We start from the raw sequence: 72,089 nt of genomic DNA, 5'->3' as shown, positions 1-72,089 counted from the left end.
TGCGAGTCTAAATGGCATATACGCTAAGAGCATGCTACGTTCGACCATTTTTTTCTTTTTCTCAGGCAATCCAGCCTGGGGGGGGAAAGAATGGCCAAATGAGCACAGCCCAGCGGGAATCTTCTCACTTCCTTCCTGAGGGTATGGGATGGTGTAAAGAAAAAACCAAGACAGAAAGCAATCTATAATAGAAAGGATATTAGGTTCGGGAGCTGGGTGGGTCAAACATCTAATAAGTGTCCAACGTAGTCTAAATAACTTGCCAAGAAATTCTCTGAAGGGATTCAGTCCGTACGAATTATTATTCGGAACTAGGATGTTGATCTCTGACCTTGATAGTCAGACTTCAGTGGTAACAGAAAAAAGCTTTGATGTCAAAGACCGTTTGGCTATTTTGCAGGACTTAAACAAAACAAGAAAAGACCTGAGCAACATACAGTTGAAACAACAGCCAACGACCACTGAAGATTCACCACCTGTCCCAGCAAGACCTGTCTGGATTCCAAAAGTCGGGGATCTAGTCAGGAAAAAGATCGCGGTAAAGAAGGAATTTGGGCCTTCTTACAGAAAAGCAGTTCCTGTCTTGTCTGTCAACGGGACAAGATCAGTTGTACTACCGCCACTTGCTGGAAAAAAGGAGAACCGAGTTGTATCCATCGACCTGGTAAAACCACAACATGTGGCCGATAACAAACAGTAGGCCAAGTGGACTCCCAATAAGTAGCAGAACACCAAGGTTTGCTACCAGTACAGAGGTCCTAACAAAGAGGCTCATCACATTCGAAACGCCTAAAGAAGAACAACAAGGACTATGCAACAATGCAATAGAACTCAGACCTCTGAAAACCCAAATAAAAACATTTAGCAGAGACACACCAATCTACAATGAAGTTCCAAGTGAAAATGCAAGAAACAAAAATCCTGAACCAATTGGAACAATTGATAGAACTGCATCTGGTTACTTCATCAACTTCGATGATTCCTCTGAAGGTTTCAGCGAACAAAAGACACAGCCATCATCAAAATCCTTTAAAGACAAAGCTAAGGAACTTTTGAAACAACTGAAAGAAACATATCTGGTTACTCCATGGATTGAATTTTGGGTGGGTTTTGGTGCATTTATCCTCATACTTTGGCTCATCATGGTATTTACCTTGGGACGCTTCATTGAGGGAAAATATGCTAAAATGGACACAGCAAGTCAGAACATCAACTTGGTCCTCAAACCACACACATCTTCACACGTCGAGAAACGAGAACTTTCTTCAGAACTTTCTTCAGCCAACTTCACAGCAATTCCAATACCTGGTGGGGTAGCCTGGGACAACACTGACTATGAAATTTATGGTCCGGTCGAGATCCTGAAATATCCACACCAAATCAAGATCTTCTTGAGTGACTTTGCGAAACCAAACTCATTTGCTGATGATTGGGACTTTGAAAGTATAAACAATATGATGTCTGACTTAGTAATGTCTGCTAAATTTACAAAACATGATTATTTGCAAGGTTCTACAAATTATGATAGTATGTATTGCTATAACCATTATGGTAACCATTTCTTGCATAAATCTGCACAACCTAGAAATGTTTTAAATTTTAATCAATGGGAACATTGTGCTACACCTCCAAAAGGGAGCTCAAGAACCGTGTATGGCAAATATTCATATTTTTCAGGTTTTAACACAAGTAATGCGGAAACATTTTATTTTAAATTGTCAAACAAGACAGGGACCAAAACCATGATAACCAACACAAAATTGATTTATTCTGACTCATTCTTTGAAAAAATGAATACTTTTGGATTTGATTATTGGGACAAAAATGTTGATTTGAAAAGTGTTTGGGGGACGAAAGAATGGCAAGTACAGGGTTTAGAAGCTTTGTTTAGAGCCTGCATGATCCCAGAACAAATGATATTTTTAAATGACACTGTCCAACAAACCACCTGTCTTGGCTTAGCCAAAATCAAAGATTTAAATAACCTGTCTATTCCAAAGCCAACAATGTTTAGCAATAACTCTGATACAGATGAAGAAATAGACATAAACCATATACTTAACCAAAACAGAACACATCCTGATTGGAAACAATGGTTGATCTGGCCCACAGATACAATTAACTGTCAAGATAGATTCCTGAATAAAACACAGGGTTTCAAAATGACCAGGCCAGACCCTAGATATCCCCAAAGACATCACCCAGGGATAATAACAACCTACAGTGTGGGCAAATTATGCCTTCAATGGCTACAAACTTCCACACTGCCTGAAATTAAGCAACACCTAACTTTACTTACTGATGGTGCTGACTTGCGTGATTTCATACTGGGACCACGCAAACAGCGTCAAAAGCGTTTCATAGCAGCCTCTGTATACGCAGCATACAATGAGGCCTGGAAGGTTACTCAAATTGAGACAGCAGAAAGAATACGGGAAATTGACCGTATTAATTTGGAAAAATCACTTTCTGTAGTGGACAATGGGTTAATGACTCTGTCCTCCAGAATTTTTTCATTGGACAGCATTGTGTCTTCAGCAATCGATATATTATCGCAAGACTTACTGTTATTACAACATGGTCAGTCACAATTGCGTTCTATTGTACAGCTTGGCTGGACGTTACAAAATCTGCGTTCAGGCTACGTGCCTTGGCGTTTAATCAACACAACGTCACTATTCCAAATCTTTAACCTTACTGATAGACAAATCGGTATGGCGCAGAAGGGTGCTGATTATACAATCTTGAGCATTGAAAAACTAGAAAGATTACCAATGACAATGTCAGAACGACCTGTCAGTGAATGGATAATCCACGGAATCATAAATATTCCAATCTCAACCTTCAGGTTTCAATACTGCCAAAAATATATACAGGCTGGCATGTACGAGAAATTGGGAAAGGGGTACCTTAAAACAACATGGAACCTGCCCTACTCACATGCATGTATCAGTAATAAAGGACAGAAAGTGTTTCTTAGTGGCAACAATTGTGCTATGTCACTAAGCGGCACGCTTCTATGTAACGGTATTAGTTTGCACGGAGCCTGTGAAGGGAATTCATACAACCTTTCATGTCACCAGCAAGGCGCACCTGCAACTGAAATAGAACCATTCTTTCAAAGACTCTATAATGGGAGTTACATTCTTATTGTAGACCGCAGATGCTGCAGTCTTATGCCCGGGACTCCTTATCTCGTCACTACGACAGCGAAGGTCAAGTGCTGTGGACGTTCTTTGTTCCCCAGCTCCTTTCCAGACAGGGAGGCAAGGGCATGGCCCGGTTTGAAAATTACTTCTATTCGAATAGACACTTTAAGCAGAATGAAAACAGTGCTTCTTCAGACGCCTACAAGGCTCACGCCATCAAAAGAAACGTATGATCTACAAGTCGCAAGGACGACTGCAGAGATACATACATTACTATCAACTAATTCCCCCGTACATTTCGCGGAAATCCTAAGCGAAATCTTGAATATTTCTGATACCACTGGGGTCTCAAAGGTATTTAAGACAGTATTTTCGATGGCATTAACACCATTCAAAGCCATACTGGGTATTTTTCCAGATTTCGTCCATTCGATTTTTGGCGGACTTCCCCTGATCCTGGGACTAATTGCAGGAATCCTATTCCTAGTCCTTATTTTTCGTTATGGCAACCCATGTCACAGATCAAACTCTGACGACAATGGAAGAAACGATCCTAGCCATTGGATACCGGGACCGGATATCAAAAATCCTGGGACTCTCCCGGCTTAGAGACCTAAACATGACTTGGTTTCTATCATTTCGACCAATGTGGCAAAGGTGTGTTTTACCTGTACTAAGGTGTCTGCTATGCGGAGAAGAATGCGTGTTAGACACCTGTCTGACGCTACAATCGGATGCGCCGGTGGATGCAGATACACTGCTGGTTCCTACCAAGGTTCACGCTTTGTGCTGCCCTCAAAGGCTGCCAATTCTGATGACGGCATTCCTGGAATCTTCACCACTGCGATTGAAGAGTAGTGAAGTTCAAGATGAAAGCAGCATCGAACAGGTACGACCTTCTGTCAGCAATGCAAATCAGAATGTCAATGGAGACAATCATGCGCACGAATGCATGGTTACCCCTATTTCCGACTTAGAGGAACTTTCCCATGAAGCTGTTGACAGTTTTTTCGAAAGCCTGAATGATATGATGTTCTCTCCGGAACAGAAATAGAGACTTTTGAGTAAACTCGCACACGGCGTTCCCTGAATTCGGCCTTCAACTTTAAAAATAAAGTCAAATGAACAATTACAATCCAGTTCACGGACAGCAACTTTTTCAGCAAGCCCCTAAAATATTTTTCTATATATTTTTTCCCGGGACACTGATCTTCTGCTTAAAGTAAGAAACTATTCCTAGAGAACTAAGATTTCTATTTTTTTAGATACTTTATAGACTTTATATAGACTTTAGCTGCCCGCTGGTATGTTCACAATATATTTTATGTGATGAAATGGTTTCGACTTCTTTTCTGTATAGCCATATTAAGAGCCATTTCATGTGTATTTCTCATATAACAAAAAGCAATAATGCATAACAATGCATGTTTACTTTTGCATTTAATTCATAGCTTAAGTGCATACAATATATATGACTGCAATTTTTCAGTATATTTGAAAATTTCAAAATGCATTTATGTATTTTGGGGTGGTAAGGTATACACTATACTCTATAGTATGTTGTACTATGTTATACTATGCATAGATTAGTAGATATGACCATAGTTAGCGTGGAGTGGGTGTCGTGTATTTCTATAGGTTCTGAATCGATCCCCCTATTCCTGTACCTATTCTGGTTAAACTACCTAGCTAGTCAACTAACAGTCAGCCCATGAGGCAAGAAATCCCCCATGATGCAGATACCGTTATCTGACGCAGTCACACTACGGCACAGGAACGTGTTATCTGATTAGGTCATAACGCTTGAGATCTAATTAGACAAGCGACATTCCTCCAGCCCCTGATAAGGCATATGACGTTCTCATAACAAATCAAACCTATGACAACCTGGATAATCCGTGCGGCCATTGTTTTGATTTCACAGAGAACTTTAGTAAAGAATGTGCTAACGAGCAAGTCGTATGACATCTTTATTGACGTACCTATGTCCATCCTTACGTCAATACCGGCACCTTTAAGGTATAAATATTGCCGACCTTGCCCTATGCAAACACACGCGTGGTGACAAGACGGAGCAGCCATACTTGCCGAAGCAGAGAGCAGAAGCAAACCCAAAAATTAAGTCTAGCATCGACAGTAGTAGACCTAGTTAACGTCTGGCCTAGGCCTTTACTGCTGTAGGTACTATTCCAATGCGCAGAGCCTATTGGGAAAATAGGAGCTACACTACAGCTTCTGTTGAGTTGTGTTTCTCCAAGGCTAAGTTTTTCTACACTAATGACTACACTGTTCTTATTAGTGCATACCTTTCCTTCTAGATAGAGGCCTTCTCCCACTTGTCTAGTGGCAGGCACAGGCAGAGCGACCCTGAGTAGTAGATAGTGTGTGCCCGGCCTCAGAATCAAAACTTATTTTTTGTACGTCACTGTTTTGCTGCATCTGTTTGGAAAATTACACAGTGGGCGTGCCTTCATTGGTTTTGAAATATACATAATGTAGCTTTATGCTTGCTGGAGTTAGTCCCTATGCAGCACTCCTAGTGACCGGGCAGGCAGGGCTCGGCTCTGAGTGTACTTTGAATAAACAATTATTGGTTTGTATTCGCTACTGTCTGACCGACTCTTCATTTGTATGGAAGGCTGGGAGGTGGTCATTAGTGACTCAAGTGATCCGAATCGGGCCACTTCCTTCAGTGTCACAAGAGAGAATATTGGCGATTCTGAAAATTAATCTACCAACAACCCACAAGGAAGTCAGGATGTTCATGAGAGTGGTGGGCTACTGTCGACAGTGGATTCCTAACTGTTCCCTATTGGCCAAACCTTTACAGAGGCTGACACACAAGGATGTGTCGGATCCAGTACCATGAGATGACAGCTGCCTTCTCAGAGCTGAGAGAATGCCTCTGCCATTCCCCAACACTTGGAATGCCTGATTACAATAAATGTTGTACTTTGTTTTGCACTGAGAGGGAGGGTTGAGCTCTCTCAGAGCTAACCCTGATGCACTGGAACTTGAAGACCTGCCACCTATTTTTCAGCTACACTTAACCCAGTAGTTGCTGCTTTGCTCAGTTGCCTCAAAATGGTGCCCTTCACTGGTGACAGCATCAAGAAGTGGGAGAGCATTGTTATAGGTCATCCATTAACCGTTTTTGTTCCCCACTCTGTAGCAGTCCTGTTAACTTTCACCAGAACCCAGTATCTCACCAACAGTCACCTCGCCAAGTGTTAGCATGTCATACTTGGTGGGAGAAACGTTACCCTTAGGTGATATACTACACTTAACCCTGCCACACTCATGACAGTACCAGGAAATGATAATACTGAAGGAGAAGTTGAGCATGACTGTCTTGATGTTACTGAACTTTGCACTAAGCCGATAACTGGCATACCAGATGTGCCACTAACTGAGTCAGATTATGTGATGTTTGTTGATAGTGCCTGCTTATAAGACAATGAAGGAAACCTGAGAGATGTTTACGTAGTCTGCACTGTCTCAGGTGAGGTTGAAGGCTGCTGGCTTCATGGAGAGTTTTCTGCACAAGTGGCTGAATTGATTGCTAATACCAGACCATGCTGTCTGTATTTCAGATGAGCTGAGACTTACCATTTTCACTGATAGTCAGTATAGCTTTGGTGTTGTTCATGAATGTGGACAGTTGTGGTCACAACGGGGATTTATGACCTCTTCGGGGTCACCAATAAGAAATGGGGAGAATGTGCGCAATTTGTTGAAGGCCTTATAGTTACCTACCCAGATTGCGGTTGTGAAATGCAAAGCACACCGCAATGGAACAGACTTTTTGATTGTGCAACAGGCATGCGGATGAAACCGCAAGACATTGTGCCCTGAATGCTTGTACCTTCAACGGGGAATACCACAATGAAAAGTCAGTTGAGACAGATTGAAATCTGTTGATACTTGGGAAGTACTGAAGAGAAGGGGTCTCAATGTGAAAACAATAATTCTATTGATTGATATTGAAAGGAATTAATCAACAATGAATGAATCCAACATTGTTTTAATTCACAATGAGGAACAATATAATAAATATATTAACACTTCATCAATGCATAAAGTAGGTTGAACAGTGCCCAGGGGGGGGAAGGAAGGTGATTGTGTGAGGATGGTGTGGTAAAGGTTTGTGACAATGAAAATCAAGAAAATATCAAAAATTACATTCGTGTTTCAATTACAATACACAAGGAACAAATGAACTGATAGTTCACTATACCAATATATACAATTGTCATACTCCAATAATGCAACCAATGTCAAATGTAGGTATGGAGTTGACGTAAAGGGAGACGTTGTCGACGTTTCGACCCTCAGGTTGTCGCAGGGTTAGTCGAGCCCTTGCAGCGGGGTCTTCTTCAGGACAGGGAGGTGGGCAGGCAACCTAATGGATACGTATATAGAGGGATTGTTTAATCAAGTAGCGGAATATATCCTTTACAAGAAACCAATTAGATTCAATTAATGTAGCACACAACAAAGAGCATACCGTTAGGCTTAGCACTCTATCTTTTCACTGCTTGTGTCGTCAAGATTAATATCATAACTGAAGTTAAAATAAAAGAAAAGGAGCAGTTAGGGGGCGTTAATAACCCGACAGAGGAGTCACATTAGATTAGAAGTGATCCAAACAATTAGTGAAACGATCCCTACTTTAATGGAGGTGAAAGAGAGAGAGGCGGAGGAAGAGGCCAGCCCTGTGGCGGCGTACCAGTCAATATCTGAAAAGCAACGATATTCTGACTTTAGGATATGCAATAAATGTATACTGCATCAGATAATACATCATTAAAGGCATTTTTGGGGAAAGGCGGCAGCTTACCAGCGTCGTCCGATAGGATCGGCGATGGTTGATTAATGTGGATCGGTGTGACAGTCAATATCTGAAAAAACGATAATGGTCTAATTTCATAACATGCAATAGGTAAGATGACAATTCGTTTAATATTGCGGGATCATATGGGCTTACCAGCTTCGTCCGGAGGAATCGGTGATGATTGGAAAGTATAGGGTTCAACATCGATTGGTGAGTTGACCTATAAATCAACATCATACAGGGCAATGGGTTACCAGGACCATTAAGGAGAGCGGAGTCGCAATGTTTAGTCAATAGTTTAAAATAACGGAGAATGGGCCAAAGCTTACCGAATGCCGATCTGATCAGGCAACAAACTGCACTCGCGTCTGACGTGGCGAGGCAGACTTCCTGGTTGGACAAGTAACCGTGGATACGGGGACACGTGATCGCCTCAGTGGAAATAGAGTGCAAAGACAGACCCGCGTCAAGGTTAAAATTAAATTTAAATTTAGAAACGGCAGTGGCAGTGGATTTGTTAAAAGACATATAGCTGCACGATGATATTGTTCCGTTAATTACAAGCTGTGTGTTGTGGTACAATACTGTCAAAATCATGAGACAGCACGGAGGGGGGAGTTGAATCAGAGTAACCATGGTAACCGACAGCCAAACAATGAAGACTATTCTAAAAGTAGCATAGCATATACCTACTATTTACACGTTTTAGCTTGATTCAAACCATTTTGGACAGTAATTCGCCAGAAACGATATACAAAATAAAGCAACAAAAGTTGCATTACTTTCACTGTGAGTGACGCATATCTGGTTTGACCCAACTTCCAAACATGAACAATTAATACTCGTATATAGAGCATTCGCACTTGCTTGGAGCATTGGTGTATGTTCAATACCAGTCATTTGGGAGTACCTCTCACATGAGGGTAAAGTCCCATATGACTGCATTGTAGTTGTAATCCAATGAGCTGATTCAAACACACAGAAAGAGTTAAGGAGAATAAATTACAGTCATTGTCATTATACCAATTGGTGTATAATCATTATGCAGTCAGACAAGGGCATTGCACATAATTATAAGGCGTACCTCTCATACGAGGGTAAAGGCAATTACAATAATGGTAACCTTAACCATGTGTACACCACATTGTAAACATACCTATTGGGGCAATATTGCTAACTGTGAAAAGGAGCTATCATATTCATTGAGTCCGTTCTGAATTGAGTCAAAGCGAAACATCCATTTTATTTCACGGATATTTAGAATATTAGTGATGTTGCCCCCCTGTGGTCCCAGCACTACCTTCTCCAGTATCACCCATCTTAGACTATCAGGGGAATGAGTCGCGTACTTAAAGTGATCAACTAGAGGTGCCCCCTGGACCTCACATCTTATCCTGCTCATGTGCTGAAGAATCCGTACTTTAGCCCTTTGTTGAGTTTGGCCTATGTATATTAGTCCACATGGGCAGACAATGGCGTAGATAATGTTTGACGTATTGCAATTACTATGGAAGTTCAGCGGGATTCTTTGTTGAAGATGTACAAATTCCTTAGTTTGAATCGTTGTGTCGCACGCCTTACAATTCCCACACCTGAAGTGGCCCAAGACAGGTGGAAGGTTCCATAGTGAAGTGATTGTAGGATCATCAGGGACAGATAAAAAGGACCGCACCACATGGTCTTTGACACTCTTAGCTCTTTTGAATGCATGTAGAGGCGATCCTCTTTGGTTAATGTCATCAGATATCAATTGCCAATGTTTGTTAATAATGCGCTTGATTTGGTTGCTTTTGGTGGAATACGTGGTTACACATACTATCCTTTGATCATCAACTGGTTTCTTATCTTTTGGAGTGAGTAGATCTTCTCTCGGATAGTACCAGGCACGCTTCCTCGCTTTCTTCACCAATCTTTTCGGATAACCTCGCTGATGAAGACGGTTGGTCAATTCTTCTGATTCTTGCAGGTAATGTTCTTTATTGGAACAATTACGTCGGATCCGAAGCAACTGTCCGAATGGTAAATTGTCCCGGAGAGCACGAGGATGGTGGCTACTGTATTGTAACAGTGAATTCCTCTCTGCCGGTTTGCGGTACAGTGTGGTCAGTAAGATACCAAAATCTTCGTAGATAGTAATGTCTAAAAAGTTAATCTGTTTGTTGTCTGATTGACTGGTGAACTTTAGATGTGGTGATTGCTGATTGAGCCACAAAAAGAATGCTGCTAGTTCGTCCGAGTTGCTGTTCCAGATGAGGAGAATGTCGTCTATGTATCGCATCCATAGACTTAGTTGGTCTCTGAATGGATTCAAATTGTTAAGCACAGTGTCGTTCTCAAAAGCCGCCATGTACAAAATTGCTACGTCCGGGGCAAAAGGAGCCCCCATTGCCACTCCGGAGATCTGTAGGTAAAATTTATTTTTTAAAATGAAGAAGTTTTTGGTCATGGCTATCGTCAATAGTGCTACAATAAATTCCGTTGGAACTTGTACCGGTGCTGGTCGTTTGTTCAGACATCTAGTAATCACTGCTAATGCTTCTTGTTGAGGAATGCAGGTGTAAAGTGATACTACATCACAAATAGCCAGTATTTCCTGTTGTGGATCAAAAGGTCGATTTTCGATGATCGTGATTGTATGCATAGTGTCTCGTAGGTATGATTGACAAGATTCTGCCAAGGGTTTGATGAAGAAATCAATATACTTGCCCAGTGGTTCCAAAATTGACCCACATCCCGAAACGATGGGGCGTCCAGGAGGTTTGATCATGCTTTTGTGTATTTTTGGTATGGTGTAAATAGTTGCAAGTCGAGGATGTTTCTGATTAAGATACGCGTACTCGTTTTCAGATAAGAAACCCTGGTCAAGGCCTGCCTGAGTCAGTAGTTGAATCTCGGAAGCGATAGCTTTGGTTGGGTCCGATCTTAGCAGTTGATAACTGGCCCCATCATTGAGTTGGCGGAGGATTTCGGATTCATAATCAAGAGTGTCCTGAATCACTATGGCACCGCCTTTATCCGCTGGCTTAATGACAATTGTATTATTGCTAGCAAGTGACTGCAAGGCTGTCCTTTCAACTTTACTGATGTTGTACTTGGTAAAAGATTGGGAGTCCAATATTTGCTGCACATCTCTCCAAACCACAGCCTCGTAGGCTAATATTTTAGATGACATAGCACCAGAATGGGGAACAAAGGTTGAGGGTGTTCGTAATCCCGTGAGAGATCGGTTGGATTGCATTGTCGACGCGCGGAAAAAATATTTCAACCGTATTTTGCGAAAGAACTTGAAGAGTTCAGTGCGGATCGTGAAGTTGTCGGGGCGATTAGTTGGAACATACGATAATCCTTTGCTCAGAACCTTGATTTCATTTGTATCCAAGTCGTGTTGGGATATGTTGATTACGGGATGCAGGGTTTCTGGAAGGATTACCATCGGTAGGTCTTGTTGCGGGTGGTTCTCTCCCCGTGCTGTTCTGACTGGAAGTGAACTTGCTTGGGCGCCTGACCTCTGCCACCATCCCAGTTGGTCACGTTCTGTCCAGGGCCCCGCTGCTGACCCCTGCCCCAGTTGTTGCCCCTGCCACGGGTTGGGCGCCATGGAGCTTGGCGTTGTCCTAAAAAAGGATTGTACTGGTGTTGTTGATATCCGTAATCGTGATAATTCTGATAATTGCTGGGACCAGCCTGATCCTGTTCTCCCTCTGAACTGTAGGAGGAATCAGAAAAGGTCTGATAGTTGCGTCTTCCTCTATATGTTCCACGTCCCCTGTTGGTGAACCGTCCTTGTGCGTCTTGGCGGAAGTAATCCTCGTTTAGATACGGATAAGTTTTCTTTTTATCATACAAACGAAGATCTCTTGCCAATTTCTCCAATTTGCGGTTCTGCGTTGTTACATCAAAGTCTTTGAGGGATGCCTCAAGATTAGTTAGGGTTTCTTTTGCAATTGCAAAATTGGCATCAGCAGCTATTTCGGCTTTTAGGGTTTTTATTTCAGCGGTGATCAACTGGACTTGTTCCACAGCAGTTTCCACGCCAAGAACCATCCAATGACGGGAGCAGTTATTAGCGACGTGGCTGAATTCTTCTTTGAACTTGGGAACCTCTATAAATAAGCTGGTTCGATTTTAATTTGTAGACCGACCGGAATGATGTTTTCTTTTAGGTATCTTGTCAGAAGATGACCGTGCCACCGTGTCCGGACCAGCTTCTTCTCTAACCTCTCAAGCCGTGAGATTTTATCCTACAATGTAAAGTCTATAGTTGGAACATCTGTAGAGAAGAAAAGATTATCTGGATTCTCCAATAGTCTTTCTATATAATCCTCCGAGTATGAGAGAAGTTCTCTCTCCACCATAGTGTGCTGAGAAATGTATTTAAGCAATAAGTAAAATAAAATAAACCAGAAAACCTTGCAGACAGCCGTCTGCTCGAAGTAGGGTATATAAAAGGGGTTGACCCAAAGGCTAGTCACTGAGACCTGGGTAATCCAAGTACTGAAGAGAAGGGGTCTCAATGTGAAAACAATAATTCTATTGATTGATATTGAAAGGAATTAATCAACAATGAATGAATCCAACATTGTTTTAATTCACAATGAGGAACAATATAATAAATATATTAACACTTCATCAATGCATAAAGTAGGTTGAACAGTGCCATGGGGGGGGAAGGAAGGTGATTGTGTGAGGATGGTGTGGTAAAGGTTTGTGACAATGAAAATCAAGAAAATATCAAAAATTACATTCGTGTTTCAATTACAATACACAAGGAACAAATGAACTGATAGTTCACTATACCAATATATACAATTGTCATACTCCAATAATGCAACCAATGTCAAATGTAGGTATGGAGTTGACGTAAAGGGAGACGTTGTCGACGTTTCGACCCTCAGGTTGTCGCAGGGTTAGTCGAGCCCTTGCAGCGGGGTCTTCTTCAGGACAGGGAGGTGGGCAGGCAACCTAATGGATACGTATATAGAGGGATTGTTTAATCAAGTAGCGGAATATATCCTTTACAAGAAACCAATTAGATTCAATTAATGTAGCACACAACAAAGAGCATACCGTTAGGCTTAGCACTCTATCTTTTCACTGCTTGTGTCGTCAAGATTAATATCATAACTGAAGTTAAAATAAAAGAAAAGGAGCAGTTAGGGGGCGTTAATAACCCGACAGAGGAGTCACATTAGATTAGAAGTGATCCAAACAATTAGTGAAACGATCCTTACTTTAATGGAGGTGAAAGAGAGAGAGGCGGAGGAAGAGGCCAGCCCTGTGGCTGCGTACCAGTCAATATCTGAAAAGCAACGATATTCTGACTTTAGGATATGCAATAAATGTATACTGCATCAGATAATACATCATTAAAGGCATTCTTGGGGAAAGGCGGCAGCTTACCAGCGTCGTCCAATAGGATCGGCGATGGTTGATTAATGTGGATCGGTGTGACAGTCAATATCTGAAAAAACGATAATGGTCTAATTTCAGAACATGCAATAGGTAAGATGACAATTCGTTTAATATTGCGGGATCATATGGGCTTACCAGCTTCGTCCGGAGGAATCGGTGATGATTGGAAAGTATAGGGTTCAACATCGATTGGTGAGTTGACCTATAAATCAACATCATACAGGGCAATGGGTTACCAGGACCATTAAGGAGAGCGGAGTCGCAATGTTTAGTCAATAGTTTAAAATAACGGAGAATGGGCCAAAGCTTACCGAATGCCGATCTGATCAGGCAACAAACTGCACTCACGTCTGACGTGGCGAGGCAGACTTCCTTGTTGGACAAGTAACCGTGGATACGGGGCCACGTGATCGCCTCAGTGGAAATAGAGTGCGAAGACAGACCCGCGTCAAGGTTAAAATTAAATTTAAATTTAGAAACGGCAGTGGCAGTGGATTTGTTAAAAGACATATAGCTGCACGATGATATTGTTCCGTTAATTACAAGCTGTGTGTTGTGGTACAATACTGTCAAAATCATGAGACAGCACGGAAGGGGGAGTTGAATCAGAGTAACCATGGTAACCGACGGCCAAACAATGAAGACTATTCTAAAAGTAGCATAGCATATACCTACTATTTACACGTTTTAGCTTGATTCAAACCATTTTGGACAGTAATTCGCCAGAAACGATATACAAAATAAAGCAACAAAAGTTGCATTACTTTCACTGTGAGTGACGCATATCTGGTTTGACCCAACTTCCAAACATGAACAATTAATACTCGTATATAGAGCATTCGCACTTGCTTAGAGCATTGGTGTATGTTCAATACCAGTCATTTGGGAATACCTCTCACATGAGGGTAAAGTCCCATATGACTGCATTGTAGTTGTAATCCAATGAGCTGATTCAAACACACAGAAAGAGTTAAGGAGAATAAATTACAGTCATTGTCATTATACTCATTGGTGTATAATCATTATGCAGTCAGACAAGGGCATTGCACATAATTATAAGGCGTACCTCTCATACGAGGGTAAAGGCCAATTACAATAATGGTAACCTTAACCATGTGTGCACCACATTGTAAACATACCTATTGGGGCAATATTGCTAACTGTGAAAAGGAGCTATCATATTCATTGAGTCCGTTCTGAATTGAGTCAAAGCGAAACATCCATTTTATTTCACGGATATTTAGAATATTAGTGATGTTGCCCCCCCGTGGTCCCAGCACTGCCTTCTCCAGTATCACCCATCTTTGACTATCAGGGGAATGAGCCGCGGACTTAAAGTGATCAACTAGAGGTGCCCCCTGGACCTCACATCTTATCCTGCTCATGTGCTGAAGAATCCGTACTTTAGCCCTTTGTTGAGTTTGGCCTATGTATATTAGTCCACATGGGCAGACAATGGCGTAGATAATGTTTGACGTATTGCAATTACTATGGAAGTTCAGCGGGATTCTTTGTTGAAGATGTACAAATTCCTTAGTTTGAATCGTTGTGTCGCACGCCTTACAATTCCCACACCTGAAGTGGCCCAAGACAGGTGGAAGGTTCCATAGTGAAGTGATTGTAGGATCATCAGGGACAGATAAAAAGGACCGCACCACATGGTCTTTGACACTCTTAGCTCTTTTGAATGCATGTAGAGGAGATCCTCTTTGGTTAATGTCATCAGATATCAATTGCCAATGTTTGTTAATAATGCGCTTGATTTGGTTGCTTTTGGTGGAATACGTGGTTACACATACTATCCTTTGATCATCAACTGGTTTCTTATCTTTTGGAGTGAGTAGCTCTTCTCTCGGATAGTACAAGGCACGCTTCCTCGCTTTCTTCACCAATCTTTTCGGATAACCTCGCTGATGAAGACGGTTGGTCAATTCTTCTGATTCTTGCAGGTAATGTTCTTTATTGGAACAATTACGTCGGATCCGAAGAAACTGTCCGAATGGTAAATTGTCCCGGAGAGCACGAGGATGGTGGCTACTGTATTGTAACAGTGAATTCCTCTCTGCCGGTTTGCGGTACAGTGTGGTCAGTAAGATACCAGAATCTTCGTAGATAGTAATGTCTAAAAAGTTAATCTGTTTGTTGTCTGATTGACTGGTGAACTTTAGATGTGGTGATTGCTGATTGAGCCACAAAAAGAATGCTGCTAGTTCGTCCGAGTTGCTGTTCCAGATGAGGAGAATGTCGTCTATGTATCGCATCCATAGACTTAGTTGGTCTCTGAATGGATTCAAATTGTTAAGCACAGTGTCGTTCTCAAAAGCCACCATGTACAAAATTGCTACGTCCGGGGCAAAAGGAGCCCCTATTGCCACTCCGGAGATCTGTAGGTAAAATTTATTTTTAAAAATGAAGAAGTTTTTGGTCATGGCTATCGTCAATAGTGCTACAATAAATTCCGTTGGAACTTGTACCGGTGCTGGTCGTTTGTTCAGACATCTAGTAATCACTGCTAATGCTTCTTGTTGAGGAATGCAGGTGTAAAGGGATACTATATCACAAGTAGTAACTTCACGATCCGCACTGAACTCTTCAAGTTCTTTCACAAAATACCGTTGAAATATTTTTTCCGCGCGTCGACAATGCAATCCAACCGATTTCTCACGGGATTACGAACACCCTCATCCTTTGTTCCCCATTCTGGTGCTATGTCATCTAAAATATTAGCCTACGAGGCTGTGGTTTGGAGAGATGTGCAGCAAATATTGGACTCCCAATCTTTTACCAAGTACAACATCAGTAAAGTTGAAAGGACAGCCTTGCAGTTACTTGCTAGCAATAATACAATTGTCATTAAGCCAGCGGATAAAGGCGGTGCCATAGTGATTCAGGACACTCTTGATTATGAATCCGAAATCCTCCGCCAACTCAATGATGGGGCCAGTTATCAACTGCTAAGATCGGACCCAACCAAAGCTATCGCTACCGAGATTCAACTACTGACTCAGGCAGGCCTTGACCAGGGTTTCTTATCTGAAAACGAGTACGCGTATCTTAATCAGAAACATCCTCGACTTGCAACTATTTACACCATACCAAAAATACACAAAAGCATGATCAAACCTCCTGGACGCCCCATCGTTTCGGGATGTGGGTCAATTTTGGAACCACTGGGCAAGTATATTGATTTCTTCATCAAACCCTTGGCAGAATCTTGTCAATCATACCTACGAGACACTATGCATACAATCACGATCATCGAAAATCGACCTTTTGATCCACAACAGGAAATACTGGCTACTTGTGATGTAGTATCCCTTTACACCTGCATTCCTCAACAAGAAGCATTAGCAGTGATTACTAGATGTCTGAACAAACGACCAGCACCGGTACAAGTTCCAACAGATTTTATTGTAGCACTATTGACGATAGCCATGACCAAAAACGTCTTCATTTTTAAAAATAAATTTTACCTACAGATCTCCGGAGTGGCAATGGGGGCTCCTTTTGCCCCGGACGTAGCAATTTTGTACATGGCGGCTTTTGAGAACGACACTGTGCTTAACAATTTGAATCCATTCAGAGACCAACTAAGTCTATGGATGCGATACATAGACGACATTCTCCTCATCTGGAACAGCAACTCGGACGAACTAGCAGCATTCTTTTTGTGGCTCAATCAGCAATCACCACATCTAAAGTTCACCAGTCAATCAGACAACAAACAGATTAACTTTTTAGACATTACTATCTACGAAGATTCTGGTATCTTACTGACCACACTGTACCGCAAACCGTGCAGAGAGGAATTCACTGTTACAATACAGTAGCCACCATCCTCGTGCTCTCCGGGACAATTTACCATTCGGACAGTTTCTTCGGATCCGACGTAATTGTTCCAATAAAGAACATTACCTGCAAGAATCAGAAGAATTGACAAACCGTCTTCATCAGCGAGGTTATCCGAAAAGATTGGTGAAGAAAGCGAGGAAGCGTGCCTGGTACTATCCGAGAGAAGAGCTACTCACTCCAAAAGATAAGAAACCAGTTGATGATCAAAGGATAGTATGTGTAACCACGTATTCCACCAAAAGCAACCAAATCAAGCGCATTATTAACAAACATTGGCAATTGATATCTGATGACATTAACCAAAGAGGATCTCCTCTACATGCATTCAAAAGAGCTAAGAGTGTCAAAGTCCATGTGGTGCGGTCCTTTTTATCTGTCCCTGATGATCCTACAATCACTTCCCTATGGAACCTTCCACCTGTCTTGGGCCACTTCAGATGTGGGAATTGTAAGGCGTGCGACACAACGATTCAAACTAAGGAATTTGTACATCTTCAACAAAGAATCCCGCTGAACATCCATAGTAATTGCAATAGGTCAAACGTTATCTACGCCATTGTCTGCCCATGTGGACTAATATACATAGGCCAAACTCAACAAAGGGCTAAAGTACGGATTCTTCAGCACATGAGCAGGATAAGATGTGAGGTCCAGGGGGCACCTCTAGTTGATCACTTTAAGTCCGCGACTCATTCCCCTGATAGTCTAAGCTCTTAGCACCTTAGTTGAGCTATTCCGGCCTATAGTCTATTAGTCCACATGGGGCAGACATGGCAGTAGGATAAGTCTGACCTATCTGCAATTACTATGGATGTTCAGCGGGATTCTTTTGTTGACCAGTCATTACAAATTGCCCCATATAGTAGGTTGTACAATGTGGTGCACGACAGGTGGAAGGTTACCATTAGGGAAGTGATTGTAGGATCATCAGGGACAGATAAAAAGGACCGCACCACATGGACTTGACAATGCCCTTGTCTGACTGCATAATGATTATACACCAATGGGTATAATGACAATGACTGTAATTTATTCTCCTTAACTCTTTCTGTGTGTTTGAATCAGCTCATTGGATTACAACTACAATGCAGTCAAATGGGACTTTACCCTCATGTGAGAGGTACTCCCAAATGACTGGTATTGAACATACACCAATGCTCTAAGCAAGTGCGAATGCTCTATATACGAGTATTAATTGTTCATGTTTGGAAGTTGGGTCAAACCAGATATGCATCACTCACAGTGAAAGTAATGCAACTTTTGTTGCTTTATTTTGTATATCGTTTCTGGCGAATTACTGTCCAAAATGGTTTGAATCAAGCTAAAACGTAAAAATAGTAGGTATATGCTATGCTACTTTTAGAATAGTCTTCATTGTTTGGCCGTCGGTTACCATGGTTACTCTGATTCAACTCCCCCTTCCGTGCTGTCTCATGATTTTGACAGTATTGTACCACAACACACAGCTTGTAATTAACGGAACAATATCATCGTGCAGCTATATGTCTTTTAACAAATCCACTGCCACTGCCGTTTCTAAATTTAAATTTAATTTTAACCTTGACGCGGGTCTGTCTTCGCACTCTATTTCCACTGAGGCGATCACGTGTCCCCGTATCCATGGTTACTTGTCCAACCAGGAAGTCTGCCTCGCCACGTCAGACGCGAGTGCAGTTTGTTGCCTGATCAGATCGGCATTCGGTAAGCTTTGGCCCATTCTCCGTTATTTTAAACTATTGACTAAACATTGCGACTCCGCTCTCCTTAATGGTCCTGGTAACCCATTGCCCTGTATGATGTTGATTTATAGGTCAACTCACCAATCGATGTTGAACCCTATACTTTCCAATCATCACCGATTCCTCCGGACGAAGCTGGTAAGCCCATATGATCCCGCAATATTAAACGAATTGTCATCTTACCTATTGCATGTTCTGAAATTAGACCATTATCGTTTTTTCAGATATTGACTGTCACACCGATCCACATTAATCAACCATCGCCAATCCTATTGGACGACGCTGGTAAGCTGCCGCCTTTCCCCAAGAATGCCTTTAATGATGTATTATCTGATGCAGTATACATTTATTGCATATCCTAAAGTCAGAATATCGTTGCTTTTCAGATATTGACTGGTACGCCGCCACAGGGCTGGCCTCTTCCTCCGCCTCTCTCTCTTTCACCTCCATTAAAGTAAGGATCGTTTCACTAATTGTTTGGATCACTTCTAATCTAATGTGACTCCTCTGTCGGGTTATTAACGCCCCCTAACTGCTCCTTTTCTTTTATTTTAACTCCAGTTATGATATTAATCTTGACGACACAAGCAGTGAAAAGATAGAGTGCTAAGCCTAACGGTATGCTCTTTGTTGTGTGCTACATTCATTGAATCTAATTGGTTTCTTGTAAAGGATATATTCCGCTACTTGATTAAACAATCCCTCTATATACGTATCCATTAGGTTGCCTGCCCACCTCCCTGTCCTGAAGAAGACCCCGCTGCAAGGGCTCGACTAACCCTGCGAAAACCTGAGGGTCGAAACGTCGACAACGTCTCCCTTTACGTCAACTCCATACCTACATTTGACATTGGTTGCATTATTGGAGTATGACAATTGTATATATTGGTATAGTGAACTATCAGTTCATTTGTTCCTTGTGTATTGTAATTGAAACACGAATGTAATTTTTGATATTTTCTTGATTTTCATTGTCACAAACCTTTACCACACCATCCTCACACAATCACCTTCCTTCCCCCCCCTGGGCACTGTTCAACCTACTTTATGCATTGATGAAGTGTTAATATATTTATTATATTGTTCCTCATTGTGAATTAAAACAATGTTGGATTCATTCATTGTTGATTAATTCCTTTCAATATCAATCAATAGAATTATTGTTTTCACATTGAGACCCCTTCTCTTCAGTACTTAGATTACCCAGGTCTCAGTGACTAGCCTTTGGGTCAACCCCTTTTATATACCCTACTTCGAGCAGACGGCTGTCTGCGAGGTTTTCTAGTTAATTTTATTTTACTTATTGCTTAAATACATTTCTCAGCACACTATGGTGGAGAGAGAACTTCTCTCATACTCAGAGGATTATATAGAAAGACTATTGGAGAATCCAGATAATCTTTTCTTCTCTACAGATGTTCCAACTATAGACTTTACATTGAAGGATAAATCTCACGGCTTGAGAGGTTAGAGAAGAAGCTGGTCCGGACACGGTGGCACGGTCATCTTCTGACAAGATACCTAAAAGAAAACATCATTCCAGTCGGTCTACAAATTAAAATCGAACCAGCTATATTTATAGAGGTTCCCAAGTTCAAAGAAGGATTCAGCCACGTCGCTAATAACTGCTCCCGTCATTGGATGGTTCTTGGCGTGGAAACTGCTGTGGAACAAGTCCAGTTGATCACCGCTGAAATAAAAACCCTAAAAGCCGAAATAGCTGCTGATGCCAATTTTGCAAGTGCAAAAGAAACCCTAACTAACCTTGAGGCATCCCTCAAAGACTTTGATTTAACAACGCAGAACCGCAAATTGGAGAAATTGGCAAGAGATCTTCGTTTGTATGATAAAAAGAAAACTTATCCGTATCTAAACGAGGATTACTTCCGCCAAGACGCACAAGGACGGTTCACCAACAGGGGACGTGGAACATATAGAGGAAGACGCAACTATCAGACCTTTTCCGATTTCTCCTACAGTTCAGAGGGAGAACAGGATCAGGCTGGTCCCAGCAATTATCAGAATTATCACGATTACGGATATCAACAACACCAGTACAATCCTTTTTTAGGACAACGCCAAGCTCCATGGCGCCCAACCCGTGGCAGGGGCAACAACTGGGGCAGGGGTCAGCAGCGGGGCCCTGGACAGAACGTGACCAACTGGGATGGTGGCAGAGGTCAGGCGCCCAAGCAAGTTCACTTCCAGTCAGAACAGCACGGGGAGAGAACCACCCGCAACAAGACCTACCGATGGTAATCCTTCCAGAAACCCTGCATCCCGTAATCAACATATCCCAACACGACTTGGATACAAATGAAATCAAGGTTCTGAGCAAAGGATTATCGTATGTTCCAACTAATCGCCCCGACAACTTCACGATCCGCACTGAACTCTTCAAGTTCTTTCGCAAAATACGGTTGAAATATTTTTTCCGCGCGTCGACAATGCAATCCAACCGATCTCTCACGGGATTACGAACACCCTCAACCTTTGTTCCCCATTCTGGTGCTATGTCATCTAAAATATTAGCCTACGAGGCTGTGGTTTGGAGAGATGTGCAGCAAATATTGGACTCCCAATCTTTTACCAAGTACAACATCAGTAAAGTTGAAAGGACAGCCTTGCAGTCACTTGCTAGCAATAATACAATTGTCATTAAGCCAGCGGATAAAGGCGGTGCCATAGTGATTCAGGACACTCTTGATTATGAATCCGAAATCCTCCGCCAACTCAATGATGGGGCCAGTTATCAACTGCTAAGATCGGACCCAACCAAAGCTATCGCTACCGAGATTCAACTACTGACTCAGGCAGGCCTTGACCAGGGTTTCTTATCTGAAAACGAGTACGCGTATCTTAATCAGAAACATCCTCGACTTGCAACTATTTACACCATACCAAAAATACACAAAAGCATAATCAAACCTCCTGGACGCCCCATCGTTTCGGGAGGTGGGTCAATTTTGGAACCACTGGGCAAGTATATTGATTTCTTCATCAAACCCTTGGCAGAATCTTGTCAATCATACCTACGAGACACTATGCATACAATCACGATCATCGAAAATCGACCTTTTGATCCACAACAGGAAATACTGGCTACTTGTGATGTAGTATCCCTTTACACCTGCATTCCTCAACAAGAAGCATTAGCAGTGATTACTAGATGTCTGAACAAACGACCAGCACCGGTACAAGTTCCAACGGAATTTATTGTAGCACTATTGACGATAGCCATGACCAAAAACTTCTTCATTTTTAAAAATAAATTTTACCTACAGATCTCCGGAGTGGCAATGGGGGCTCCTTTTGCCCCGGACGTAGCAATTTTGTACATGGCGGCTTTTGAGAACGACACTGTGCTTAACAATTTGAATCCATTCAGAGACCAACTAAGTCTATGGATGCGATACATAGACGACATTCTCCTCATCTGGAACAGCGACTCGGACGAACTACCAGCATTCTTTTTGTGGCTCAATCAGCAATCACCACATCTAAAGTTCACCAGTCAATCAGACAACAAACAGATTAACTTTTTAGACATTACTATCTACGAAGATTCTGGTATCTTACTGACCACACTGTACCGCAAACCGGCAGAGAGGAATTCACTGTTACAATACAGTAGCCACCATCCTCGTGCTCTCCGGGACAATTTACCATTCGGACAGTTTCTTCGGATCCGACGTAATTGTTCCAATAAAGAACATTACCTGCAAGAATCAGAAGAATTGACCAACCGTCTTCATCAGCGAGGTTATCCGAAAAGATTGGTGAAGAAAGCGAGGAAGCGTGCCTGGTACTATCCGAGAGAAGAGCTACTCACTCCAAAAGATAAGAAACCAGTTGATGATCAAAGGATAGTATGTGTAACCACGGATTCCACCAAAAGCAACCAAATCAAGCGCATTATTAACAAACATTGGCAATTGATATCTGATGACATTAACCAAAGAGGATCTCCTCTACATGCATTCAAAAGAGCTAAGAGTGTCAAAGTCCATGTGGTGCGGTTCTTTTTATCTGTCCCTGATGATCCTACAATCACTTCACTATGGAACCTTCCACCTGTCTTGGGCCACTTCAGGTGTGGGAATTGTAAGGCGTGCGACACAACGATTCAAACTAAGGAATTTGTACATCTTCAACAAAGAATCCCGCTGAACTTCCATAGTAATTGCAATACGTCAAACATTATCTACGCCATTGTCTGCCCATGTGGACTAATATACATAGGCCAAACTCAACAAAGGGCTAAAGTACGGATTCTTCAGCACATGAGCAGGATAAGATGTGAGGTCCAGGGGGCACCTCTAGTTGATCACTTTAAGTCCGCGACTCATTCCCCTGATAGTCTAAGATGGGTGATACTGGAGAAGGCAGTGCTGGGACCACGGGGGGGGCAACATCACTAATATTCTAAATATCCGTGAAATAAAATGGATGTTTCGCTTTGACTCAATTCAGAACGGACTCAATGAAAATGATTGCTCCTTTTCACAGTTAGCAATATTGCCCCAATAGGTATGTTTACAATGTGGTGCACACATGGTTAAGGTTACCATTATTGTAATTGGCCTTTACCCTCGTATGAGAGGTACGCCTTATAATTATGTGCAATGCCCTTGTCTGACTGCATAATGATTATACACCAATGGGTATAATGACAATGACTGTAATTTATTCTCCTTAACTCTTTCTGTGTGTTTGAATCAGCACATTGGATTACAACTACAATGCAGTCATATGGGACTTTACCCTCATGTGAGAGGTACTCCCAAATGACTGGTATTGAACATACACCAATGCTCTAAGCAAGTGCGAATGCTCTATATACGAGTATTAATTGTTCATGTTTGGAAGTTGGGTCAAACCAGATATGCGTCACTCACAGTGAAAGTAATGCAACTTTTGTTGCTTTATTTTGTATATCGTTTCTGGCGAATTACTGTCCAAAATGGTTTGAATCAAGCTAAAACGTGTAAATAGTAGGTATATGCTATGCTACTTTTAGAATAGTCTTCATTGTTTGGCCGTCGGTTACCATGGTTACTCTGATTCAACTCCCCCTTCCGTGCTGTCTCATGATTTTGACAGTATTGTACCACAACACACAGCTTGTAATTAACGGAACAATATCATCGTGCAGCTATATGTCTTTTAACAAATCCACTGCCACTGCCGTTTCTAAATTGAAATTTAATTTTAACTTTGACGCGGGTCTGTCTTCGCACTCTATTTCCACTGAGGCGATCACGTGTCCCCGTATCCACGGTTACTTGTCCAACCAGGGAGTCTGCCTCGCCACGTCAGAGCGAGTGCAGTTTGTTGCCTGATCAGATCGGCATTCGGTAAGCTTTGGCCCATTCTCCGTTATTTTAAACTATTGACTAAACATTGCGACTCCGCTCTCCTTAATGGTCCTGGTAACCCATTGCCCTGTATGATGTTGATTTATAGGTCAACTCACCAATCGATGTTGAACCCTATACTTTCCAATCATCACCGATTCCTCCGGACGAAGCTGGTAAGCCCATATGATCCCGCAATATTAAACGAATTGTCATCTTACCTATTGCATGTCCTGAAATTAGACCATTATCGTTTTTTCAGATATTGACTGTCACACCGATCCACATTAATCAACCATCGCCGATCCTATTGGACGACGCTGGTAAGCTGCCGCCTTTCCCCAAGAATGCCTTTAATGATGTATTATCTGATGCAGTACATTTATTGCATATCCTAAAGTCAGAATATCGTTGCTTTTCAGATATTGACTGGTACGCCGCCACAGGGATGGCCTCTTCCTCCGCCTCTCTCTCTTTCACCTCCATTAAAGTAAGGATCGTTTCACTAATTGTTTGGATCACTTCTAATCTAATGTGACTCCTCTGTCGGGTTATTAACGCCCCCTAACTGCTCCTTTTCTTTTCTTTTAACTTCAGTTATGATAATAATCTTGACGACACAAGCAGTTAAAAGATAGAGTGCTAAGCCTAACGGTATGCTCTTTGTTGTGTGCTACATTAATTGAATCTAATTGGTTTCTTGTAAAGGATATATTCCGCTACTTGATTAAACAATCCTCTATATACGTATCCATCAGGTTGCCTGCCCACCTCCCTGTCCTGAAGAAGACCCCGCTGCAAGGGCTCGACTAACCCTGCGACAACCTGAGGGTCGACAACGTCTCCCTTTACGTCAACTCCATACCTACATTTGACATTGGTTGCATTATTGGAGTATGACAATTGTATATATTGGTATAGTGAACTATCAGTTCATTTGTTCCTTGTGTATTGTAATTGAAACACAAATGTAATTTTTGATATTTTCTTGATTTTCATTGTCACAAACCTTTACCACACCATCCTCACACAATCACCTTCCTTCCCCCCCCGGGCACTGTTCAACCTACTTTATGCATTGATGAAGTGTTAATATATTTATTATATTGTTCCTCATTGTGAATTAAAACAATGTTGGATTCATTCATTGTTGATTAATTCCTTTCAATATCAATCAATAGAATTATTGTTTTCACATTGAGACCCCTTCTCTTCAGTACTTAGATTACCCAGGTCTCAGTGACTAGCCTTTGGGTCAACCCCTTTTATATATGATACTTGGGAAGTGTCAGAAGCAGAACAGCAAGGCTGGTTGTGTCAAAAGAGATGAGGACGACATTTGGGTTTCAGGAGATGGAGCAGAAGATGGAAGACCTGTGTTGACAAATATTTTGTTTCCTCCAATGGCGAGACATTATCATAGACTTGCAGATGTAGGGAGAGATCCCATGGTGCGGTTGTCACCTGAATGGACATATCCAGCCATCAATGACTGGTAGAGAGCAGTTTAGACATTTTACAATGACAATTCACATTCAATTGAACCTCCTTGAACAGAACTTTGTGGCTGAACTGAGTTTTGGAATTGCAGTGCCACTAAACAGACTGAGACAACTTATTCTGGATGTGCTCATGAGCAAATCTGAACTGCTCATTAGCAAATTTGATTCTGTGCAAACTACTAAGAAGGGTAACAAGGCCGTAGTCTGCTGAAGGAGCATAAGGTTGTTACTTAGAACACGGAGCAGGGCTAAGGAAGTCTCATGCAGATCGTTTGTACATATTTTGCTGAAAAGACACTTACACTTTGTTTTGCTGTTTGCACAGATGGGAAACAAACTGAGAAGGCTTTGCTGCAATCTTCTACTTAAACTGTCTAACCTCAGAGAACTCATAGATCCTTGCCCTAACACTGGTAGACGTAGATGCTTATGTGTAGGAGTTTTTGTTATTGTGACATTAGTATTAAATACTTTGCTTGTAATGTTGAGTTTACCCCATCAATCTCATGTAGAGGAGCTTAGGTCTACAAGTGCCCCTCACACACCACTTCCTACTGACAGTTGTTTACCTGCAATAGTTGACAAAGGCTTACATATAGATGCACTTAGAAGAGACTATTAGTTTTCTGCTGTGCTCTTGACCGTGCTATTGATGCTGACTGGCTGTTGCGCTGTGGAGTAACCACGCCTCACGTCTCACTAACCTGCATCGTGCAGCGTCCATTTGGCTAGAGCAGCCTCCGCGTCAATAAGGAACCCGTGTCCAATACCTCCTTTGGCGCTGGCGAAGAACCAGGAATATGCAGACACGGACACGAAGGGTGCACGATGCCAGGTGTCCAAGTGAGCGGAGCCGGCTGCAGGCAGCAATTGTGCCTGAACCAAAGGAGTCGGCGTGAAGAGCAATAAGGAGGGGGGGATACTTAACAAGATCATTAGGGAAAGAGAGCTGCGGGTGCTAAAGACCCTGGCTTGTGGTTATCACTTCCCCCTGCCAGAGTTCATTCACACCAGCTAGAGCTGTCAGCTAAGCTGCAATAAAGGCTACAGCTGCATACAGGAGGTCTAATAACATTAAAACCTACCTGGTGATCGGACACTTAAAGAAAAACGAGAAGAATTGAGGCTTGAGGCATTTCAGCCGCCCAGTACTGGACATGGTCAGCTAGCCACTGTACAGCACAGGTAAGTGCATTTTGTACCTAATGATATGTTACTTTTGGATTATAAAGTCATAATTTTTACTAATTATTGCTGCAGAAATACTTACGCTAGGTACTAGCCAGAAGGCCTGTACAGGGTGGTGGAGGCCAATTGCGGGTCAATCTTTATTTGGGATGAAGCTTGAGATCTATACCCCGAACCTAAATCCAACTTAATTTACAAACAACTACATAATAACACGGGATAAAGAAGGGGGACTGAAAGATGGTGCCAAGGAAGCCAAAAGTATGTAAAGCGCGAAAAGATCCTTCCACGATGGTCGATGAGTCCTCAAGCAAAAATGGGACTTTGACAGAGAGTATGGGAAGCCACAAGGAAAAAGAAAAGAGGCCTTTAAGGAGAAATATAAAGATGAGTGTGGAGAACCGATGCAGCTGCTTGCTGTGATCTCCTAGGTACGTGAGATCAACACTGCCCTGGCCCGCTGGCGGCCCGAGGAAATTACTGAGATGGTGCAGAGAGGAGGCATATAAAAGACCCTGCAGTGCTCCCTAGGTTGGCCTGGTGTGAGTTTCTTGCTAGTGCTGGCGCAAGGTAATAAAAACTCTCGAAACAGGCACCTGGGACCCCGTCGTTAGGGGGAGATCAGAGGTTCTGCGCGCACGTGAAGGTGCTACACTTCCCCACCATCCCCTTTTTCCTTCAGACTAGAGATTTGGTGCCGACATCGGGAGGGAATTATCCTTGGCCCACCGTCCGCTCCTCTATCCGTGTGGTTCGGCCTGCCCACGTTACAGAGACGGCCTCCTGGACTGTATTCTTGTGGAACCGATAGAGAAGTGGTGAGACCCTTACTTGGCTCCTGTTGGTGGAGGCGAGCCGCATGACCATCACCTCACAGAGTGCCATAACTACAGGCTCTCCATCGTTTCTTTCACATGGGGCACTCACAGGACAAGCCCGCCACTACAGGGATGGGGCACTAACTTGGTCCCTTACGACATCTCCTTCACACAAATTGGAGAGGCCGGAAGCAAGACCCCTCAGTGGCGCTCCACATAAGAACTCGGACCCTTGTACTAAGCCCATCGATACCCTTGGACCCATTCAGTGATATAATGGGCAAACCTAGGACGGAGAAGCCCCAGACCCAGCCATCCGAGACGGAATCGATACACCCGGGAGAGATGGCTGCAGAACATCTGGGGTCCTCCACCTCCATGGACCGGCACGATCACTCACATAGATAGGACAAGGTAATGGCAGCGATCCTGGATATAAAATCCACCCGGGGTATGAAGATCGACTCCCTGAGCATCAACATGGGTTATCTCCGGGAAGACCACAAGAGATTGAAGGGCAGGGTAGAGGAATCCAAATCTACATTGGCGTCGTTACGCCCCACGGTAACCGCGGCGACCACCCAGCTGCAGTCCCTCCAGCAAGAAGTTGAATATGTGAGGGAGTGTGTGGAGGGGCGCTCACGCCGTAACAATATACATATTGTGGGACTTCCCGAACGAAAGGAGGGCCTCAATATGGAAATTTATCTGGAAGAATGGTTCTCGCAGGACATACTACAAGGCAAAATATCCAAGTTCTTCTCTATAGAATGTGCCCACAGGGTCCCGGGGGGCCCCCGCGACCAGGCGCTTTCCCCAGACCGGTGGTGGCGAGACTGTTCAACTACAGAGATAGAGACACATTCTGCAGGTCACCCGGACCCGGGGTCCATGGCAGGTTGATAACTCCACGGTCCACATCTACCCATACTACACTTTGCAGGTACAGCACGGTCGCTCCTCGTATCTGGAGGTCAAGAAGTGCCTAAGAGACAATGACATCCAATACTCACTCCAATATCCGGCACGCCTTTGTATTCGCCACAAAGAGGGCACGGTTTTCTGCAGTATTCCAGAGGTGGCGCGGGCGTGGGTGGAGCAGCAGGGCTTGGGACACAGGCTGCCGGCACCCTCCGCCGACACTGAAAATTGGTTGTGCCTCGCAGGGGCCTCGGCACGAGACGGAGCCGCCGACTGACAAAAACCCAACTGGCCCAAGATTGGGCTCAGGCCATACAGACAGTGGAACATATGACAGCCCTGCATCCTCCCACTCTGCAGACTGCAAACACCTTGGGGTAAACACTTTGGGACTATCGAGACTTGCTTTGTGTGAACCTTCTGCCATACGCATCTATGCAAGCTGCCAGGTCGAGTCACGTGTGGCGGCACACCCCATCCAGCGAGTGATAAGTAGCTGATACAGCATCACAAAAAATATTTTTTATTGTCACTTGAATTGTTACATTTATACATTTGAATAGCATTTAGGTACGAATGGCCTATGGCCCGTTGGGAAGTCAGCCTGGGGTGGGATGTAGAGGATTGTTTTTCTTTAATTTGTTGAATGAGTCGATCTTCTTTACCATTATTGTACTGACGCAGGAGATGTGGGTTACCAAAGCCTTTGCATTTTCTTTTCTTATAAGCGCTATTTACGGGGGGATGCGGGGTGGGGTGGACTGAGTGGTGGGGGTTGTATTACGGCACATGCTCTCTTCAACGTTGGGGGAGAAATTTCGGAAAATTATAGATTGATGACTAGAAATTGAGGGGTTTGGCAGGATGCGCTAAACGCCACAAAGTATACCAGTACCTACGAACACACAAGATTACGTTTGCAATGCTCCAGGAAACTCACCTCGCCATACAAACACTTGCATCGCTTAGTAAGTGCTGGAGGGGCAAGGTCATAGACATTGCATATTTGAGATACGCTAGAGGCACGCTGATATGGGTGGCTCCGGGGACCCCGTTCTGGATTACACGCTTCAGGGTAGATACACAGGGCAGATACGTTGTCATGGAGGGTCAACTAAATGGGTCTCCACTGGCGCGAGTCTCTTTATATGCTCCAAATTCGGGCCAATCACGGTTCTTACAAACACTTTCGCCATCCTTACTAGTGGACCCCATGGCCCCCACATATTGGGGAGGTGACTTTAATGGGGTATCTGACCTGGACTTGGATTTCTCCCGTCCCCCTCTCCTGGGAGCACAGTCCATTAAGCTGGCACAATGCATGAGGGACTGGATCACAAACATGCAAGTCCATGATGCATGGCGTAGAAAACACCCTCTGACACGTACATACTCGCATTATTCAGCAATGCACGCATTATCCACTAGGATAGATGTTATATATTGTTCAGACAATGCCCTGCATAACGTCATTCGGGCGGACTATCTGCCGCGTACACTCTCAGACCATAATCCGTCAGCGGTCAGCCTCTCCTGGGGTGCGAAAAGACCTGATATATTGACTTGGCGACTGCCATGTGCCGCGCTCGCCGATTCATTATACAAGACCGCTCTATCGAACTCCATTGACTCATATTTCTCAACGAATGCTGGTACCGCCTCATCTAGAGGTACTGAATCGGAGGCTTTTTTAAGGCGGTCCTTTGAGGCCATGCAATTAAAACTACGTATGGGGTTCGTAAATCACTGACAGATGCACTCCAGTCTCATGAGAAAGAAATACAGAGATGTGAGCATCTCATTCTCACTGACCCTCAGGTGGGCCCATCCTTGGCCTGTGCCGACTGGCTTATAAGAGTTTAATGGACGATCTTTGCACGTTGGACTGCAAAACATATCTAGCGGGGCAAAATGCAGAGAGGGACAAAGCAGGTAAGCTGCTAGCATGACTACTAAAATCAGATGCCTCTCAACCCCCCATTTCCGCCATACGCACATTCAATGGCGCCCTTGTGAATACACAGGAGATTAACCAATCCTTCCTAGCATACTACACAACATTGTATGCAGCTCCCGTCCTCCCAAACCCTACCCATATACACGACTTTCTTGATGGGCTCCACCTCCCGCAAATTATACCAGCGCATTACGATGCCCTGGAAGGACCCATCACTGTGTCTGACATAGAGGAGGCAATCGGGCAGTTGGCAACTGGAAAGTCGCCGGGGAAAGATGGCTGGCCATCTGAATTCTACACACAATATGATGGACAGAATGTTGCACAATGGCAAAACATTCACTCCCAGTCACAGATCTGGGTTTAATCCATGGTTATTTTGCTCACTAAGCCACCCAAGTTCAGACATGGCCATATGCAAATCAGTCTTGACCCTGTGCCTCATGGGAACTGTCCAGACCGAACTGCAAAGCCATGTTTTTTCTGGACCGGAATCAAGCATCCTAGGACCGGTTTCTGGCTATCAGCCATCTTCAGCCATCTTCAGCCAGTGGCATAGTGAGCATGGGACCCACATCTGAGCATACCCTTCCCACATAGGGTGAACAGCAAAACACACAATATGATGGATGGAATGTTACACAATGGCGAAACATTCACCCCCAGTCACAGATCTGGGTTTAAACCATCGTTATTTTGCTCACCAAGCCACCCCAGTTCAGACATGGTCATATGCAAATCAGTCTTGACCCTGTGCCTCATGAGAACAGTCCAGACCAAACTGCCAAGCCATGTTTTTTCTGGACCGGAATCAAGCATCCTAGGACCGGTTTCTGGCTATCAGCCGTCTTCAGCCAGGATAGCTTGACTCCAGTGGCATAGTGAGCACGGGATCCACGTCTGGGCATACCCTTCCCAAATAGGGTGAACAGCAAAACACACAATATGATGGATGGAATGTTACACAATGGCGAAACATTCACCCCCAGTCACAGATCTGGGTTTAAACCATCGTTATTTTGCTCACCAAGCCACCCCAGTTCAGACATGGCCATATGCAAATCAGTCTTGACCCTGTGCCTCATGGGAACAGTCCAGACCAAAATGCCAAGCCATGTCTTCCCTGGACCGGAATCAAGCTTCCTAGGACCGGTTTCTGGCTATCAGCCGTCTTCAGCCAGGATAGCTTGACTCCAGTGGCATAGTGAGCACGGGACCCACGTCTGGGCATACCCTTCCCACATAGGGTGAACAGCAAAACACACAATATGATGGATGGAATGTTACACAATGGTGAAACATTCACCCCCAGTCACAGATCTGGGTTTAATCCATCGTTATTTTGCTCACCAAGCCACCCCAGTTCAGACATGGCCATATGAAAATCAGTCTTGACCCTGTGCCTCATGGGAACAGTCCAGACCGAATTGCGAAGCCATGTCTTCCCTGGACCGGAATCAAGCATGCTAGGACCGGTTTCTGGCTATCAGCCGTCTTCAGCCAGGATAGCTTGACTCCAGTGGCATAGTGAGCACGGGACCCACGTCTGGGCATACCCTTCCCACATAGGGTGAACAGCAAAACACACAATATGATGGATGGAATGTTACACAATGGCGAAACATTCACCCCCAGTCACAGATCTTGGTTTAATCCATCGTTATTTTGCTCACCAAGCCACCCCAGTTCAGACATGGCCATATGCAAATCAGTCTTGACCCTGTGCCTCATGGGAACTGTCCAGACTGAACTGCCAAGCCATGTCTTCCCTGGACCGGAATCAAGCATCCTAGGACTGGTTTCTGGCTATCAGCCGTCTTCAGCCAGGATAGCTTGACTCCAATGGCGTAGTGAGCACGGGATCCACGTTTGGGCATACCCTTCCCACATAGGGTGAACAGCAAAACACACAATATGATGGATGGAATGTTACACAATGGTGAAACATTCACCCCCAGTCACAGATCTGGGTTTAATCCATCGTTATTTTGCTCACCAAGCCACCCCAGTTCAGACATGGCCATATGAAAATCAGTCTTGACCCTGTGCCTCATGGGAACAGTCCAGACCGAACTGCAAAGCCATGTCTTCCCTTGACCGGAATCAAGCATGCTAGGACCGGTTTCTGGCTATCAGCCGTCTTCAGCCATGATAGCTTGACTCCAGTGGCATAGTGAGCACGGGACCCACGTCTGGGCATACCCTTCCCACATAGGGTGAACAGCAAAACACACAATATGATGGATGGAATGTTACACAATGGCGAAACATTCACCCCCAGTCACAGATCTGGGTTTAATCCATCGTTATTTTGCTCACCAAGCCACCCCAGTTCAGAAATGGCCATATGCAAATCAGTCTTGACCTTGTGCCTCATGGGAACTGTCCAGACCGAACTGCCAAGCCATGTCTTCCCTGGACTGGAATCAAGCATTCTAGGACTGGTTTCTGGCTATCAGCCGTCTTCAGCCAGGATAGCTTGTCTCCAATGGCGTAGTGAGCACGGGATCCACGTCTGGGCATACCCTTACCACATAGGGTGAACAGCAAAACACACAATATGATGGACGGAATATTGCACAATGGCGAAATATTCACTCCCAGTCACAGATCTGGGTTTAATCCATCGTTATTTTGCTCACCAAGCCACCCCAGTCAGAAATGGCCATATGCAAATCAGTCTTGACCCTGTGCCTCATGGGAACTGTCCAGACCAAACTGCCAAGCCATGTCTTCCCTGGACCGGAATCAAGCATCCTAGGATCGGTTTCTGGCTATCAGCCGTCTTCAGCCAGGATAGCTTGACTCCAGTGGCATAGTGAGCACGGGACCCACGTCTGGGCATACCCTTCCCACATAGGGTGAACAGCAAAACACACAATATGATGGATGGAATATTACACAATGGCGAAACATTCACCCCCAGTCACAGATCTGGGTTTAATCCATCGTTATTTTGCTCACCAAGCCACCCCAGTTCAGAAATGGCCATATGCAAATCAGTCTTGACCTTGTGCCTCATGGGAACTGTCCAGACCGAACTGCCAAGCCATGTCTTCCCTGGACCGGAATCAAGCATTCTAGGACTGGTTTCTGGCTATCAGCCGTCTTAAGCCAGGATAGCTTGTCTCCAATGGCATAGTGAGCACGGGATCCACGTCTGGGCATACCCTTCCCACATAGGGTGAACAGCAAAACATACAATATGATGGACGGAATATTGCACAATGGCGAAACATTCACTCCCAGTCACAGATCTGGGTTTAATCCATCGTTATTTTGCTCACCAAGCCACCCCAGTTCAGAAATGGCCATATGCAAATCAGTCTTGACCCTGTGCCTCATGGGAACTGTCCAGACCGAACTGCCAAGCCATGTCTTCCCTGGACCGGAATCAAGCATCCTAGGATCGGTTTCTGGCTATCAGCCGTTTTCAGCCAGGATAGCTTGACTCCAGTGGGGTAGTGAGCACGGGACCCACGTCTGGGCATACCCTTCCCACATAGGGCGAACAGCAAAACACACAATATGATAGACGGAATGTTGCACAATTGCAAAACATTCACCCCCAGTCACAGATCTGGGTTTAATCCATCGTTATTTTGCTCACCAAGACACCCCAGTTCAGACATGGCCATATGCAAATCAGTCTTGACCCTGTGCCTCATGGGAACAGTAAAGACCGAACTGCCAAGCCATGTCTTCCCTAGACCGGAATCACGCATCCTAGGACCAGTTTCTGGCTATCAGCCGTCTTCAGCCAGGATAGCTTGACTCCCGTGGCGTAGTGAGCACGGGACCCACTTCTGGGCATACCCTTCCCACATAGGGTGAACAGAAAAACACACAATATGATGGACAGAATGTTGCACAATGGCAAAACATTCACCCCCCAGTCACAGATCTGGGTTTAATCCATCGTTATTTTGCTCACCAAGCCTCTCCAGTTCAGACATGGCCATATGCAAATCAGTCTTGACCCTGGACATAGTTAGCAAAAAAACGATGCATTTAGGCCCAGATCTCTGTACTGGGATGAATGTATGACATTGTTCTGCATTCTGTCCATCAACAGTTGTTTTTGCATTTGTCACCCCGAGTGGGACGGGTATGCTCAGACGTGAGTCCCGTGCTCTCCATGCCACTGGAATCAAGCTGTCCTGGCTGATGAGGGCTGAAAGCTCGAAACGGGTCCTAGAATGCTTGTTTCCAGTCCAGGGAGGACCTGGCTTGGCATTTCGGGCTGGACTGTTCCCATGGGGCACAGGGTCAAGACTGATTTGCATATGCTGGGTTGAAACTGGAATGGCATGGTGAGCAAAAAAACGATGGACATTCACCCCAGATCTCTGTACTGGGGTGAATTTATGACATTGTTCTGCATTCTGTCCTTCAACTGTTGTTTTTGCATCTGAATTCTACACCACATACACTAATAAGCTGGCACCACGATTGGCTGACATGTATACTGAAGCCTTTGAGACGGGTGAGCTCCCGCCCACTTTGTGGGAGGCCTTACTGGTGGTCTTACTGAAACCGGGTCGAGACCCTCTCTTAATGGTCTCATATCGCCCGTTAAATGTAGACTATAAGATCCTTGGCAAGCTACTGACAAACAGGTTGATCGCGACGGTCCCCTTGCTGGCCCATGAAGACCAGAATGGTTTTATACAAGGGTTGAACACAGGATTGAATCTGCGACGTTTATTTACATTGCTGGAATGCGCGAGGGGTAGAAATGCAGAAATGCATTGGCTAGCATCCCTTGATATAAAAAACGCCTTAGCTACATTGAGTTGGGACTATCTGCTGACGGTGTTTTCAGGTTTCAGTATCGGGCCTAATTTCTTGAAATGGATACGATTACTGTATCGTAGTCCACAGGCCAGGGTGAAAACGGGTCGAGTTTATTCCTCACTTTTCACAATAGCGCGAGGTACACTACAGGGTTGCCCCCGGTCGCCAATACTTTTTGCCCTGGCTATAGAACCCCTGGCGTGTAGGTTACGCCAATGGGTGGCAGAGTGGGGCCTGTTCGCAGACCACCGATGGCACATAGTGTCGCTTTATGCGAACGACGCCCTGATTTATTTACGTAGCTCGACTGAGATACTTCAGCAGATAATGGCCCTGTTGGACGCTCATGCATTGGTCTCGGGGCTGCGGGTTAATTGGTCCAAATCGGTGGTGTTCCCGATGACATCAATGTCAATAGCCCAGAGACAGACCGCATCACAAACGGTACTGGAGTGGACGTTTGATACATTTAAATACTTGGGGATACAGATATACCCCTCAGGGATGCATTTTATCGACAGCAACTTAGGGCATACCATTTCTAGTGCCCAGTTGACACTTCCATTCTGGTTGAGCGTCCCATTGTCCCCAATGGGTTGAGTGGCGATATCCAACATGCTGCTCCTTCCGCGGCTCTTGTATTTCTTTTATGTACTCCTCTATACCCTGCCACGAAAACTTTTTAGTGATCTGGAATCTCGTTTACTCTCTCTCATCTGGGGACACTCTAGAGCCAGGGTGGCTTCACATAAATTGTATCTCCCGCTATTATCTCCCGCTATCGGAGGGCAGTCTGGGCGCCCCGAACTATGAGCGTTATTACTCCACAGCTCAGTTGCTATGGCCAATGAGATGGCTCGACAAGGGCAATCTGACGGAATTGATACTCGCCAAACTTAAAATAGCCATGACGTGGAAAGCCCAAGCAGGCCACAGCGTACACTCTTGGCTGTTGGATCTTAGGAGTCTTAAGGAAAACAGTGGTCCTTGTTTTAGGAAAAAATTAGCATTAACAATAAATACAGAACGGAATCAATTCTATATATTCTATCCAGCCGGATAGTGCAATCTAATCAGAATTATTAAATACTGTCGAGGGACAGACGTAATATCCAGTGGGATACAGTCCTGTATCCGAGAATTACAGTAATAGACAAAAGGTGGCAAAGTGACAGGTTACACAAAAACCAAAACCAAATACAAGAACAAAACAGTCAGGCGAAACAGAAAAGGTCGCTTGTTCTCAATTGTACATGGTAGGACAAGCATGATAAATAGCAACAGCCATAATACATATTAATGTAATTGTTTGTGTGCACTGTGTTTTTAAGGTCGACGACGTTTCAAACCCATTCAAAGAATAACTGGGTTCATCCTCAGGACAGTGATACTTTCAGCCTGAAGAATCAATTTCAGACAACTGGGAAGCCTTGGAAAGTATTCAGGCTTCCGACGTTTGGAGATAAAAGACCGCAAGGGTCTGGTGCTTTTACGAATAATTCCAGGTGGACAAGGTGGTCCTGTCGTGGATAAATACGCGGCTACGGCCAGTGGCGCGGACACGGTGGTCCCTGACGCTTTTAAGTTTCGGGCGGTGCCTGGTTGGCAGGGGGTCCCGGGGAGCTTAGTACTTCGCTTAATGGCTGAGGTTGATGGATCTTAGGAGGGCACTGGTATCGGCGCACACAAATCAGCTAGCACGGGCCTAGCGGGTGCTGGTGCCATCGCTAAGACCAGTTGCCCAATGGGGGGAATACCTGTCGTTGGTTGAGACCAACTTAGCCGAAACGGACCTCCCCATAGGTGGGACCCTTCCCCCCCTCCCCCCACCCTGCCCTTAACATGTTACATCATTCTCTTTTCCTCCTCATTCCATATTCTTGCCTGCTGGCCCCCTACCCACCCCTTTCCTGTGTCCCGTTCCACCCCCTCGTGGCTCCCCCCCTTGATGCATCCACGATGGGTGATGCATTGCGCACGCTTCTCCACACCTATGGTCTAATACACTGGGCCCGGTACCCATAAATAGAATTCGACTCATCGTTAGTTTTCTTTATAAATTGTTTTATATTGATGCCTGCCTGTGAAACTAAGACGGAATTGTATAGATTTTACACGCGAGACCATTTGCTGAACAGCAATTCTGTATGCTATTTTGAGGGTAAAGGTACTTTAACATGCACATGTGTAAAATTATAGATTATACGATGATTCATCCTTAAATGGTGACGGGAATTCTCCGGGTATCCCACCCAAGTCATTTGAGTTAGTGTTTTTGTATCATCAATATACCAAAAAGTGAACTGTTGTAATGTGGAAGTTACCAATGCTTTGTTGCAAAAAATCTATAAAAATCATTATAAAAAAATAAAAGGAGAAATATAAAGAAGAAAGCTGTAAATGAAAATTCCCTACCGGGAGCAAAAGGAGGAGCGCTAATGTCAAAATCTATAAAGGACTTTGTGGCCAAGCATTTTGAGAGGATACATACCCCAGTGAGAACCTCGGATATTAACAAAGAACAGTTAAATGAATATGAGGTTACTGATCATGGTGCCCTAAATTCAGATGTATCATTCCTAAATGATCAAACTAACCTAAGCCAAATTGAACTCAATCTGGAACCAAGATTGTCTTCATCTCCACGGATTCTCTCTATGACGGGTGACGATGAACTGAATCATGAGGGAAATATCACAGATTATGTAAGAAGCACCCAGAGAGATGATTCAGACCTGGCTATAAAGTCTAAGCCTGAGAAGAGTACGGGACAGTCTGTAAACCAAGGAACTGAGTCCATAGAAGGATCGGCGCACATCGCATTCGGCATAGACATTTCAGCAACACCCTTGGCCTCAAAGCTGGACATAATGTTGATGCTGCAAAAAACTATGCAAGGGTTGTTAGAAGTTACTATGCTAAATAATAATTTTTTTAAACCCAAGAAACCCAATTTCAGAAAATTGTGGGTGAATTGCAAGGGATTAGGGGCCTAATGCCATCAGTAGTAAGACCGGTCTTCGACACCCACATCTCTAGGTGTCTGATGTTGAAAAAGAGGTGGGGAGAACATACTTGGTATAGGCAAAATAACCTACGGAGAAAAACAAAAAGGTCGGTACAGCATCAGAAGAAGTCAAAGATCTTAAAGAAAGAAAGGTGTAAAGGGGATTTTCAATGAGCAACCCCTCAAGAAAGGAGGTCACCAAGAAGTAGTAGGGCAATGGGGGGACCGAAGAGTATATCAAGAGGGGCACATGTTGAAGTGGAGAAAAAATGGGCCAACTAAAAAACACTTTGAAGAATAGCAGGGAGGATAAAACAGATAAAAACCGTGGAAAAGCCCAGGATGGAAAGGAAAACATTGGGAACTTAGTTGAGGGAGGAAGAATGCCAAAAGTAATAACTAGTAAGAGGAATACGTGGAGAAGAGTGAATACTATTACCACTGTAGTGGAAACAAGTGGCACCATGTGGTTATACTTCAAATGATCCGAAATAGAGAAGGGGAGGAAAAAAAGAAGGAAGATCATACCCCTAAATCGGTCCCAACTTCTCTTCTCCTTTTCAAAATATCTTAGTCTGAGAGAAATTTGGACAAAGGATGTGAGGCAGATGTGCTTTAGCTATAATAATAAAAGGAAGGACATCACCAAGGTTCTAGTATATTCAGGGCTGGTAAAGGCAGCCATTGTGAAAGCTGAAAAGGAGGTACTAAAAGAAGGGATAAGGTTAATCCCAGAAGTGGCATTGGAGGGGTGTAACCAACAAGGAAGTACCTTTCTGGAATGTCATTCAGGGTTAGGGAAAAGGCAGGTAAGGCTGATAGCTGGAGAGTGCGGGGAAAAAGAAAACATCAAAATAGCCATTGATAACTCAGAGTCCAGTAAACCTTGGGGCAACTGGAACATAGAAAATGGTTATCTAGGCCCAGCTGAATGAAATCAGGACGAGTATCATTGCCTTAGTGCAATTGACTAGGAAAATGGGTGGTCCCATAGCTTTAAAATTATATCATGGAACATAAATGGGCTAGGAGAACAGATAAAAGTTGAAAGTATAAAACAACTTGCCCATAGTGTAGAGATTATTTGTTTACAGGAAACTTGGCTGTGCGACAAAACCCCAGTAATTGAAGGGTTCGCTCAACTTAATAGGACAGCTAGAAAAAAAATGTTTGGTCGACAATTGGGGGATTTTGACACTCATATTAACCAGGATTGCGAAAAAGTTGACTTCAATAAACGCAATATGTAAATGGTTGCTTGCCTGCATGGTATCTCTTTTGGTCACAGACAAGATGTGTAAAAACTTGGTACTTGTGAATGTCTACATTCATTAAGGATCCCATGAGGAGTATGGGGCGGATATGGGCATAATAAAGAAGATATGGACGTACTGTGTGAAAAAAATGAGAATGATTTGATCATTGTAATGGGAGATTTCAATCATAAACTGAACCCGAATAAACTAGATCCCTGGTTTAAAGAAATATTGAGCTCATATAATATATGGTCAGCTGATTTTCCTAACTGTATTTATTCTAGACAAGATTTAGCACTCTGGAAGTATCTGGGGACAAAGGGGTTGTTTAGCTTAAATGGTAGGCTGGAAAACGATCGCCCAGCAAAACAAATCTTTAGGATGGGCACACAGCTCTGCCCCATTGACTACGTTTTCATTCACACATGGAATTGTGCAACTGTGAAAGGGTTTTGGGTAGTTCAAACAGAAGGTAGCAATCATAATCTCCTGCATTTGGAATTACTTACGTGGTCAAGGAGCCACTGTGAAATAGTACTTCCCCAAAAAGTACCCTAAACGCCTGGCAAAGAGACTAACAGATGAATATGTAGAAAAACTGGGTAACTTCCAACAGGAATTCAATATGAAAATTGCTAGGGGGCAGAAAGTGGAATGGTTTGAAGAAACAATTGCACATGTGGTACAATGCCTTTGAGTAGAACTAAAAAATAAGAAAGTAAGCCCTATGGATGACACATGCTGACCGCAACATTTTCCACTTAGCGTTTTTGAAGTGGAAACTCTGAATTAGCGTTGTGTGGGGGGTAGAATAATTCTAATGTGCATTCTGTCACTCTGAATTTTTAATTTGAGCCTGTCACCTGATATCCTAAACCGCACTGAGCTGTGTTACTTTGATCGCAGTCTCAGAGTAGCGGCAACGTTTAAATTTTATTTCATTGTATTTCATTCTGTCCCTGACAAAGCCAAAATCCCCAGACCCCTCTCTTCTCAGACTGGGACTCCTGAACATCTTCAGCTGGATGTCCATCAACCAACTGAAACTAAATGGCGATAAAACGGAGGTCATACTCCTAGGTAAAGACAAACATCTGTGGAACCCCTCCCATTGGCCATCTGAACGAGGGACCATTCCAACTCCTGTTGACCATGCAAGAAATCTGGGCATCTGCCTCGACGACACTCTATCCATGAGGCAACAGGCAAACAAAGTAGTCAGTCTTTGTTTCACCATAATGAAATGGCTGAGAAAGATCCTCTGGATGTTGCCCCTTGCAACTCAAAAGACCGTAGTCAACGCATTGATAACATCACGTCTTGACTACGGGAATATCCTGTACTTAGGATCAAATCAGGCTGTGATCAAAAGGCTGCAGCTCGCCCAGAACTCAGCAGCAAGACTGCTTTGTAACATTCCCAAATTTACCAGTGTATCGAAACATTTGAGGGACTTACACTGGCTCAGGATTGATCAACGCATCAAGTTCAAAGCCCTCACCTACATGTTCAGAATGAAAAACTCAACAGCCCCCAAATACCTGCAAACACTGGTCACCCCTTACATCCCTGGAAGGATGCTGCGCTCCCATTCAGGAGCATTCTTTGTGATTCCCAGATACAAATTGGCAAGAATTGGTGGTAGATCTTTCTCTGTCCTGGGACCCACTCTTTGGAACTCCCTCCCAGTCAACATCAGGACTGAGGTAAACTATGCCAGTTTTTGAAAGAGCATCAAGACCTGGCTCTTTAACAAATAACTCTCTGTAACCCTCAAGCGAAATTTTGTGATCAGCTAACCTGTTGTTGGCGCCGGGAAACCCTTCTTGGGTAGCTGTGCGCCATACAAATGGAAAAAATAAAATAAAAAATAAATATGGATGAGCAATTAACATGAGGAAGACGATCAAGGTGGTTCAATTTGAAATGTATGAATATGAAAAGGTTAATAAGGAGAGAAGAGAGAAGCCTAAGAATAAGGTATGACCAGGGTATACTGCTAAATCTGAATAAACTGAGAAAGGAATATAAAATGTTAGGAACGTTAAGAGGAATTTTAAAGAGAAATGGCGGTAAAAAGTGCTGGAAATATTTGTAGCAAAAAACATACATACGTTTTGGAAGCTGATACAGAAAGCCTCAGGACAGGCTCTTGGGGCTTTCAGTTGTGTAGTGGAAGAAGCAGCATGGGAAGAGTACCTAGGTGAACTGTATAGGATAAATGAAGTGCACAAAGTAAGCGAAAAAATACATTGGAGAGGGCTTGTTGAAGATTTAAAAATGCTCTTCACAGTAGAAAACGTAAATGAAACTAAGAAAGTTATCATTAACCTGTGCAGCAGGACTAGATAACCTTCCTGCTATCATAATAAAGACTCAGTTAATCTGGTTTGTAAATCTTTTTATTATTATGGCACAAGAGGAAAATATACATAGACATAACGGGTGTCAATGAATGAAGTACAGCACAGTCGTGGACGGGCAAATGAAGGTACGAAATAGTGTACAGTCATAAGCAACAGAAAATCAAATGCAGCGTGAACCAAAAGCAAGCATTGGACAGCACCGACAGGGTATGTTACACTTACAACGCAACTTTTACGTAGCATTCCGTTACAACGCAGATTTTACAACGCGGGATCCATTACATCGGATGTCATTACAATGCATGGCATTACATCGCAGATGCTATTACAACGCATACTATTACATCGTAAGTATTGGTAAGTATTTAATTTTTTTTTATTTCATTTAATATTATTTAATTGATTTAATTATTATTAATTATAAAAAAAAATATTTATTTTAGTTTTTAAATATTATAAATTAAATATAGTGATTTTTTAAATAAGTATGAGTATAGGAGTATATGTTTTGGGGTACTGAGGTATATGTTTTGGGGTGTTTGGGTATTTATAGGTTTTAGGGCAGGGTTTGGGTTTTGGGGTACAGGGGTGTTTTTAGGTTTTAGGGTAGGGTTTGGGTTTTGGGGTACAGGGGTGTTTTTAGGTTTTAGGGCAGGGTTTGGGTTTTGGGGTACAGGGGTGTTTTTAGGTTTTAGGGTAGGGTTTGGGTTTTGGGGTACAGGGGTGTTTTTAGGTTTTAGGGCAGGGTTTGGGTTTTGGGGTACAGGGGTGTTTTTAGGTTTTAGGGCACAGGGGTGTTTTTAGGTTTTAGGGCAGGGTTTGGGTTTTGGGGTACAGGGGTGCTTTTAGGTTTTAGGGCAGGGTTTGGGTTTTGGGGTACAGGGGTGTTTTTAGGTTTTAGGGTAGGGTTTGGGTTTTGGGGTACAGGGGTGTTTTTAGGTTTTAGGGTAGGGTTTGGGTTTTGGGGTACAGGGGTGTTTTTAGGTTTTAGGGCAGGGTTTGGGTTTTGGGGTACAGGGGTGTTTTTAGGTTTTAGGGTAGGGTTTGAGTTTTGGGGTACAGGGGTGTTTTTAGGTTTTAGGGCAGGGTTTGGGTTTTGGGGTACAGGGGTGTTTTTAGGTTTTAGGGTAGGGTTTGGGTTTTGGGGTACAGGGGTGTTTTTAGGTTTTAGGGCAGGGTTTGGGTTTTGGGGTGCAGGGGTGTTTTTAGGTTTTAGGGCAGGGTTTGGCTTTAGGGATAATTAAATTATATTTACCATTTTAAAATTAATTGAAATATATTTAATAAATTAAATTAATTATTTTACATTAATTACATTTTTTAATTAAATTAATTAAATTAAATAAATTAATATTATTAATTTAATTTAATTTCATTATAAAAAATATGTACATTAAACTAATTACTTTTTTTAATTAAATTAAAATAATTACAATTTTCAATATATTTACATTTATTAAATAGATATTATTTTATTAAATTAAATTAATGACAATTTTTAAATGTCTTTTAATTAAATTATTTAAAAAAAATTAATTACAATAAACTAAATAACATTTAAAAAAAAAAGTCAACTTACCTATACTTACGATGTAATGCCATGCGTTGTAATAGCATCTGCGATGTAATGCCATGCATTGTAATGACATCCGTTGTAATGGATCCCGCGTTGTAAAATCTGCGTTGTAACGGAATGCGTTGTAATACAACGCGTTATACTGACACCAATCCCACCGACAGCCATCACCAATCAACAACACCCGCCCACCAGAAGTACAGGATATACGGAGCAAACATGGGACACCCGAATGCTCTGTAGGGAAAAAACAGGAGAATACGCACACATCTCTTGTGAAGAAGGAAAAGGGGAAATAGAAAGGTCATAGAAAATAACAAATAAAAATAAAAAATCCCCCCCCCCCACCCTACACCCCTGCCGATGGCTACGACCTAACCCCACTAGCAGCGTGCCTGTCGCCCCTTAAACTACACCCCAAGGAAGGGAAAAAGGATGGAGGAGGAGAACGTAACAAATCAATAAGAGCCCCCTGACTCCCATCCCCCGGCAAAGAGCAAACACCCCGTACCAGAACGTTAAGCAAATTATAGCAAATCGAGAGACATTTCGTAGGGGAATGGCAAGCAAAAAGGAGAACATCCCACCCGATCCCCGGCACCACAGAAGCATCAAATCCGTCCCGCATACAGCAGACAAAGAAGTCAAACACTCAGAACCACGCCTGGCTCTCGCTCCCATAGATGTAACCCAACAAAGACAAAAGAAATATTGCTTCAATGTCCAATCAAATTCAACTCAAACCCGCACGGTCCATCACGGAGACCCCTTCAAGTACTAATGAGTTGTCGCAATTTTCACACGGAGCAAACTGGGGAATAATAAACAATTGACATACAATAATGCAAGTCATACAGTGCCACATGACGCTAGACGTAATACCATTATAAGCGTGTCCCACATTGTCACCGGCCAAACAAGCACTAGAAAGCACCAAAGCACTCAGCCCTGGCCCGCACGATCAAGTGAAGAGACAGAGTCCAGCTGGCCATTCGCCATTTTGGGTATTTCAGGAGACCAGGGCGACCAGGATAATCCGTTGGACCGCCCACGACAGCCGGGCGGGAACAACAATGTGAAGGCAAAGTCAATGTGAAAATGCACCCTGCACGACTGTAAGTCCCCAATGCGTGATATCTGGTACAATAACACCAAGTCCGGGAGAAGAGGGAGAGGCATCCCATCAATCCACAGCTGAAATGGCGGCAGTTGTCTCACAGCATCTAGTGATCCGTCAATCAGGCCAAAAGCAACACCACCTGAACGATCCTCCCGCACAATAGCATCCAGAGCGCTCCCCACGGTCTGCATCTGATGTTGCAAGGCAAAATGCAAGTCCGATATGGCCGCCATAACATCCCCCAGTCGCAGTTCCTTCGTCTCGCCCCCGGTGGCGGCAGTCGCGCCCTCCAGCAAAGCTCCGACACGCCAGGTCAACCCAAGGCAGGCGTCTGAGCGCGCCATTTTCGTGGCCCCCGCAGGATAACACAGGATATATCCGTTCAGTACGGTTTGCGCAGGGCACACAGGCACAGAATCACAGGCTGGGAGGGGGGTTGTCGTTACACGACCGCAAGAGGCAGCAGAGCAAGCATCACCATTGCTGCGGCAGCGTGCGGGAGTAGCCAGCAAAGATCGAGAAGATCCGAGACTCCATCTCCCCAGACCAGCACTTCCGGCGCACTACTTGCCGTTGTTGTTGCATTCAGGGCCGGGCGCGTCATCACTCTAGACCCCGGCTTCAGGGAGGGGCGGGCGGCAAACATCGAGACGATGTATCTCCAGCTGGGAAGCCGTCAGAGCTCCCGGGCGCGCATGGATCCGCGCCGCTCCATCTCAGCCGTGCGGGAGGACTGCAAGGGCGCCGGTTAGGAAGCTGGTTGTGGTGGCGGGGGACAGCGGCCGACGGAGCCGAGAGTCCGAGCGGCCATCTTGGTCCGCGACCTGGCTCCTCCCGTTAATCTGGTGAGCTGAATTCCTATCCCATATGTTCTTAGCTATTTTAGATTCGGGTCATATCTCCAAAAATTGGAGGGGGCAGTAATTAGACTAATACATAAGAAGGGAGATATGAAAGACCCAAAAAATTATAGACTGAATAATTTGCTGGACATCTGTGAGAAAGTCTTTGCCAAAATAATCCAAGATAGATTGAAGGATTGGATGGAACAGGGGTCGATCCTGCCTGTGGAGCAGGTAAGCTTTAAGGAAGGTCACTCTACGATTGACCACTGTTTCGCTCTATGGGTGGTGGCGTGGACGTCTATTGAGCAAAAAGGGAAGTTGTACTGTTGCTTTGTAGACTTCCGTGCGGCATTTGACCTAGTTGACCGGAAATGCCTTTGGGAGACTCTGAAAAAATATGATATCCCAGAAGGGCTACTGGTTGTAATACAGGAGTTACACAGACAGAACTGGGCCCAACTTATTAATGATACAATGGGGTCTTTGACACCGAAAATAGTGATTAATAATGGCCTAAGACAGGGCTGTGTATTGGCCCCACTACTGTTTGCCATATTTCTAGCAGATCTGCCAACCATCTTGGAAGTACAAAGAAGTACAAGTCCGAAAATGAACGGGAAACAGTTATCCTGTTTACTTGATGCCGATGACTTAGTAATCCTTGACCAGACAGAGGTGGGCCTACAAAGGAAGTTAAATGCATTTAGTGAAGATTGTATGGCTAAGCACTTAACTGTAAACGGATAAATCTAAAATACTGTGTTTTGGGAAAAGAGACCAGAAGTTTAATTGGTATTTGGACCAAACCAAATTGAATATTGTGAATGAGTATAAATATCTCGGTCTCTGGTTCGATAAGTCCTTAAAGTGGTACACGCACCTGGAGGCCCAGAAAGCAAAGGCCCATATATCAGTGTGCAGGTTAAAAAAATGTAATAGAATATATAGAGAAATGTACCATAGATCACTGATAAAGACCTACAGCACTATGATCCCCCTAACTACTATATGAAGCAGAAGTCTTCTGCTTAAGTGTCAAAAGCAGATGGGATATTGAGGACGGGAAATGCATAAAATCCCTAATGTCATTACAGGGCTCATCTCTGATCCAGGCAATTAGATTAGAGCTGGGTATCACATCATGGAATGTACAGGCTCAATTGGCCTTACTAAGATTCTGGAAAAGATTGGGTACGGGAGAGGCCCAGAAAGTGTTGCAATGGTGTAAAAACGAGGTTCAGCATAGCGACCTAAAATGGGCTAAAGAGCTCAGAAAGAAACTGTTTTCTGTTTGTGAAAACTTAAAGGTAAGAATTGTCCAGCAGACTCTACAACTAGAAGTAACAAAGAGTGAACTCACAACACCAGGGAAGGAATTCGCTAGGATGGAAGACATGGAGTATCTGAGAAAGAAATAATCAGTGAAATTTATGATAAATAGTTGGGGGAAGAAATCTGGTACCCTATTTGGATACATTACCTAACCATTGGCTTAGATCAGAAGTATTAAGATTGAGAATCAGTATTAACCCTGGTATGACAAATGGGAGAATAAAAATAGAAATGAAGCAACCCGATGGTAAATGCAGGTTGGGTGCAAAATGTGATATTTTACACTTACTGGTGGACTGCCTAAAAGAGTTATCTCTGCGGAAACAGTTTTTACACCCCATCTTTTTAAAATACGGTACCAAATTGCGTACTCAAGCTATTGAACTTCATACAGATATGCCAAAACTTGAAATTGCAAATATGCCTCTTTTTTTCGCAGCCCGTTACCCCGCATGTTGTTGAAATGCGGCCGTTACATACACTGCATTGTAGCAATACAAACCATTACCTCGCAAGTTGTAATAACGACATGTGGAGGGGGGACTTGCAATAGCCATTGCTAGGTATATGAATGCCGTCAACAGGTTTTTATGGAAAAGGAAATGGATGGCTGTATGCTATGATGGAACTGGATAGTTTTATTTGATACAGAATTGTTTTGAAAGGTATTTTATAATAGGAAGCTTTATTGTTTTTAAGGTAGGTACCTTTATATACAGATGCGCCTGTTTATATATATTGAGTATTGTAATTCTGAAAGGAAGCATATGGAAATCATTCTATTGTAATGGCAACTGTTGATGAATTTGGGATGTTTTTAGAATATTTATATAAAGTGTCTTGTTTTTATGCTGTTTAAAGACATACGCTCGGAAGGGCTCATGACAGCATCTGTCAAGAGTCAACTAGAGGTGGAAACAACTATAAAGAGAAAAAGGAAACCCCCTCCCTCTTACCCACCCCCTCCCATAACAAGAAACCAAAAGAAAAGGAAAATAAGGGGGACTCCGTATCTAAGTGACAGGTGCTAAATGAATATAAGGTGGCTACCAAGAATAGGAAAAATGAAGTTCTGAAGGAACGTTGGGACAAATTGTCTGATGCCGCTAATTTGAAAAATGGCAACATCTTCTGGGCGGCAGTGAGGGAAGTACGCTCAATGGGTCAGTCACTGACGCCCATTAGCTGCAATATAACTAGTGATGCTTGGTTGGATTATTTCTCAACGATCTACTCCGTTCCATCTCCAGCCGACTCAATTCCTATTCTTGGTAATCCAATACCTATAGATATCAGTATTTTAGAAGTTATTGAAGCAATCAATCATAGTCTAGGCAACAAAGCGCCTTGCCCCGATGGGCTGCCCATAGATTTAATCAAGTGGAACTCTGCCTTCTGGGCCCCCGTACTTCTGAATATTTTTAACAATTTGACGTTGGCAAAGATACCCGACACATGGGCCAGAAGTATAATAGTCCCGATCTTTAAGAAGGGTGATGGGTCACTTCCGTGTAACTACCGCCCTATCTCCCTAATAGATAATACCCTCAACATTTTAGGTAGAGTTCTTTATAATAAAATCACAGATTGGACAGAAGCAAATAACATCTTAGATCCCTGTCAACTGGGTTTCAGTGGTAAGGTAGGAACCAAGGAACAATGCCTCAACCTGAACCTAATTATTGGTAAATACGCCATTGCTAAGAAATCCCTGGTCTATATGGCCTTTATGGATTTGTTCACAACTTTTGACATAGTAAATAGGTCAATCCTTCTGGCCGGGGGTCTGGATGAAACTCTGGTCAACTTTTTGGCATTTTTGCACAGAGATCTTAAGGCCCAAGTGAGAATAGGGGCGGGTGGAGAGGTCTCGGGACTCATTGATATTGGCAGTGGGGTCAGACAAGGATGCATGTTAGCCCCCCTGCTATTTATCATATATATCAATGGCCTGAATGCCTCCCTGAAATTGGCCACCTAAGACGTCCCATACATCAATAAAGTACCCATCCCTGTGCTACTTTATGCTGACGATGCAGTTTTAATAGGCCGTACACCAAATTCACTGCGCCTCCTTGTCCATAATTTTAACAATTATATGAAAATTCTAGACTTGCGGGTACATTTTACGAAATCATTTTTAATGAGCAGTGGACCGGGTAAGCATGACATACGCCCGATCATAATAGATGGCCATAAGATGACCGCAGTAAAATCTTTTGTATATATAGGATTGTCCTTTGCTGCAAACAGCTCCTGGAGTGAGCATTTAGCTCACGCCAGAAGCAAGTTCTCAAAGGCCACCAATTCGATTTTAAGCATACCCTGCCCTAAAACCATGGGTGCATTATTAGCTGTACAAAACATTTACAAACTTCAGTGCACCCCGGTAGCCACATATGGTGCCGAGATATGGGGAATGGTCAATTGCTCAGCTATACAGCAGGAGGAGAATAGGTTTTGTAGGAAATTACTGAATGTCCCAATCTCAACCCCCCAATACATATGTCACAAAGAGCTTAATATTAATTTTATTACTGATTTTATTCGGGCTCGCCCGTCACTTATGTGGATTGCGGTATGCAAGAATGAAGCAGCTTCCTTGACACAGTTTGATCATTAAGGACTGTTTACGTTGTGCTAAGCGTCTAGAAATCCCATGGTTGGGTGGTGTGCTAAGTAGTTGGCGCAGTATAAATATGGAAAATATTTTTGGGGATTCCACACTTGTTGCCTCAGTAGCTAAAAAAGAAATGCAGAATGCTCTGTACTCTCTATATAAGATTGAGCGGGAGGCGGCAGAGGCCAGGAAAATAACTGTGCGCAACTACATGGTTAACGAGCGGTATAGTCATCCACTCCACATGTATCTGTCTTTACCAATGAGCCGATGAGAGACAAGCTTACTGTTTCGTCTAAGAGCTGGTACAATTCGTTTTGCACTCTGCTTTCCACTTAGCTATAGCCCTAACTCAAACTTGAACTTGTGCCCTTGTGACGGGAGGAGTGAGCAAACTATCATGCACTTTATATTTTCCTGCAAATACTATATCAAATATTTTAAACAGTTTTTATGTTCTTATTTTAATAAAGGCAGCTGTTCGATCCATGCTAGCATTAGATGATGTTGATCTTATTTTCCGCACTAGCACTTTTCTAAAATCGGCAGTAAGGGCGCGCAGAACTATGATGGACCCTTGATTATTACAAACAGACTCTGGTATGCTTTTCTATTTAAACATTTTATATGTATTGTCAAGATGTATAGCTTTGCACAAAGTCACTTTAGCTGAATATTTTTAAATTATCTTACATTTCATGGTCAATTTTTGTGATGTATTTGTTTTTGTGTGCTTTTATGGGTACTGTTATATCCGAATAAAGTTAAACTGAACTGAACTGACAGGTGCTATAGAGGAGCCGCTCTCCAGTAACCAACCCGCTCCCTTTCTCGCTATTGCAGTGTCTGAACAGCTGATGAGGAAGGTATCAAGTGCAGAACTTGCAGAGGTTTGGGGCAGGTGACCTCACGAAGATCCTTTGAGCGCAAGGCAATGAATGGCTATACTTCTCACCCTTCTGAGGTTGGATTAGGGAGAGCCGCTCCACTGCCAAGGTCATCCACAACCTATGTAACCATGCAGAGTGTTCTAGCACCGTTGTAGTGCCCCAGTGTAATAGGATCGCCTGACGCGCCACAAGGAGAGCCAATGCCATTTGTCTGCCGCAAAGCGACCACAGAGGAGAGGTAAGGGGATTGGAGAGCCCTAAAAGGGTGTAAGCTGAGAAGCGAGGTATCTCTGTGTCAAATGTCACATCAATATAATTGAGAACCAATTCCCAGAATCGCTCTAGCCGCGGACAGTACGATAAGAGGTGCGCTACGGAGCCCGACATCCCACACCAAGCATTCTTCAGTGTGATTTTTGTTCCATTGGTGAATCCTAGCACGGGTGAGATACCATTAGATCGTGACTTTAAAGGCCGATTCCGCCCCAGCTGTATTATATGCTGTGTGGTGCGCTCTATAATGTATGTTATCCCATTCCTTGTATTTGAGGGCTCTGCCCAATTCTGCCTCCCACCTAAGTTGTCCGCGAGTGCGAGTCCCTTTCTGGCCTGGAGTGAGGAGCAAATAAAGTTCAGTTACGAGGTGTTTATCATCTTCTTTCTTTGCTACCCATTGTTCGAAAGGGGTAAGCTTGCGCGAGGCCTGCGTAAGGCACACCCTAGAGGTAGACCAGTGTCGCAGTTGTAAATAATAGTATTCGTCGGAGCAGGGGAGGTCAAAAATGGAGCGCACATGGCTAAACGGAATGATGCCCTGAAGATCAAAAAGGTAGCCCATTCGCTTACAGCCCGCTTCTCTCCACCTCTGTGCGACCGCAGATTTCACACCTGAACGGACGTCTGGGTTATCTACTAGGGGCGTCATAGGGGAGAGAAATGTAGTGAGGCCTTTTGCGGTTGCTACTTTATCCCACACCTTCATGGTGGCCACCATAACCGGGGACGAACAAAGGCCTGAAGAACGGAGGCGAGAGGGAAGCCAAATTTCTCCCCAGACATTCGCACCAGCCACAGCTTGGTCCATGAAGGTCCAGTGCTTCTCCAACAATGGGCGATTCCATTCCAGCACATAGCGCAGGTGTGCAGCCTGTAAATATCTATGAATGAGAGGTAACCATACCCCTCCATTGTCCCTGGAGCGCGAAAGTTGCGCCAATAAAAGTTGCGCCTTCTTCTTGCCCCAGATTAAATTATTTAAAGCCAGCTGCAGTGTCCGCATCGTACCAGGCGGCGCAGTTAATGGGAGGGTCTAGAATAAATACAAAATACGAGGCAATATTGTCATCTTGACCGCTGCATTGCGACCGAACCACGATAGTGTGTGTTTGGCCCATCCGTCTAGGGCTTTTCGCGTCTGCGCCACTAGAGCTGTATAGTTCACTTCCAGCGTGCGTGGAATAGAGGGAGTCAGGAGGATGCCCAGATATGGAACAGGAACATGTGACCAGTGCAAAGGGAGAGATCGTTAGAGGGCCTCCATCTGTAATTGTGGTAGGGACAAATTAAGGACCTGAGATTTAGTGAGATTCACTTTAAAGCCCAAAATTCGGCCAAAGGCCAAGAGTTCATCCACCAGTGAAGGAAGTGAGGTAAGTGGCTGCGCGAGGGAGAGGATGATATCGTCGGCATATAGGCTTACCTTGTGGTAATCAACCCCAAATTTTAGGCCTTGAATATCGGGATGGTCTCGGATCTTCTGTGCAAGGGGTTCCATGTAGAGGGCGAATAAAAGGGGCGAAAGGGGGCGCCATTGCCTGGTGCCCTCATCTATTTTAAAAGGAGCTGAGGAGACACCGTTAACCCGAACAAACGCCTGAGGGAACTGATATATGCACTGTATCCAAGTGAGAAAACGGGGACCGAACCCGAAACTACGGAGGACATCAAACAGGTATGGCCAGCACACTCTATCGAACGCCTTCTCCGCATCGACCGTGAAGAGCACTGTGCCAACCTGAGAGTGATGAACACTGTCGATGAGGTGCAGGAGGCGCTTGGTGTTATCGCTTCCTTGCAGAGTGGGAATAAATCCTGCTTGATTGGGGTCGATAAGGCCAGCCATAAGGGGATTCAACCGCGCAGCAAGTATGCCTGTAAACAATTTCGCGTCTATGTTGAGTAGCGGAATTGGGCGGTATGAGCCGCATTGGCTCGAGTCTTTATTAGGTTTAAGGAGCACAGAGATCTCTGCCTCTCCCATTGAGTCTTTCATCACCCCACTATCTTGAAAGGAATTGAATAAACGAGTGAGGAGGGGGGTTAGTTTGTGACAGCACGTTTTGTAAAAAAGGGCTGGGTACCCGTCAGGGCCAGGCGATTTTTCTAACTTCAATCTAGCAATGGCGGAGATAACCTCTTCTGGTCGGATAGGGTTCTCGAGAGGGTCGCTTCCGCTTTTGGGAGGAGGGTGAATTGGCTTGCCGTGAGATAATCCCGGGCGTCAGGTACATTCTGATGATCGGGGCTATAAAGGGTGTGATAAAAATATTGAAATTCTTCGACAATCTGGGAATCCAAATGAAGTTCCTCTCCCATAGAGCTTCTGAGGAAAGGGATGGCCCCTGCAGCCGCCCTGGCACGCAACTTCTGTGCTAGGACCTTTCCCCATTTGTCCCCTCATAAGTAGAACTTGTGCCATAGGCTGATTAGGACATGTTCGGCCCTGTCTAAGTCGAGACGTTTAGGGGGCCCGGTGTGTTTGTGTATCGCCTCCAGTACTGCCACCTCCTGCTCAAGAGCTAATGGAACCTTCTTCCGTCTACGTGTCTCAGCCGAGGAGATGGCCATGAATGTCCGCACAGAACCGCTTTGAGTGCTTCCCATACCACGGCCAGGGAGGTCTCACCGGTGTCGTTAAGAGATAAATACTCCTTGATTTTGGAGCGCACCTCCTCTACCACCTCAGGAGAGTGTAGGAGACCCTCGCGGAGCCACCAACAGGCAGGTGCATACCCAATTCCTTCGGGAAAAGGGAGAGGGATAAATGGGCATGATCCAAAAGGGAGCGTACAGCTATTGAAGCGTCTTGAACCCTGGGGAGGAGTGCATCAGAAATCAGTAGCATGCCTAGTCTCGCATATGTTTTATGTGCTTCTGAGTAGTGTGTGTAGTCACACGTGTCGCATGTCACAGGCGCCAGACATCATGGAGACCATTCTCCTCCAGCCAGTGTTTCCCCTCGGGAGAGAAGGCTCCTATCTGTGTGTAGCGATGCCCTGACCTGTCCCAGTCGTTATCCATCACCAGGTTGAAGTCCCCACCAACCACTAACGCTGAGTCCGGTGACGCCAACCCTTCCATTAAATGTCTGCGAAGGAAAGCCTCCTGCTGTGAATTGGGAGCGTATATGTTGAGTAGTGTGAAGACCTTCGAGCCCCATTGAATACTAAGAGCTCCTACCTTTGGACTCATAGGAGGTAGATAAGAATTTGCCCTCAAATTTAGCCCCCAATAAAATGGCCACCCCATTCTTTTTCGCCACTCCAGAGGAACAAAATTGGCGCTGGAAGCTGCGGGAACGCACACGTGGAATGTCTTTAGCAAGTAAATGGGTCTCCTGGATCATACAAATAACGCCCTCTGACTGCTCAAGGAGTGAGAGAATCGCAGAGCGCTTCGCAGGGTGGTTCAGGCCTCGGACGTTGAGGCTAACAATTTTCAGGACTCTAGGCATAGGCAACGGCTAAGAGCATGATGGCTGAGCATAGGGGATATCAGGAGCGCTCCAAAGGAAGCGGGCTGGTGTATGCAAGGGCACGCGCGGAGGAGAAATAGTTACAATACATGCTACGGAAAGTCCCCAAAAGAAAAAACAAAGAAAACAAAAAGGAGAGAGCACAGTCCCAGAAGAGTGTAAAAGTGTGGTGGCCTATGAGGAGACCAAACGTCACGTGACCAAGGCTTGTGGTAATGAGGAGAAACAAGAGACTAAAGTTTGTCTGGTGGAAAATATCCGGAGGAGATGGAGCCTTAATGAAAAATCTCCGAACTCGGTACTAGGCAGCTGACGAGCCGCAAGGGGGAGTCCAGGGACCCTGAAAGGGTGGACCACTCCAGGGTTCCTCCGGCTCCGCGACAGTACTCCCATTCCCTTGGTATAAGTGAGGGTGGCTCGCGGTGTGTGCGGGTGGTCTTGGGACTGCAAGAGTGTTGAGAGGACTGCGTCACGCTCCTTTGCCATCTCTTCCGGGCTGGTTTTGTGGAGGCCGAAGGTTTGCCAGCCGTGTGCCAATGGGGGAGTGTTTTCTTGTTATGCTGTGAGGGGCAGTTCCTTGGCGTTAGATTCGTGTCAGCAGCAACTCCTAGGAGGTCCATAGCTTCCGAGAGGGAGCGTATCTGCCTCAACTTCCCTTGGTACTTAAAGATGATACAAAAGGGATGGCCCCAAGAATACGGTATCCCCTTGTCTCAAAGGTGGGATGTAACAACGCGGAATTCCCTCTGTTTGGCTAGAGTCAACACTGCCAGGTCTTGAAAGAGGGCCGGTTTGTGCCTTCTGAATTGAATCGGTTGGGCTACTTTCGCCAGGCATATGATCTGCTCCTTCAGCTGAAAGTCATGCACGCAGACTAGCACATCGGGTGGGGGGGTCTTTCGGCCTCTGGGGAGTCCCACTCGGTGGACGCGATCCATCTGGATCTTTTGCGGACAGTCTTCACCCAAGATTTGCTGGAAGAGGGGCATGACGTAGTCTCGTAGGTCATCACCTTCTGCCTTCTGCCTTCCAGGGCACTGCGCGGATGCTGATGTTATTTCTTTGGGATCGATTTTCAAGATCCTCTGTGTGGGCCTGGAGGTCCAGATTTTGGTCCCACAGACAGAGGACCTCCTGTTGCAGTTGGTGAAGATCATCTCCTCTCACCAGCTCATGCTCCTCCTGTACAGCTACTCTCTCACCCACCTCATCGACATCTCGGTGCACCTCCCTGAGATCGGATGCGAGCTGCCCCTTCAGCTTCAAGATGTCCTCCTTTATGGCAGAAAACAGTTCTGCCTCGTCAACGGAGTCTGTGTGCCCTTGGTCTTTAGATGTTCCTTGGGACGTCTCAGAACCTCCCGGTTGCTTGAGCAAAAGTTCTTTAGTTCTGAAACTAATGTCGGCAGAAGACGAGGCAACAAAGCCATTTGCATATCAAGAAAACTGGGAAAAAATGACTGCACTCCTAACTGACAAATTTGGTCAACAAAAACAAACTAACAAAAGAAAACCCTGTCAGTCACAACAAGCTCACTCGGGTGCAATAGGGAAAAAAAAAGGTTATTCAATCAGGAACTCAGAAAACTCAAAGGAAAAGACCCCAAGAATGGTGACCACATCAGGCAGCAAATACATAATCTAAGGCAAATATACAAAAAAGAAGTATGGACTCTAAAGAAAAAACATCAAACAGAAATCTGGCAACAACTAATAGAAGCCAGTAAATCCAACAACAACAGGAAATTCTGGGCAGAAATCAACAAAGTAGCCAACGGAGCAGCCCTAGTTTTTAATGCAAATATATTACAGGAAGACTGGATACACCGTCTAGAGCAGTCTCAAACGACCGACGCGAAAGTAAGGAAGGAACACCCCCTCATCATCCAACTGACAGAAAAGCACGAAGAAGACCAAATCTTTGAAGGAACCTGGATAACGAAATGCCAAGTCCAAACGGTCCTGGACAAACTGAGGCCAAAAGGTGCCCCAGGCCCGAATGGCTTGCCAAATGGGCTCTTCAAACAAGATCACTCGTTCTGGGCAGAATATCTCTCCCCATTGTATAATCATGCATTCCAATCAGGAAGCATTCCCTCCTCATGGAGAGGGAGTATTTTGCACCCAATTTTCAAAGCAGGAGCGCGCACAGATCCCGCGAATTACAGACTGATCGCGCTCATTGACGTAGAGGCCAAGGTATACGCATCAAATCTCCTGATTGCACTGGAAGACTGGATCAGCTGCAACAACATCCTTCCAATCACCCAAACAGGGTTCAGGCCCGGAACCAATACGCTATGCAATCTGACAGCACTCAACCTTCTTGTCGAGAGAGCAAAAGCCAATTCAACAATACTGTACACCTGTTTTGTTGACCTAAAAGCGGCGTTCGATACAGTGCCAAGGGAGATACTATGGGAAAAGATGGCCAACTGGGGCACCCCCCCCCGAAGTTGTTACGGGCCATCATAAATCTATACTCATCCACCTGGGTCAAGATAAAACTCGGTAATGGGGACAGGACAACATCAAAAATCCCCACCCGAATTGGGCTCAAGCAGGGATGCGTTTTAGCCCCCACCCTCTTCAACATCATCACTGCGGACCTTGACAAGAGCATCTCAGAGATTCAAAGCGATCCACCAAAACTAGCCCAACACAAAATAAGGTGTATGCAGTATGCCGACGATATTGTCCTGTGCAGCCAGACCCCGCTGGGTCTCCAACGCGCCATAACAAAGTTGCACAAATACACCTGCACGCATGGGCTGCAATTCAACTATAAAAAAACAAAAGTGGTTTGCTTCGCGTCTCACCAAGGGCAGCAAACATTCAGATGGCACATCGCGGGAAATAACATAGAGCAATGTCTCACCTATAAGTATCTGGGAGTACTTGTTGATTCAAGATGGTCACTAAAAGAACACACCTTGTACAGAAAATCTCAGGCAATCAAATTGCGGTTTGCCCTAAACATACTAAAAACAAAACTAATATGTCCATCTAACGAATACTTGCTGAAAGTGATCGCTGCCAAATTTTTACCCTCCCTCACGTATGGCTCCGACCTATACAGAGGCAAAGATGCGAATTTCCTGAATCTCCAACAGTCAGCGCTGATCAAATACCTCTACCAAATTCCGAAGTTTGCATCACAGGCGCAGGTACGCCTTGAATTCGGATTACTTAATCAGATTCACGCAAGACAAGCCGCCTTAAGAAAAACGTGCTGGAAACTAAGAGCAGCACAAGCGGATACACTGATGGGTCACTGTTGGACCGAAATCAACAATCAAACCAAAGGAAAAAAGGCATGGAAAAAAACACTGGAAGTAGCGTTGGAAAATCTTGACATGCAACAGACGTGGAACAATGAACATACCTTCGCGGCCTTTAAAAAAGCGGCCAATGGTGCGGCGAAATATAAATCCAGGATTGCTGACAAAGCAACATTGGCCAAGAAAAAACACGGATGGATGGTACTGGCCACGTACGACAGAAGCATTCCACAACCGTACCTAGTCAATTACATAACACCATCAACGCAACAAATGCTATTACGTCTGCGGCTGGGAACCTATTCCACAAAAGACCAGATCCCGGCATGGCGGCAAACTTGGCCAACATCATTGTGCAGACTTTGTGGTCTGGCTGAAGAATCCCTGATCCACGTCTTGTGCATCTGTCCCGCTCTGATCAACCTGAGACGGTATTATCTCCTCCAAATATTCCGCCTTTTCCACATTAGAACTTGTCGGTCGGCAGTCATGCTAGTACTGAACAGCGAACAGCTGCAGACAGCCTGCAGGGCCACCCGTTTTTTTCAGAAAGTGAGCCTCCTATTGATGAAAAACGAAAAAGAGGCAACCAATGGGATAAAATACAAAGTCTCACTGAAACAAAAGACTTTGAAGCCAGATAATGAAAGATAGACTTTTTTTACTCTGAAATGGTCACATGTCAGCAGATGTATTCTTAATCATTTTATTGGAATAAGTTCTTTGAAATTCTCTCCTTTTGTAAAGGTTTTTATTAACCATATACAATAAAATTTTACTTACTTACTCTTTAGTTCTTTAGGGATTTCTCTATCTGAGCTCGGGCCGAGGCCATCCTTGCCCACAGAAGAGTAGAAGACAGGTAAAGGATGGATCGCAAGCTGGGCGTTTTACCATGGCTCCTTCTACAGGACTATGCCCACGATCTGGATCTGGTTGAGCGCCCAAAGGGTGCTAAGGGTGTGGAGCCCGTCAGGTCTTGAAAGTCCAGTAGAAAGCCGCAGTACAATTAGCAGTGGCGCCCATTGCCGGAGGACCCCCTGTTGTGGGTTAGAGAGCCCAGGCAAGCAGTGCGCAGAGTGATGTTAGAGCCCAGCCGCGACGTCCAACAGGCCCACTTCTTTCACCCAATCGAGGTCCAGAGTACTTCTTAGCGGGAGGGCAGCGGCCAGGGCAGAGAGTACCCTGATCACATAGCCACGCAGGGTGGGTGGGTGGGAAGCACTGTCTCTCTGGAGGTTGACTGGCGGCGCTCTAAGCCTCGTGGACAACTGTTTAAGTGTTGTGTGGGGGTTGCAGCAGCTGTCCCAACACCCCGATCCCCAGCACCACACAACCCACCGGAGAGCAGCCAGTTGTCAGCCGACGGGCGAAGGGTCTGCCCATTCTAAGTGACTAGATTCTGCTATGTCCCAGGTTGGCTCTCAGTGCATGTTCTCCTTAGTGAGAGGCCTGAAGGTCTCCTGCAGCTGTGTCCCAGACCCTACAATCTGCAGCAGGGGAGGGGACAAGATGGCGGAATGGTAGCCTCACCTGTGCTGAGCAGGGTCCCGGAGCCGATGATGTGCGGGTGAAGGATGGGACCCGAGGTCCTCCCAAGACGCCGCGCCTCCAGGCTGTCTGAAAGTTGAGGCCGCCATTCCCATTCTTTAATGTGGCGGCACATGCAAGGTTATCTCAGCCCTCTTTTGTAATTTCCTCCTTTCGTAGCCTAGTAACTACCTTATATTTCCTCGCTATCGCGCATACTGCTGCTGCGCTTTTTAACTTGTGTGGTCTGAGATTTTAACTCGGCGCTACTGGCATTGCGCTCGCATTAATTTACCCAGCTTCTAAATTCTTTAACCTACCTTAGACATCGTCGCTCCTTAGGCCGGGGAACAGTTAGGCTCACTGGCACAATAATTGTATCTCACCCGCATTCGGCGGGACATAGGCAGCATTAGCGGGTCCGACCGCCATCTTGGGTGGGTTCTGAGGCGAGAGGCACTTCGGGCGCCATCTTGCGTAGGGAAGGGGCTCAGGAGGCGGACTTCCGCTCGGCGTAATATCATAAAAGGATGGACATACAGGCGCGCAGCGTCCGCGCGCAGCGGGCGCGACGTAGGCGCGCCAGAGGTGCGCCAGGGGTAAGCCCGTTTGCGCCCGTTCACGCAACGGGCGCGCTCAGGGCCGCCATCTCTGGCCCCTCGCATCTATCACGCATAGTCTACTCTCGGTCTTAATTATTGGAATGTAGACCGAGTCAGGCGCCCGTTAGTCGGCAGGTTATTATTCCCAAACGTAGCTTTATCTCCTGTGGACTGCTCAATGTTCGGTCCCTTTGTAAGCACCACACTGAGATTGCCTTCCTCATCGAGTCCGCGGGGCTTGATGTTCTATTCCTAACGGAAACCTGGACCCGGGAGGATTGTGAGGTCGAATTGGGCTTGGCCTGCCCTCCAGGCTACAAAATCAACCATACCCCTCGTGTGAAGAACCGGGGTGGTGGGATTGGTTTTATTTTTAGAGACACGCTAGCTCTCTCCCAGCTCAAGAGGTATCGGGCTTTGAGCAGATGAAAAGACATTCTGCTCGGGTGTCTTGTGCTATCATCCGCCGGGTAATGCACCCTCCCTCCCCGACTTCATTGACCTGATCTACGACCTCTCGAACACCCACTCTAAGTTGGTGGTCCTAGGAGACTTTAATCTGTGGCCGGGCGGTCCACTGGACAGTGCCTTCTCCACTCTGTGCCAAGCCTGCAATGACATCCAGCTGCAACAGCTTGTCCGTTCTGCCACACATCGGAAGGGTCATGCCTTGGATCTTGTATTTGCAGACGTTCAACTAGTGACGGTGAATGACATCTTCTGTCAGTACTGGACGGATCACTCACTGGTTGCTTTTTCCCTCTACTTGGAGGATTACTCCTCGGCGGAGGCTGGGTCCAGACAGGCCAAGTTGGGCAGGCCCTGGTCCCGACTGTTAAAATCCACGCCCTTGCCAAGCCTACTACCTGACAATTTTGGTCTGAGAGTTTCGGCTGAGGAGAGTTATACCGCCTTATGCCGATCCATTTCGAACTCCTTGGATAAGGTGGCACCACTCCGCAGGTCTAGGGGTAGGCTGAATCGGGCTTGCCCCTGGTACACGGATGACCTGCGGCAGTTAAAGATGAGCTGTAAACGCGCTGAAAGGGCGTGGAGGAAGCAGTATTCTGATTCTTTGAAGGCCATATTTAGACAGTCATTGCAAGAATACAAGGCACAGATCAAGGTGGCTAAGACGTCCTATCTGGAAGCCACCTTGAATCAGGCTTCCAACAAGTCGCAAGCACTGTTCAAAATTGTCAGGGACCTGACCCATCCTTCATGCGCGGTCAATAATGTCCCTGCGTCGCAGGCTCTGTGCGACTCCCTGGCGAGTGCCTTCGAAGAGAAGATTGCTAAAATCTTGGAAGGTTTACAGAGTCCAGCACCCACCCTCCCCGATCTGGGAGATACGGATGGCTCGCCCAGTCGACCCCAGCTGAGCGGCGCTGCTCTCAGTTTGGGAGCTCCGGACGTGTCACCTAGTCGACCCCAGCCGAATGGCCGTGCTCTTAGCTCAGGAGCTCCGGCGGTCTCATCCAGTCGACCCCAGCTGAGTGGTCATGCTTTTAGTCTGGGAGCTCCGGACGTCTCAGCCAGTCGACCCCAGTGGAGCGGGCCTGTCTCTGGCTTGGGAGCTCCGGACACTTCGCCCAGTAGACCCCAGCTGAGTGGACATGCCCTCAGTTTGGGAGCTCCGGACGCTGTGCCCAGTCGACCCCAGCTGAGCCGTTTCCCTACCCCCTCCTTTGAGGAGTTTTGTAGTGTGGCACAAATGGTATCATCTGGTTCCCCTCTTGATCCACTGCCACCAAAATTTTGGAAAGTGTTTCAGGACGAACTCTTCCAGCCTTTGTATTCCATCTGCCTCCAGTCGTTTGACACCGCAACGGTTCTGGAGTGCTGGAAACTGGCAGCTGTGTCTCCTCTCCTTAAAAAATCCACCATGGACCCCGCCTGCTTGTCTAATTACAGACCGATTTCCTTGCTCCCCTTCCCCATTAAGATCATGGAGAAGTTAGTGACCCGTTCTCTGTCTGGCTTCCTGGAAGAAAACATCTGGTTCGATGAGGCACAGTTTGGCTTTCGCCCAGCACACGGGACGGAATCTGCGCTGATGACCGTGCTTGACAACTTACGTTCGCGGGTCGACAGTGGGCGGGCAGCCTTTTTGGTGCTGCTCGACATGTCGGCCGCGTTTGACACGGTCTGCCATCGTACCCTCATCTGGAGGCTGGAGGAGTGCGGGGTTACGGCATGTGCAAGGGACTGGCTGGTCTCTTATTTGAACAATCGGCAGCAGGTGGTGGCGTTGCCTCCTTTCAGCTCGGAGGTGCGGAGAGTAGGGCAGGGGGTACCTCAGGGCTCGGCCATCAGCCCTATACTCTTTAAGCTTTACCTCCGCCCTTTGGTCCAACTAATTAAATCATTTGACATCTCCGCATTTAATTATGCTGATGACACCCAGTTGGTCTTTTCGCTGGAAGGGAAGAACGCGGTCCCGCTGGAGGCTTTCCACCGATGCATGTCTGCCACAGCGGATTGGCTCCGGTCCAACTCCTTGCAGTTTAATAGTACAAAGACCGAGGTGTTGTATTGTTCTATGGACCGGATTCCTCGTGAACTCCCGGAGAACTTCTGGCCCCCGACCTTCCGCGAGATTGTGTCAGCTGCTGAGTCGGCACGCAACCTGGGGGTGATTTTCGGTCCCAACTTGCAGCTGGATATGTACGTGAACAAGACCACATCCTCGTGCATGATGCTGCTACGTATGCTGCGTAAAGTTCTGCCCCTTCCCCCAGAGCAGGGCAGGCCTGAAGTAGTGCGCGGCACCATCTTGAGTCGTCTTGACTATTGTAATGCGCTACTTTTGGAGGCTCCAAAAACACTGCTGGGGAAGTTGCAACGGGTGCAGAACTTGGCCGCCAAGCTGGCTCTTTCCCGCCCTAATCATAGCTCTTCAGCAGCAGCCCTACGAGATCTACACTGGCTGCCTGTGCACCTACGCGTCTGTTACAAGGCTGCATGTTTAGTGTTTAGGGCGGTGCATGGACAAGGCCCGGTTCCATTGCAGAATATGTTTGTTTGGTACTCTCCTCCGCGGTCCTTACGCTCTTCTTCGGCTCATCTGCTTGTGGTACCGAGATTCCAGAGAGTGAGGATGGGTGGCCGTTCGTTCAGTGTCGCAGCGGCCAAGCTCTGGAACTCCCTGCCACTGTCCCTAAGAAGCCAAAGGGACTTCTTCCCGTTTAGAAAAGCCCTGAAAACCCATCTTTTCCCCAGGGTTGTCTGAGCAGCGTATGTGGTGTTAACGTTGATTTCAAGCACCAGGATGCCCTTGGGGTGACAGGACCGCGCTATACAAGTATACATACAATACAATACAATACATTGTTGCCTCAGAGATTTAATGAGAGTCGGGTCTCTGGGGTTCTTTATGAGGGCCTTACGAAGCTCTTTTTGCTGCAGAGCAATCTCTATTAAACAGTGGGCCAGAGTGCATATTCACTATGGGTCTTGATAGCATGTGTTTAATACCCTCACAGAGTTAAACAAAGGCATCAATTGCCTCTGGATTATGATCTTTTAGTGACAGGCAGGTGTTGATAAGTGGCAAGTGTTCTCTTACCATATTGAGGAACAAATCATTATTATCTATACCTCGCCAAACTAATCTTAAGTTATTATTGAAGGGCAAGAAGTTCCTTGCACCACACTCTTTGGCATAAGTTGGCTTAGGGGCAATTCTCAATATCATTTTGATAGGATCATGGTCACCTTGAACCGTTGGTATAACCTCAGCTCAACGTAGCGGAAATAAATATATAATCAATGGTTGAAGCACAGCCCCTGCCTCTATATGTTGGCTCAACATGCTTGCCCTTACAGGGTGCTTCAGCAATTTCCATAATATTAAGTAAATTGTGGTTACATAGGTGATCCAATAATTATATCCCCCTATTACATGAAGGCACGTTAGTGAAAGAATCCATCATTAAATAATTTTCCCTGGAAATCCTAACGTTAAAATCACCCCCTAAACAAATACCGGCTAGATTGTAGAAATCCTTGTGATTTGGTAGGTTTAGAATGAATTTGAACAAATTAATGAAATTAATGTTAGGTAGGGTGTGGAAGTTATTGTTATAAAAATTAATTAGGCAAATAGAGACCCCCTTGTGTAAATCAAAGCCTGAAACTTATCATTTTTAGTATCAAGAACCTTTGTACTGATTCCTGCGGAGATGTTGACCCAAATAGAAAGTCCGCCAGACGGGCGGCCTGCCTTTGGAGTAGGGACAACAGTATTGAAACATTCAAACCCTTCTAAGTGTAAATCTCATGTAGCCCAGGTTTCCTGTAGCATAAGGATGTCCTGTTTTTGGACTATTCCTACCCAGCCTGGTAAATTTATTTTAGATGCCAGACCAGCGACATTCCAACTTAATATATTTAGGTTTGAGTCAGTAGGAAGCAAAGTTGGAGTACAATGCCCACAGGGCAGGTGCTCATTTGATACGGGTGTGATCTCATTTGCTACCAGAGGGGATAACAGTCAGTCCTGGTTATCCAAGCCAGACAATGGTAAAAACCTATTCTGCATGGTTAAAGAGAATACATCATTGTTTGTTAACCCCAGGGTTGGTTTATAGAAGTAACCCAGTGGCAATGAACAAATGTGGGTTAAGCTAATAGTGTTTACCTCCTGTACCATCAGTAATGATATTACCATTTATGGGTTTCGGAAGTTTTTAACTATACAGTCCCCCTTGATGTTCTTCGAAGACGGCCCTACCCAGCCTACTCTACGTACCATGATAATGTCTTTCAAGTTTAACACACTAAGGGCCCGATGTAGGTCGGTCGGTAACGGCCGAAAATCGGTATTTTCGGCCGTTACCGATCGGTAAATAGGTGATTGGCATGTAGGGGGCTTTATTTTACTGAATCGGTAAAATTACCGAATCGGTAATTTTACCGATTCGGTAAAATAAAAATTCGGTAAATTTACTGAATCTGAGCCAACCATATGTAGGTGGGACTCTTCAGAGTCCCAGGAGCCTTACCAAATCGGTATTTTACCATCAAATAAATTTGATGGTAAAATACCGATTCCAGTGTGCATGCACATGTGTGCATGCACACCTATGCCATGTGACAGGCAGACCTGCCCTTAGGGCATGTATGCCTGCCACATGGCACCCGAGCCTGTTTTGGGGGTGCCAGAGGGTGTCAAAGTGACACCCCCTGCATCCTTGTGGAAATCGGTATTTACCGATTCGGTAAATACCGAATCGGTAATGCCCATTCATTCCTATGGGCTTCATAGCCCATAGGAATGAATGGGCATTACCGATTCGGTATTTACCGAATCGGTAAATACCGAAATCATCCGATTCGGTATTCCAGCACATCTGGAATACCTACATGTCGACCCCATAGATTTACCGATTTTTAATTACCGAATCGGTAAAATTCGGTAATTTAAAATCGGTAAATCTATTTCACCTACATCTGGCCCTAAACCCTTTATATTTTGACAGCCAATCCTCACTTTTGTTACGCAGTTGGTCCCATGACTCTACTGGATTTTTCCTAAGGGGGACCCCTGCCAGGACCAGAAAAAAAGGGGCATGATGCCGGTGGTAAACTCAGTACCTCCCTGCTAGCCGGCGTGATTTCTGTTCTCTCGGGGTCTAAAACCCTTTCTCAGGGCTTAGCACCCCCTGGGTTTGCTCTTGCTAGGGTGCTCCTAGGTGCGCTAAAAGGGTCTAAGGGCGTGTGTGGGGCTATAACGGGCAGGCTACTAAAACCACCAGCATTGGAGGAGTTTTGCTGCATAGTGAGGGACTCTGATGAAAAACATTCTTTAACTGTTCTACAAGTGCCACAGGATCTGATGGATGGGGTGGATGGTAAGGGGATCTGTAGATTACAATTGGATACACTGTTAGATGTGCGGACGACTGCGTGCGGATGACACGCAGTTGGTGTTGGCCATCAAGGGTGATGGAGGAGAAGTAGCACAAAACTTTAAAAACGGACTGCTTGAAATCGGAGAATGGATGGCAACTAACTGCCTCAAACTTAATTCGGAAAAAACCGAGGTAGTTATCTTTGGACCTCTCCTCCCAGCATGGTCTTCCTACTGGTGGCCACCTGCTTTTGGTCCACCTCCCACTCCGACACCAAAAGTCAGGAATTTAGGAGTCATTTTCGATGATGGACTCAGCTTTATGGACCATGCAAACAAAGTTGCCTCAACGGCTCATTATAGACTGAAAATGATAAGAAAGATCCGTCCCTTTCTGCCGGAGACCTTAATTAAAACTTTGGTGAGCTCCTTAGTTTTAACAGCGTTAAATTATTGTAATGGTCTATTTCTTAACGCTCAGGTCAGGGTCAAAAACAAACTACAGTCAATCCAAAACGCAGCTGCACGCTTGCTCTCAGGAACCTCAAAGTTTGAATCCATATCAGCAACAATAAGGCAGTACCATTGGCTTACGATCGAAAATAGAATTAAGTTCAAGTCCTTGTGCATAGTTTACAAGGCTTTAAACAATCAAGGACCGCACTCTCTTAAAGACCAACTGAAATTCTATGTACCTTCTAGACAGCTCCGCTCATCCGCCTTGCACCAATTAGTCATCCCACGATCAAAGAAAGTTTCTTGGGGTGACCGTCGCTTTACAGTGGCTGCCCCCAAACTTTGGAATACCCTCCCTCATAACATCAGGATGAGTCCGTCACTCTATCAATTCCGGAAACTCTTAAAAACATGGCTATTCAACCAATGAGCCTTCTTGCAATGAGTATGAAACTGTGGAATTATTAGCGCCAAGACGCCCTAGGGTAATCGTTGCGCTCTACAAATGTCAACAAATAAATAAATAAATTAGATACACCATTAATTGGCAAATTAAGATCCAGCCCCTTGGATGTAACAGGCTTAATGGTTTTAAGTTGTGAACTTAGCCTGTTTGACAAAGTATCCAAACGATCTAAGCGCTTCCAAAGGGCGGTAAAGTTCTTATCATTGAAGTCTTTAATACGTCCAAAAATATTGTCCACAATAATGTCAATAAAGGTGTCTCCATGGCTGCTACAGGTGGGAAAGACGAGTACAACGCCAGTTTGGGGGCAGATGGATCGGCTCAATTCTTTAATTAGAGTAGTTTCTGTAGTCTCAACATCCTGAGTGGGTGGTGGGCCTGTATCCAGGAACTCATGATGGAGCGAGATGAACTAGCATGAGGTGGTTGTTTCCTCTTTGAGCAAATGGGTTTAGTCAACTTACTTTTACGTTTGGCCCCTAAGGCTACAGCAGTTGTGGACGGATCCACATTCAACAAAGATACAGCAGTACTTTCGCCATTACAAGTCTCATTGGGGTGGTCCTCATTGTTATAACTGGATCCTAAGCACGATGGAGTACTCAGGGCCTTCATATTGCAGAGCGAGGGGAGGGCAACTAAATTAAATGAGGTCTCCCCTATCGCAGGACCGTCTGGGGTGCCTCAACTCCAAGGGAAAGGCGCCTCTCAGTTATTTCAATCTCATTGGCAACTATGTTAGCTGCCCTCTCCAGCATACTATCTATGCTTGTGGTGACAGGCCGGAGGGGTAATGTCCCTATGTGTTTCCCCATTATCAAAAATGATGCAGATTTATCCTTTTCAAATATGGTGGCACTCACCCCGCCAGTCTTCTCCATCAGCAGATGTGAAAGGGGTGGCCCAGCCCTGCCTCTTCCTGGCGCAGACGGGACCGCCGGGAGCCCTAAGCAGTTTTTAAGGGCCTCATGGCACGTCCGGCAGCAGGCGCGGTGTACCTGCCACTGAGCTTGCTGGAAGGTGTGGTCTCCCAGCATGTGTCTAGCCTGTGAAAGTACTTGTTTATCTTGTCTGGGGAGAGATGTGCCCTGTGGACAATATAAAATTGGATCAATCAAAACTGTGCATTTTTAGGGATCTGCTTGGGGCTCTCCAAGACTATGGGCCACTCCTTCTCTGTGTGGTCTCTCCAGACTCACCTCTAATTTAGGTCTCAGTGGTGTTAAGTCTGTCATGGTGTGCTCTCGGATTGACTCCACAAACCACATCACTAGGTGACACCCTGTGCCCATTACATGCACATATTGCATAAGGAGATGTGTTGGAGGTTCCTGTGTAATGTTACCCTACCCCGTCCTCTTCGGTGATGTTGAGGAATGGCCGTAATGTGACCTCTACATATGAATCCCCCAGGGTGGTTGAGCCTGCTCCTATCCAATCAGTAAGGTCCGTACTCTAAACTCGTCCGCTCGCTATCAGGATACCCAGCAAGGGCATAACATGCCTAGTAAGACGCAGTGCCCTGCGGAAACATTTCCTCACAGTCTGTATGAATAAGGGAATCAATTTGTGCGATTTTGTACAAGGATGGCTAAGGAGAGGATCCTGTCCCGGGAATATGGAGGGCCACCTACCGATGTAGTTCCTCTACCCATTTTGCCACCCACAGTATTTGGGACACCAGGAAGTAGTGTTCTAGGTTAGGTAGGGCCAGCCCTCCCCGGGACCGTGGTAGGTATAACTTTGCCAGGGCTACCCTACACCGCGTAATATTCCAAATATAATCTCTGATAACACCTTACAGAGAGCGAAAGAAGGACACAGGTAGGTAAAGTGGGAGGTTAGGGAAATAATAAAGAAGACGTGGTAGCATGACCATTTTTATTAAGTCCACCTTGCCTATAACCGAGATATTGAGCGTCTTCCAGGATTCATTTTGGGATTTGAGCGCTATAACTGCCCTGGTATTGTTGCTGTCCATAAGGTCCAGATTATTATGATAAATGCGTATCCCCAGGTATCTGAATGCTACCGGTTGCCAATACACTACTGTCCCGTCCTCCTCCCCACAGGGATCCTCCATAACAGGGGTAAAGGGGAATAAACAAGATTTACAACCAGTGTACACCCAACCTGGACAAGGACGCAAAGGACCTCAGCGTGTCAGGAATAGCCTGAGCGATCGGCCCGAGATCCCTGATGTATAATAGGATATCGTCCACATAGAGCGAATCTGCATGTAAGCCATCTCCGAGTTGTATCCCCCACTCAGGTGCTGAGCTCTGCAGTGCCATCGCCAGTGGTTCTATCACTAGAGCAAAGATTAATGGAGAGAGGGGGCACCCCTGGCGAGTTCCTCTTTCTATTGAAATAGGGTCAGAGAAGAGAGTCCCCAGCCGCACCCGGACCGTTGGAGCCCCATATAGTAACTTAATAAGACTTAAAATGTATGGCCCAAATCCAAAACGATGAAGTACCTCAAACGTGAAGAGCCACTCAACCGTGTCAATGCCTTTTCCAGGTCCAACACAGCACAACTGGCTGTGGGCCAGTCCACTGCAGCGCATGACCCGGAACAGCCATCACATGTTAGGTGATGTGTTGCGGGCCGGCACAAATCCGTTTTCGTCGTGGTGGATTACAGGTGCTAATCTTTTTGCCAAGATACCAGCTAGGATCTTCTAGTCACTATTCAGTAGCGCCAAAGGACGGAAGGCACACGTAGAAGTAGGGTCCCTACCCGGCTTGTGAAATGTAATCTAAGTGGCTTCTGTCATTGAAGTCAGAAGGAAGAGGTTGTTGAGCGCTTCTGTGTATACTTTAGGTAATTGCGGACTTAGGGAGTTGGCATATGATTGTAGAATTCATGAGGAAATCCATCTGGGCCTGGAACCTTCCCAGATGGCAGGTCCCTCATCCCACCTCTAACTTCGTCAAATGCAAGCGGGGCATCCAGTTCCATTTGGTGCTCCAGCGATAGGGTCGAAAAGGTTAGTCTGTCTAGAAACTTTTGTATCACACCCTCCAGCGCCTTCCTAACAGATCTATAGAGTTGTCTAAAATGGGTGGACAGCCCACCATGTATTTCTAACAGCGTGTATTTGAGTTTATCACCCGAGAATCATAACGCAGTGATGGGCCCACCTGACTGTTCCTGTTTGATTAACCAGGCGAGGAGAGACCACGACCGGTCAGGCTTGGCATGTGCAGACGCTGAATGTCCTGCAAAATTGAGACAGCGTTGTCACTCTAACAGTTCCGAATGCTTCTTGTGCGCTTCTACCAGGGAGATTATTTCTTCATAGTTTTCAACCGTTCTGGACTCCAATCGCAAAAGCTGTTTTTTTAAATCGAGTAAATCCGATGTCATGTGCCTACGCAGCCCACAGCCCAGTCCCAGGCACTTCCCTCATAAAGTAGCCTTCATGGCCACCCATTCCACTGACAAAGAGGAAGCTGTCCCTGCATTGAGTTCAAAGTACTCCTCTATATCCTCCCAACTGCCTCCCGGAACATTGAATCCTCTAGCATCGCCGACTGCAGCCTCCAGGTAGGAACCCCGGAAATACCACCCTCCCATGCCAGCGTGATATAGTGGGGATTGTGGTCAGAGTACGTACGTCCCCAATACTCCAAGTCTGAAACCTATGGAAGTAGATCAAAGGCGGGGAGCATGACGGCCGGAAGCTAACGGCCGTGACGGAGCTCCTCCCCCTGTGTATGGCGTCCGTTTGAACCTCACTAGCGGATAGCGATGTGATGCAGTGGTGGTCCTGACTGCATCCAGTTTCTTCTTTTCCTGCCTTTTTTTACCCTATCGATCCCGAGGAGGGAAGTTTGCTACACGGTCCCCCGGTCTCCCAACTTTACTTGTTATAGGTATTTGGCTCCTCTCCCTGCAACACGGATGGTCTGCAGGGGAGAGGGCGTTGTGACAGAGCCAGCGGGGTTCCGGGAGCTCGGCGCTGCTAGACAGTGGCGGCGGAACCCCGGAAGATTGGCTCAGGGACTAGGTGGACGGACGATACACCCGGCTGTCAGTGTGGTAAGGTTGGCCCCCGGTAAGACGCCTGTAGTCGCGAGGTACTTTCGCTGCGGGGGTTATAACAATGAGTTCCTGGTTGCTGCTGTAAATATTTCCACGCGTTCGAGGGGGGCTAGCCCAGCCCGGGGTTGCAGGGAACGTGTAAACTGTGGAGCTATATCGGATACTGAGGTATTTGCCCTAATTTATGACACACAGGATCTTGGCAGCAAGGAGTGGCAGCCCTGTATGGAGAAAAGTGATCACAGTGCTGCTAGCTTACACCCTAGCGCCCACCCAAGCAATCTGGGTTGTCCTTCGATTTTACCCTCTTCTGAGGTGGAGGTCAGTCGCTATACATTGCGAAATTGGGCCGCCAGTATAGCGTCAGCACCTTCTAAACCATCTATTTCCCCACCAGTAATCCAAATTAAGGCTACCTCTCGGAAAGTGAAGGGGAACCATAGCGGTGCAGGACCGAGCTACCTAAGATCAAGGAAGCCCTAAGTACTTCTGCAGTTGCTATGGATAAGCTGGTTCAGCAGAATCGGGAGATGAAGGATGACATCGAGTGGCTTGAAAACCACTCAAGAAAGAATAACCTAAAATTTCTGAATGTCCCGGAAGATCTTGAACGAGCGACATTAAGGCATTTATGGTTGCGCTCCTTAAAACGACTATCCTGAAGGATTCCCCTGATGTCGATCTAGATCTATTAGCTGATATCCAGAGGGTCCATCGTGACCCATACAGGCGGAACCCAGGAAAGGAGCGCCCAAGGAAGATTTTCGTGAACTTCCTTACCTACGCTACCAAAGAAAGGATTTTGCCCTTTTCCCTTAAAACAGGCTCTATAAAATCAACTTCCTTTTCCAGCCCATTTACTTTTACAATCCGCTCAGATGTCTCCCATATAACTGCCACAAAACAATTGGAGATGGGCAAGAGATTGGCAACATTTAACTCCCTGGGAGCCCGTGCCCAGTTGAAATTCCCTGCATCACTGTGCGTAATGTGGAATAATCACATGTACAACATACGCCAGATTGACGATGCAGACAGTCTGATTGAAAAGATCAGGGCAGGCAGCAAGGGGGAAGTGGTGAGGCGATGCAAGTAGTTGGGCGTTAAGGATAGGTGACTTAGTGGTTTTAAGAAACAGCAGGGCTAGTAACTCGTTATACATTTATACATAGCCTATATTATCTGTCCATTCGCTAGGCAGTACCTACTACTGGTAAAAGGCAATCTAGCGTCGTATTATCTATGTACTACACTCGATCATACACAGAGGGGGGGTATCCATCTAAGAGCGTATGCTCAGGAAGAAAGGGAGGGTTCCCCAGGGAGGAAGGGGGTTTCAGGGGTCACGGGGGGAGGGGGCGGTGGAAAGGGGGTCACGGGTGGGGTGGCAAGGGGAGAAAAGAAAAAATTGAGTCCTCATTTCACACTAATCCACAAGAGTTTCCTATTGAATAGATGGGCGTATGGGTGCTTAGTTAAGGAGTGGATGATGGAGGTCACCTAATGACCTGTAATAAGCTACAATTTATCTCTTGGAATGTCAATGGGCTTCGGTGTCCC

The sequence above is a fragment of the Lissotriton helveticus genome, chromosome 4_1, assembly GCF_964261635.1.
Source record: "Lissotriton helveticus chromosome 4_1, aLisHel1.1, whole genome shotgun sequence".
Taxonomy (NCBI): domain Eukaryota; kingdom Metazoa; phylum Chordata; class Amphibia; order Caudata; family Salamandridae; genus Lissotriton; species Lissotriton helveticus.
Note: the sequence above shows the minus strand (reverse complement) of the source record.